The 72,089-nt window shown below is 34.9% G+C and overlaps 2 protein-coding genes across 2 annotated transcripts in view; both read right to left on the reverse strand.

Moving 5' to 3' along the window:
- Positions 1 to 14,630: 14,630 nt before the first annotated feature.
- On the reverse strand, positions 14,631 to 50,100 carry prrx1b (paired related homeobox 1b). The gene is made up of 4 exons (XM_061976414.1): positions 49,236 to 50,100; positions 25,748 to 25,923; positions 18,579 to 18,760; positions 14,631 to 14,836 (listed from the first exon to the last, which is right to left on the reverse strand). Exons 1-4 carry the CDS (start codon positions 49,465 to 49,467, stop codon positions 14,704 to 14,706), a joined length of 723 nt encoding a protein of 240 aa, XP_061832398.1. The 5' UTR covers positions 49,468 to 50,100; the 3' UTR covers positions 14,631 to 14,703.
- Positions 50,101 to 66,064: 15,964 nt separating this feature from the next.
- gorab (golgin, rab6-interacting) overlaps positions 66,065 to 72,089 on the reverse strand; it is a 6,743-nt gene continuing 718 nt past the window's right edge. Inside the window, exons 2-5 of the mRNA XM_061976413.1 lie at positions 70,784 to 71,072; positions 70,611 to 70,712; positions 70,409 to 70,549; positions 66,065 to 66,542 (exon numbers count right to left, since the gene is read on the reverse strand). Of these exons, the coding sequence (XP_061832397.1) occupies positions 66,161 to 66,542; positions 70,409 to 70,549; positions 70,611 to 70,712; positions 70,784 to 71,072 (914 nt within the window). The 3' untranslated portion in view covers positions 66,065 to 66,160. The remainder of the gene's footprint in view (positions 66,543 to 70,408; positions 70,550 to 70,610; positions 70,713 to 70,783; positions 71,073 to 72,089) is intronic.

Genomic DNA, 72,089 nt, shown 5'->3' on the forward strand with positions numbered 1-72,089 from the left:
CAGCAAGACAATGCCAAGCCACGTGTTACATTAACGTGGCTTCATAGTAAAAGAGTGCGGGTACTAGACTGGCCTACCTGTAGTCCAGACCTGTCTCCCATTGAAAATGTGTGGCGCATTATGAAGCCTAAAATACCACAACGGAGATCCCTGGACTGTTGAATAACTTAAGCTGTACATCAAGCAAGAATGGGAAATAATTCCACCTGAGAGGCTTAAAAAATGTGTCTCCTCAGTTCCCAAACCTTTACTGAGTGTTGTTAAAAGGAAAGGCCATGTAACACTGTGGTGAACACGCCCTTTCCCAACTACTTTGGCACGTGTTGCAGCCATGAAATTCTAAGTTAATTATTATTTGCAAAAAAAAAAAAAGTTTATAAGTTTAAACATCAAATATCTTGTCTTTGTTGTGCATTCAACTGAATATGGGTTGAAAATGATTTGCAAATCATCGTATTCCGTTTATATTTACATCTAACACAATTTCCCAACTAATATGGATTTGGATATGGGTTTGTATTTTACTGAGATCATTTAGGACCAAAACCCTTAAAACAAGTAAAACACTCTAACATAAAATCTGCTTAGAGAGAAGAATTATCTTATCAGACAGAAAATAAGCAAATATCACCCTTATTTGAGATATTTAATCTTACTTAGATTTCAGTTTTTGCAGTGACCAAAATGATCAGAGTTATTGTAATTGTCACAGTTTTACTGAATGTGCTCAAAAAGTACTTATACACACACCATAATACACTTACTTTTTTTCTTTTTTTTAAACCCAATAAATATCGTTGTGGTTTCTTTAGAGCCATGTTATTATTTGTTTAAAAATGTTTATCTTCTTCTGGTTTATTACATAGAGGTTTTAGAGTTTTTCTAAAAAGGGATTTACATATTTCCCTTCTGGTTTATGCAGCTTCATTCTATCGTAATTTTTTAAAATCCATATCTACCTATTGTTGGCCTAAATTAAGCCTTTTCAAGCATAAAAATGTCTCAATTAAGTAAAAATACCAATACTACAGTAGTATTGGCCACTAAATGAAACCAAACCAATCAGAGCACGGTTTTTCAGTATTGTGGCCACTGAATGGCTCAGCCTCAGGCAGAATTACTTTATTGGATTAAATAGACACAAATAGTATAAGGGTGACGATGTGGATGTTATTTTACCTCCAGAGGGCTCTTACTACTGTATTTTTCAGAGTATAAGTCGCTCCGAAGTAGCTATAAGTCGCACCGGCCGGAAATGCATAATAAAGAAGGAAAAAAACATATATAAGTCGCACTGGAGTATAAGTCGCATTTTTGGGGGAAATGTATTTGATAAAACCCAACACCAAGAATAGATATTTGAAAGGCAATTTAAAATAAATAAAGAATAGTGAACAACAGGCTGAATAAGTGTACGTTATATGAGGCATAAATAACCAACTGAGAACGTGCCTGGTATGTTAACGTAACATATTATGGTAAGAGTCATTCAAATAACTATAACATATAGAACATGCTATACGTTTACCAAAGAATCTGTCACTCCTAATCGCTAAATCCCATGAAATCTTATACGTCTAGTCCCTTACGTGAATGAGATAAATCATATTATTTGATATTTTACGGTAATGTGTTAATAATTTCAAACAAGTCGCTCCTGAGTATAAGTCGCACCCCCGGCAAAACTAAAAAAAAAAGTGACTTATAGTCCGAAAAATACAGTATGTTAAAAAATGTATTTGGGAAAATCCTAAATAGGTTTTTTCCGGCGATGAAAATATTGGATTTGTAATGAATAATTCCTATTTAGCGAAAATTAATTTACCACGGTCAGACTAATTTAACAGCAATAAATTAGGGAGTAGTGTACACGTTTAGATTAGGGTATGGTGTTTATAATGGGACTTGTAGTCATGTTAGCATTTAAGATAGCTAGCGATTAGCGCACTAGCTGTTTCGTCAGGAAATTAGCCGTATCACTGATGCAATTGTTGATGACTGAAGTGCTGATATCAACCAAACCCTCCTCATCCCACCCCCCGGATTGTAAATAATGTAAATAATTCACTGTATATATTCTGATGATTAACTTGTGTGATGACTGTATTATGATGATAGTATATATTTGTACCATGAATTGATTTACATGGACCCCGATTTAAACAAGTTGAAAAACTTATTCGGGTGTTCCCATTTAGTGGTCAATTGTACGGAATATGTACTGTCCTGTGCAATCTACTAATAAAAGTATCAATCAATCAATAGTTTCCTCACTCATAGTTTCAACTTTTGGTTCTTCTTAAAGGTGCATTTAATACTGTTTCTCTTTGAAACGGAGTTTGACTGCAATTAAAAATGTTCCAAACAAGCAGTTCATACATTTGTAGCAGCAAAATAAAATACCATTAATTCTTAAATTAATTAAAAACACAAAGTGTAGCTGCAATACACTTTGGGAATAAGACTCACCCAATGGAAGCCAAGATCAACCCCTACAGGCGGACGTGGGCATGGCAACTTGTAGTTTTAGTATCTGTCGGCCATCTTTTTGTAGTCCAAAAGTCGTGATGACTTTGTGACCTCGAAAGGGATAAGTTGGGTGCTTGCAAACTACAAGTTGCAATACCAACCTCAGCCTTTGGGAGTCATAAATCCTAATGACGTATGGACTACAACTAAAATGTCGGTTGGCTTAGTGAACTACAAAACCAAATGGGACAAAAAAAAAAGACATACACCTACCAGTATTCCATTTTAGGCCACGCCCACTTCGTGTGACATGTGACGCTTATTTTATTTTTATTAATTTTATTTAAAGTTTTTTTTAGCTGTATCTTGTTGTCTGTGTTGGTGTTTGGGCCTTTTCAATTGGGTTGCACCAAAAAAAAAAAATCAGGATTCGCGTTCATCCCGATTTTAAATTGATTATTTATTTATTTTGTTCCAAACAAGCAGTTCCAAACAAGCAGTTCATATATTTGTAGCAACAAAATAAAATACAATTAATTCTTAAATTAATTAAAAACACAAAGTGTAGCTGCAATGCCCTTTGGGAATAAGACTCACCCAATGGAAGCCAAGATCAACCCCCACAGGCGGACGTCTTTGATTGATTGATTGAGACTTGTATTAGTAGATTGCACAGTACAGTACATATTCCGTACAATTGACCACTAAATGGTAACACCCCAATAAGTTTTTCAACTTGTTTAAGTCGGGGTCCACATTAATCAATTCATGGTAAACGTCGGTATGGCAACATGTAGTTTTTTATTTGTCGGCCATCTTTTTGTAATCCAGACGTCGTGATGACTTTGTGACCTCGAAAGGGATAAGTTGGGTGCTTGCAAACTACAAGTTGCAATACCAACCTCAGCCTTTAGGAGTCATAAATCCTTATGGCGCATGGACTACAACTAAAATGGGGGGCGGCATGGCGTAGTGGGTAGAGCAACTGTGCCAGAAACTTGAGGGTTGCAGGTTCGCTCCACGCCTCTTACCATCCAAAAAAAAAAATCGCTGCCGTTGTGTCCTTGGGCGGGACACTTCACCCTTTGCCCCCGGTGCCACTCACACCGGTGAATTGAATGATAGGTGGTGGTCGGAGGGGCCGTTGGCGCAAAATTGCAGCTGTGGCTATGAAAGTAGCTTACCACCACCAGGTGTGAATGATTGATGGGTTCTACATGTAAAGCGACTTTGGGTACTTAGAAAAGCGCTATATAAATCCCAGTTATTATTATTATTATTATTATAAAATGTCGGTTGGCTTGACAGAACTACAAAACCAAATGACGGCCGGATATGACACACACTTCCTTTAGTTTTAGTTTTCTTAATTTTATTTAAAGCGATTTTTTTTAACTCTATCTTGCTGTTTCTGTTGGTGTCTGGGCCTTTTTAATTGGGTTGCACACAAAAAATTACGATTCGTATTCATCCCGATTTTAATTTTTAATTTTTAATTTTTATTTTAAATACGTTTTAGGCGCTCTCCATGCTACCAGAAGGAACTTTTTGAACCTGTAACCTATTTCGAAAAAGTTTCATTGAAATTATTATACCAAATAATTAGGGATGTCCGATAATGGCTTTTTTGCCGATATCCGATATTCCGATATCGTCCAACTCTTAATTACCGATACCGATATCAACCGATACCGATATCAACCGATACCGATATATACAGTCGTGGAATTAACATATTATTATGCCTAATTTGGACAACCAGGTATGGTGAAGATAAGGTCCTTTTTTTTAAATTAATAAAATAAAATAAGATAATAAAATTAAAAACATTTTTTTGAATAATAAAAAAAGTAAAACAATATAAAAACAGTTACATAGAAACTAGTAATTAATGAAAATGAGTAAAATTAACTGTTAAAGGTTAGTACTATTAGTGGACCAGCAGCACGCACAATCATGTGTGCTTACAGACTGTATCCCTTGCAGACTGTATTGATATATATTGATATATACCGTATTTTTCGGAGTATAAGTCGCACCGGAGTATAAGTCGCACCTGCCGAAAATGCATAAAAAAGAAGGAAAAAAACATTTATAAGTCGCACTGGAGCCCGGCCAAACTATGAAAAAAACTGCGACTTATAGTCCAAAAAATACGGTAATGTAGGAACCAGAATATTAATAACAGAAAGAAACAACCCTTTTCGGTATAGCTCGGTTGGTAGAGCGGCCGTGCCAGCAACTTGAGGGTTGCAGGTTCGATCCCCGCTTCCGCCATTCTAGTCACTGCCGTTGTGTCCTTGGGCAAGACACTTTACCCACCTGCTCCCAGTGCCACCCACACTGGTTTAAATGTAACTTAGATATTGGTTTTCACTATGTAAAGCGCTTTGAGTCACTTGAGAAAAAGCGCTATATAAATATAATTCACTTCACTTCACTTCACTTTTGTGCGAATGAGTGTGAATGAGTGTAAATGGGGGAGGGAGGTTTTTTGGGTTGGTGCACTAATTGTAAGTGCCATCCATCCATCCATTTTCTACCGCTTAATCCCTTTGGGGTCGCGGGGGGCGCTGGAGCCTATCTCAGCTACAATCGGGCGGAAGGCGGGGTACACCCTGGACAAGTCGCCACCTCATCGCAGGGCCAACACAGATAGACAGACAACATTCACACTGTGTATCTTGTGTTTTTTATGTTGACTTAATAAAAAAAACAAAAAAACGATACCGATAATAAAAAAACGATACCGATAATTTCCGATATTACATTTTAAAGCATTTATCGACATCTCTACAAATAATACATTGTGTCTTTGAATAAGTATCCTCGACAGTACTTTGGTCCACTGATTTTTAAAGTACTGATTGGACTGTCGGGAATTTGACCGCGGTTCATTAACATTATTATTAATATTGGTGATCCTTACATCCTTACAATCCCGGATTTGCTACATCCTGTTTCTGATTTGTTTTGCTTTCGTCTTTTGTTTTGTAAAAAGTCAGTTTGTTGCACAGTATTCTGCACTTCCTGACCGCCGTTGTTACCATAGCAACCCAATAAGTTCTAATATTTTAAAAGCTTATGCAAAAAAAACAACAGTGTTATGTAAGTAATACTAAAGTACTATAATAATGATAATAATACCACAGAGGTGCCATGCAGGCAGGAAATGTATTCTACATGGGTTAGTTTTTTATAATGTAAAAGTAAAACATGTTTTGATTGTTGAGGTTGTAAAAAGTTTGGTGAAGAGAAATGTGGAAGAAAAGAAGTTTCATGGAGGAAGGTCTGTTGCACACACACATTGTGCATGCAGACTCTCCCCCCCGCCCTCGCTCGTCCTGTCTCCTCTGTAATGAGCTCCAGATGTGCTGTTGAAGGAGGGGGGCTCAGCTCAGGGAGGAGAGGGGGGGCGCTCTGCCTTGGATGTGTTCGGGAGAGACGCCGGGGAACGCTGTCATACCTGATGGAGTGGCTGGCCACGGCCCGGGGTGAAGGGGGAGACGGCGAAGATTGTTTAGTTGAAAAAGATCCCCACATCTGGAAGCACTTCAGGTCAGCCCATGAAAGGTGAGAGCCGGCGCCTGGCAGGGGGGCGAGTGGGGGCGGCATGTGGACATACCTCAGCCAGGGTTCAGTGATCAGGAAAACAAAAGAAAACAATGAAAAGCAAACAGGAAGATCTTTTTTTTTTTTAATGTGCCATACAAGATGGAAGAAATCCTGCTTTTTATGACCACAATTGTGGCAATTTCATCGCGTCCGAACACAAATAAAATCCTCCCATTAAAGTATCAGTGTTGCTTCCACATGAACATGACTCAAAAAAACATCCTCATCTCTTCAAACCTTTTCCACAAAGGGACATAAAAAAAAAATACATGATCGTATTTTTCATTTTAGATATTAAAAAAAAGGCTTAAAGACACCAAAAAAGCGAAGTTAATACGGTAATATATGTAATACTATAAAGCTACAACAATTAATCAGCTTTTATTTACATTCTGTTGCTTCGTTTAATCGATTAATGAGTGCAATTATTAAAAATGTATAAAACCCCGACCGCCTGGAGTGGCCCGGAACTTTAAATACGCAGGAAATTTTCCGCACGGACGCTGTAATTAAGTACACATGAGAGCGCTGGTGTGTGAGTGATCTGTGTGGCGGCGAATAGCACGGGGTTTTTATTTCATTTTTAAGAGTGCACACATTAAAAGTATAATTTCAATACAGAAATGTGCATTTATTAGATTAAAAGAATAAAGGTTATGGCAAACGGAAAATGTTTGTTTATTTCAACTATATATATATTCTCCCTGAAATACACATTATGGCTAAAAAGTGCTTTTTTACAATTACTCGATCAATCGGACAAACTAATCAATAGATTACTCGATTATTTAAATACTTGATGACTGCAGCTCTATGTTTAATAGTAATATATTTCACGGAAAAAAACAACATGCAAGTCAGCTATGTGTCATTAGCGTCTACATTTCAACGTTTTGCTCTTTTTTTCCCCCCCTTATTTTTGTTGTGTATATTTTGTAATTATATTTTTAGATTATGGACAAGCTAAATTCAAGCCATAATAGGGATGTAATGGTAAACGGTATTAATGATAACCGTGGTAAAACTTACACGGTTCGTATTACCGTTTTAAATTAAAACGGTAATACTGACTGAATAACATGAAAACAAGAAATATTAACGTCTTTCCCCATTAAGAAACAACATACCCTAATCCAAACACATTGCTGTCTGAGCAACGAAGAACCAATGAGCTGGGCTCTCTTAGAGTGATTGTTCTATACAAGACAGAGATGTTTTTAAGGTGCGTTCAAGGAACACTGAACCGAGTAGGACGCCACAACACCCGCCAGAAATAATACATAATAACAATGGCTTTAATTTGTTGCGCACTTTTCATTTAATTAAATCTGAAGTGTTACAGTACAAACCAATATATAAAAACAGCTTCGCCAATAAAACAGATACAATACCTAGACTAAAACACAATCAGTGAAGCATAAGAAACACCGAAAAAAAAACGTGTTTCTATTCATTTTAGTTATTTGAAAAAAAAAAATATCACATTGTCAAAATATTTCAGTGTGTGTATAAGTACTTTTTGAGCATATTCAACAATACCGCAATGATAATGATCATTTTGGCCACGATAACCAAGATATTCCTTTTTTTTTCATAGTAAAAAGATGCAAAATATACTTTTGAAAATACTAACTGCTGTGTAATGTTTACATATATGTTGCATTTTTGTTGTTGTGACGAATGCGTCACTTCAAGATAGCGATATTTTGCTACCTTCTTTTGTAGGAATTCATAAAAAATATATATATATATTGTAAGAACAGTTAGATAGTAATATTTGATACCTTATTAAATCATTATAATTGTTACATGGATTTAAAAGGGCTTTTGAAGTTATGTGATGCATAATTGTATAAGATTTTGTGTGTAAAATAAAATGAATATGTAATGTTGTCTGTCTATCTGTGTTGGCCCTGCGATGAGGTGGCGACTTGTCCAGGGTGTACCCCGCCTTCCACCCGATTGTAGCTGAGATAGGCTCCAGCGCCCCCCGCGACCCCAATGGGAATAAGCGGTAGAAAATGGATGGATGGATGTATGTTGATGTAATATCACCGGGTTTCTGTACTTTTATGTACTTTCCAGCTGGCGTTTGCCACACAAGCACCTATGTTTGTTGCAGAGGTTACTGGAGGCCAAGAACAAACATCATGAACGCTTCAAAATGAGGCCCACGGGTCCTCCACTGAAAGGAAAAGATTTCCCACATCATGAAAAACCTTTTCTTTTTAAACATTTCAGCTGATTGAAATCATAAAAAATGCAAAAAAATAATAAAATAAAAAAAATTCATAGCTTGAGGTTTTTCTCAGCGGACGAAACCTTTCTGGTGCTATAAATCTTTTAATAATGAACCTTGTAAGAAGTCCAAGATCATGTTTCCAACTCAAAACATTACTCTTTCTTTTTATTAATCAGATACAATTTATGGGACCTTATCACTGCAGTCATATATTTAAATGTATATAACCATGAATATATAGCACATTTATATTATTTACTGTTTTGAAACAAACAAAATGTAACCGGACTTTATAAATGTCATTAGATGCACTGAATTGTACGCTCTTATAAAAGGGGTGTCCAGCTTATTTTTTAACGGCGGGCGGCACATTTCAAAAATAATATAAAAAAAAAAAAAAACATAAAAAAGTGGAATTAAAGAGCAAACAAATGAAAGGTTAGGAGAAAAAGTTGCGATTTAGACTTGAATTATATTACTAATAATTAATTACTTACTCGTTTGTCTATTAGTTTATTTATTTATTAACTCATTTACTTATTCACTGTGGTGTGTGTTAAAAACTGTTATGATACAAAAAGGGGTAGGATTAAATAAGCTCTGCATCCTCCTACTCCTTTTTGGCCATGCTGTAATTAAAAACTGGAATTATGTGATGTATCACATTGTATGCATGTTCGATATAAACTGACACCATAACCATAACATTTTTTTTTCTTTAAAGCTGTCATTGCTTAAAAAATAATTATGAATCTTAATCAATGTTGTCATGAATTATTGGCCTATTCAGGGCCCCTATCACTCCACATGAAAAATTCCACTTTGAATCATTTTTTGAGAAAAATATTGCATATTTTGTGTGTTTGCCATAAAAAACAAAGTTTTTTGGACAAAAAAAGTATTAAACAAACAGACAAACCCCCCCGTGAAAAAATATTAAAAACATATAATCGACAGGTAGATCTGAAGTTGGTCCACAGATTTAAGTGTGAAAGTGAAACATTTTTAATTATGTATGACCTACTTTTAACACTTTAATGAGTGGGGCATATTTTGTGTTTTTGCTAATAAAAACAGGGTTCTGACAAAAACAGCATAAAACATTTTCTAAAAAAAAACTTTATAACAACAGATGGAAGTTGATCCAGAGATTTAAGCGTAAAATATATATTTTTTAAAGATATATGACTTATTTTTATGACTGAGACCCTTTCTTCCCAAACTTGAGGGGATCCCTAAACGTTAAAATATACATACATATGTATGTATATATATATATATATATATATATATATATATATATATACATATATATATATATATATTAACATATATATATATATATATATATAACATATGTATATATATACATATATATACATATACATACACACATATATATATATATATATATATATATATATATATATATATACACATACATATACATACATATATATATATATATATATATATATATATATATATATATATATATATATATATATATATATATATATATATATATATATATATATATATATATATATATATATAACATATGTATATATATACATATATATACATATACATACACACATATATATATATATATATATATATATAGTCGAGGTTACTGTGGTTTATCCGTTATACAGTGCTCAATACCGGGGTAGAGCGGAATATACGTTAGCCTGTTTCGCAAGTTTCCCTCGCAGGGAAACCGTCTATATAGAATAAACTCCCCTGAAGAGCAGGGAAACCTGCAAAACAGGCTTGTAGGGATGAAATGGCCTCTGTGTTTTTTCCTGACCTAACGTATATATATATATATATATATATATATATATATATATATATATATATATATATATATATATGGTCGAGGTTTCTGTGGTTTATCCTCCATTATACAGTGCTCAATACCGGGGTAGAGCGGAATATACGTTAGGTCAGAAAAAACACAGAGGCTATATCATCCCTACAAGCCTGTTTTGCAGGTTTCCCTGCTCTTCAGGGGAGTTTAGTCCTAAAAAAGTGTAGGTTTCCCTACACTTTTTTATTTGTATTTTTTTGTTCATATATATATATATATATATATATATATATATATATATATATATATATATATATATATATATATATATATATATATATATATTATACATTTTTGGTTTTGAAAATGAAACATTTCATTTTTCACAGCCCTCAGTGGAAAAAGTTTGGACACCCCTGTGTTAAATCTTTTAAAAGGCTCCGCCTACCCTCGAACTGGAGCACATACAGTCTGCAAGGGATACAGTCCGTAAGCACACATGATTGTGCGTGCTGCTGGTCCACTAATAGTACTAACCTTTAACAGTTAATTTTACTCTTTTTCATTAATTACTAGTTTCTATGTAACTGTTTCTATATTGTTTTACTTTCTTCTTTATTCAAGAAAATGTTTATAATTTATTTATCTTATTTTATTTTATGATTTTTTTTTAAAAGGACCTTATCTTCACCATACCTGGTTGTCCAAATTAGGCATAATAATGTGTTAATTCCACGACCGTATATATCGGTATCGGTTGATATCGGTATCGGTAATTAAAGAGTTGGGCAATATCGGAATATCGAATATCGGCAAAAAGCCATTATCGGACATCCCTAATATATAATGTAGGAACCAGAATATTAATAACAGAAAGAAACAACCCTTTTGTGTGAATGAGTGTAAATGGGGGAGGTAGGTTTTATGGGTTGGTGCACTAATTGTAAGTGTATCTTGTTTTTTTTATGTTGATTTAATAAAAAAATAAGAATAAAAAAAAACAGATACCGATAATTAAAAAAACGATACCGATAATTTCCGATATTACATTTTAAAGCACTTATCGGCCGATAATATCGGACGTCTCTAGTAAAAACAGAAGACAAACTCTTCCATGTAGAAAAGAAGCGAGCAGTGAGAGAGCGGAGCATGAATCATTCCATAAATCAAAAAGACTAATCTCACACACTTAGCAGAGTTTGAAAGCTAACACTTAGCACTCCCAGTGCTACAAGTGTCATTCCTCCACCACTAAAAGTCACTGAATAAACATTTATCCTATCCACTAAGGCAGGCGTCGGCAACCCAAAATGTTGAAAGAGCCATATTGGACCAAAAATACAAAAACAAATCTGTCTGGAACTGCAAAAAATTAAAAGCCATATTACATACAGATAGTGTGTCATGAGATATAAATTGAATTAAGAAGACTTAAAGGAAACTAAATGAGCTCAAATGAGGCATAATGATGCAATATGTACATATAGCTAGCCTAAATAGCATGTTAGCATCGATTAGCTTGCAGTCATGCAGTGACCAAATATGCCCGATTAGCACTCCACACAAGTCAATAACATCAACAAAACTCACCTTTGTGCATTCACGCACAACCTTAAAAGTTTGGTGGACAAAATGAGACAGAAAAAGAAGTGGCATAAATAAAACACGTCCTAGAAAGTCGGAGAAAGTTAAACATGTAAACAAACTACGGTGAGTTCAAGGACCGCCAAAATTAGTAGGACAAAACGGCGCTCGCCAAATACTCGAATCAGTGAAGCTGACAGTGTGTTTTATAACAATTAGGGAGGTTTGTGTCATGTTTGTCCTCCTACAGAAACCATATTAAAACAAAAAAAAATATTTTTTTCCCCTCATTTTTTTCCATTTTTCATACATTTTTAAAAAGCTCCAGAGAGCCACTAGGGCGGCGCTAAAGAGCCGCGGGTTGCCGACCCCTGCAATAGTAAATACAATTACCTCAACTCGGGATGGAACATAAAACTCCAAAACGGTTAGTATTACTGTTTTAAATTTAAAATGATTGTGATTTGATATACTCACACAGCGGTGGTACGGCTCGTTTACTGGAGAAGCAAGCTAGCGCGCTAATGGCTAACTAGTTAGCTTCAATGCTAACATAAATACAATTCACGTCTTTCCTCGTTTATACCCTTAACAAATGAAAATGGAAGAAGATATACATATTTAAACACTCAAATAACACTTTTACTGCTAATGAGAAGCCAAAGGAATATTTATTGTTTATTCTACCACAAAAGTATATTGTGTGTCTATTTATTTTCCATCCATCCATCAATTTTCTACCGCTTGTCCCTTTTGGGGTGGCGGGGGTGCTGGAGCCTATCTCAGCTACATTCGGGCGGAAGGCGGGGTACGCTCTGGACAAGTCGCCACCTCATCACAGGGCTATTTATTTTATTTTTCAATAAAAATTGCATAAAAGATTTCTAGACTCAAGAACTTTTGAGTTCTTGAGTTCTTGAGTCAAGAACTCAAGAGTTATTGAGTTCTAGACTCAAGAACTCAAAAGTTCTTGAGTCAAGAACTCTACTGAGCTCAAGAACTCACAAACTCTTGAGTTCTTGAGTCAAGAACTCAAGAGTTATTGAGTTCTAGACTCAAGAACTCAAGAGTTATTGAGTTCTAGACTCAAGAACTCACAAACTCTTGAGTCAGGAACTCAATAACTCTTGAGTTAAGAACTCAATAACTCTTGAGTTCTTGAGTCAATAACTCTACAGAGCTCAAGAACTCACAAACTCTTGAGTTCTGGAGTCAAGAACTCTACAGAGCTCAAGAACTCACAAACTCTTGAGTTCTCAATAACTCAAGAGTTCTTGAGTCAAGAACTCAAGAGTTATTGAGTTAAGAACTCAAGAGTTATTGAGTTCTTGACTCAAGAACTCAAGAGTTATTGAGTTCTAGACTCAAGAACTCAAGAGTTATTGAGTTCTAGACTCAAGAACTCAGAGTTCTTGAGTTTTTGCGTCAAGAATTCTACAGAGCTCAAGAACTCACAAACTCTTGAGTTCTTGAGTCAAGAACTCAATAACTCTTGATTTGTTGAGTCTAGAACTCAATAACTTGATTTCTTGAGTCTAGAACTCAACTCTTGACAGCACAATTTTAACATACATAATACTTAAAAAAAAAAGAAGAACACACTTTCAGATAGGAAATATTGTATGAAACACAATACAACAGAATGTACTACAAACAACTACTGTCATTTTATGAAAAGAATCGTGCAGCAGTTACCTTGGAAGAGTGGACTTCTACGATATCTCCTTACGGCTGCATATCCGTCAAACACACCATCAGCAGCTCCTCCACAAGTTCACGGATAAATATCCGCTGTTTAGAAACTGTTTCAACATCCTTAGCTCAACGTTCTGCATCAGTATGGCGTCGGCTAGCAGCGATATGCTACAACTGTTAGTTAGTCACATTTTATTTATGTTAAATTCTATCTATTTTCTACCGCTTGTCCCTTTTTTGGGGTCGCAGGGGGTGTTGGAGCCTATCTAATTATTCTAATTCAGTGAACATCGTCCACTTTTTCTTCTCAGCCCTGTCCTTCACACTCACTTTCTTCCTTCCCATGGTTGGGAAAACAAAGTTATGTCTTAAAGCATAATAATTAGCTGGGAGAGTCGATATATCTACACTAACCATCAAATTGTTTATTTTCATAAACAATAAACATACACGTCACGTTTCATGTGTCAGGTAAACGGCGATGAATGTGGCCATATGCATCCCTGTCTTACAGTACTTTTATACTAACTCATCCATGTACTGTACATACACCTAGTACAAACCCCGTTTCCATATGAGTTGGGAAATTGTGTTAGATGTAAATATAAACGGAATACAATGATGTATTCTGTTTATATTTACATCTAACACAATCTCCCAACTCATATGGAAACGGGGTTTGTACATGTACATTCAATATAATGTGGCAACATGGCTCGGGCGAGTACTACTGAATGGACACTGCCGTTGTTGCTTGAAACGTTACGTTTTTTATTAATATATAATTTTATTTTTTTTCTGTTACAAATGATATCACAGGAAATGAAAACGATCTACTGGGTTTGGGAAATACAAGATCCGTCCCTGAATATGGAAGTTACATGAAAAATAAAGTTGTCATTGGTTTACTATAGGAAAGTGATTAAAAAAAAAAAAAAAATCTTAAAATGAAGTCTTTTATAAGGGAAAAAAAAAAAAAAAAAAAAAAAAAAGCTCCAGAAAATCCTCCACAGCTAAAGGTGGACACAGAAATTCCACAAATGTCCTTCTGAGAGAAGTCCAAATGTTTTGAAAGTCAGGGCCGATTAGAATATGCAGATATTTATGACAACATCCATCCAAGATGCCCTTTGTATAAAAGGATGAGATCACCTACTTGTTGCTACGGCAACAACGCTTTCTGCTTTACTGGAAAGCTTGGATTCAGTCCGAACATAAAGTCTGTCTGTGGGAGTCCAGTGGTTCCGGGGGGGGGGGTCCCCTGCGCGCCTGTCCCCCCCTCTCAGTTGACGGTGGGCACCTGGTTCAAGCTGTACTCTTTGGCTTTGAGCCGCAGGTTGGCGATGCTGTTGGCCATGTTCATGCCCGGGGATGTGTTGGTGTTGGAGCAGCTGGGTGGGTAGGCGGCCATGGTACTGGAAAAAAAAAAAAAAAAAAGATATGGTAATCAAGCTTAGTCATGTTGCAATCATAACAACTATACCAATAAATTCATATAATGTACAAATTAGGGCTGCGAATCTTTGGGTGTCCCACGATTAGATTCAATATCAATTCTTGGGGTCACGATTCGATTATAAATCGATTTTTTCGATTCAACGCGATTCTCGATTCAAAAACGATATTTTCCCGATTCAAAAGGATTCTCTATTCATTCAATACATAGGATTTCAGCAGGATCTACCCCAGTCTGCTGACATGCAAGCAGAGTAGTAGATTTTTGTAAAAAGCTTTTATAATTGTAAAGGACAATGTTTTATCAACTGATTGCAATAATGTAAATTTGTTTTAACTACAAACCCCGTTTCCATATGAGTTGGGAAATTGTGTTAGATGTAAATATAAACGGAATACAATGATTTGCAAATCCATTTCAACCCATATTCAGTTGAATGCACTACAAAGACAAGATATTTGATGTTCAAACTCATAAACTTTTTTTTTTTTTGCAAATAATAATTAACTTAGAATTTCATGGCTGCAACACGTGCCAAAGTAGTTGGGAAAGGGCATGTTCACTACTGTGTTCCATGGCCTTTCCTTTTAACAACACTCAGTAAACGTTTGGGAACTGAGAAGACACATTTTTTAAGCTTCTCAGGTGGAATTCTTTCCCATTCTTGCTTGATGTACAGCTTAAGTTGTTCAACAGCTTAAGTTGTTCTCCGTTGTGGTATTTTAGGCTTCATAATGCGCCACACATTTTCAATAGGAGACAGGTCTGGACTACAGGTAGGCCAGTCTAGTACCTGCACTCTTTTACTATGAAGCCACATTGATGTAACACGTGGCTTGGCATTGTCTTGCTGAAATAAGCACGGGGCGTCCATGGTAACGTTGCTTGGATGGCAACATATGCTGCTCCAAACCCTGTATGTACCTTTCAGCATTAATGGTGCCTTCACAGATGTGTAAGTTACCCATGTCTTGGGCACTAATACACCCCCATACCATCACAGATGCTGGCTTTTCAACTTTGCGCCTATAACAATCCGGATGGTTATTTTCCTCTTTGGTCCGGAGGACACGACTTCCACAGTTTCCAAAAACAATTTGAAATGTGGACTCGTCAGACCACAGAAGACTTTTCCACTCTGTATCAGTCCATCTTAGATGAGCTCAGGCCCAGTGAAGCCGACCGCATTTCTGGGTGTTGTTGATAAACGGTTTTCGCCTTGCATAGGAGAGTTTTAACTTGCACTTACAGATGTAGCGACCAACTGTAGTTACTGACAGTGGGTTTCTGAAGTTTCCCTGAGCCCATGTGGTGATATCCTTTACACACTGATGTCGCTTGTTGATGCAGTACAGCCTGAGGGATCGAAGGTCACGGGCTTAGCTGCTTACGTGCAGTGATTTCTCCAGATTCTCTGAACCCTTTGATGATATTACGGACCGTAGATGGTGAAATCCCTAAATTCCTTGCAATAGCTGGTTGAGAAATGTTTTTCTTAAACTGTTCAACAATTTGCTCACGCATTTGTTGACAAAGTGGTGACCCTCGCCCCATCCTTGTTTGTGAATGACTGAGCATTTCATGGGATCTACTTTTATACCCAATCGTGGCACCCACCTGTTCTCAATTTGCCTGTTCACCTGTGGGATGTTCCAAATAAGTGTTTGATGAGCATTCCTCAACTTTATCAGTATTTATTGCCACCTTTCCCAACTTCTTTGTCACGTGTTGCTGGCATCAAATTCTAAAGTTAATGATTATTTGCAAAAAAAAATTTTTTTATCAATTCGAACATCAAATATGTTGTCTTTGTAGCATATTCAACTGAATATGGGTTGAAAATGATTTGCAAATCATTGTATTCTGTTTATATTTACATCGAACACAATTTCCCAACTCATATGGAAACGGGGTTTGTACAAATAAACAACTGCAAGAAACACAACTACAAAAAACACAAGTACTACAACCACAACTATACTACTACAAGTACTTCAACTATAAGTACACTACCACACGTACTATAACTACAAGTGCACTTCCACAAGTACTGTAACTATAAGGAATTGCAAGTATACCATCAGAAGTACTAAACTACACTACCATAAGTACAACAACTAAGGGAAACCAACAGTACACTACCACAAGTATTGTTTCGACAAGTACACGACCACAGGTACTATAACTGCACAAAACTACAAGTAAACAACTACAAGGACCACAAAAACAAGAAACCTCAAGTACTACAACTACAAGTACACTACTTTACATTTCCACAAGTACAAGAAACTACAAGTATAGTATCACAAGCAGAGGTGGGTAGTAACGCGCTACATTTACTCCGTTACATCTACTTGAGTAACTTTTGGGATAAATTGTACTTCTAAGAGTAGTTTTAATGCAACTTACTTTTACTTTTACTTGAGTATATTTATAGAGAAGAAACGCTACTTTTACTCCGCTACTTTTATCTACATTCAGCTCGCTACTCGCTACTAATTTTTATCGATCTGTTAATGCACGCTTTGTTTGTTTTGGTCTGTCAGACAGACCTTCAAAGTGCCTGCCTTACTGGTGACGTTTCACTCCGTTCCACCAATAAAATGCAGTCACTAGTGACGTTTGACTCCGTTCCACCAATCAGATGCAGTCACTGGTGACGTTGGACCAATCAAACAGAGCCAGGCAGTCACATGACCTGACTTAAACAAGTTGAAAAACTTATTGGGGTGTTACCATTTAGTGGTCAATTGTACGGAATATGTACTGTACTGTGCAATCTACTAATACAAGTTTCAATCAATCAATCAAAAGTGTGAAGGAAAAAAGACACTTTTTTATTTCAAACGTACATCCCGTCACAAGCCTAAAGACTGACTGCACAGTTCCTGTCTTCACAATAAAAGTGCCGCTCCATCGCGCCTGCGCTTTCAAAATAAGAGTCTCCGAAAGCCAGCGCAAACAAGCTAGCAAGCTACGGAATTTGCCGCCAATGTATTTCTTGTAAAGTGTGTGAAAACGAATATGGAAGCTGGACAAATAAGATACCAAAAACCAACCACTTTCATGTGGTATTAGACAGAAAGGAGGAACTTTTTTTCTCCTGCATTTGAAAATGTGGACGTTAAGCACTGCTGTCTGATTACAATCAATGCAAGTCATCAGAATCAGGTAATACACCAACTTATATTCTTGTCAACATAAAAGAAAGGAATCTATGTGTTAAACATGCATGTATATTCATTAAAACACTATTAACATGTAAACAAAAACGGCAAAATAAATAAATATAAATGATATACTGTATATATCAATGTATGTGTATATATGTATATATGTATGTATATGTATATATATATATATATATATATATATATATATATATATATATATATATATATATATATATATATATATATATATATATATGATATGTGTGTGTATGTTACTCATCAGTTACTCAGTACTTGAGTAGTTTTTTCACAACATACTTTTTACTTTTACTCAAGTAAATATTTGGGTGACTACTCATTACTTTTACTTGAGTAATAAATCTCTAAAGTAACAGTACTCTTACTTGAGTACAATTTCTGGCTACTCTACCCACCTCTGATCACAAGTACTAAACTACAAGAAACTATTACTACAGTGCCACAAGTAGTTGTCTGTGTTTCCTAAACTCCAAACTTTAGCAGACCTACCTGTAGGGGGCGGTGCTACCCCAGGAAAGGTAGTCGTTGGGGCGTGGTGCGGGGCGGGGCACGATGGGCTGCTCCACCGCCGTTACTTCTCCGGAATACGATTTGAGGAGGGAAGCGTTTTTGCTGGCCAGCATGGCTCGCTCATTCCTGCGGAACTTGGCCCGTCGGTTCTGGAACCAAACCTGAAATAAACAAATACAAACAATGTAAAAAAAAAAAAAATAATAATAATAATATTTGGATGTCACTCTATGTCATCAAACACCGGCCTACTAATATGTAACGCACGCTAAAATCATATGTAATGCATCCATGAAAGTATGGAGAAGCTGCTGATGGTGTGTTTGACAAATATTTCATTGGTCATTATGTTAGTGTCCAAGGTGTGGTCCAGGCGGGTAGCTCATGTTTTATTGTCTTTCAGCATATTGCAAAATTTAAATAATTAATTATAAAATATATATATTATTAAATATTACACTAATTTACCTTGTCACCCGGAGAGGATAATGGATGGATAATAACAAAATACACAATATTTTGTCCTTTACTTCTGCACACATATACACATGCAATACATACATTATAAAACACGTTTTAATATAGATAGATGGATAGTACTTTATTGATTCCTTCAGGAAAATTAAAATTCCAGCAGCATTGTACAGAATTGAGATCGAATTAAAAAAATAAAAAGTAAATAATGGGGGTATAAATGGAAACAGAATAGAAAAATATTACAATAAGAATAAAAACAAAAAGCAACAATGAGAATAAAAATATACCAGTAAAATAAGAATATAACAAGAGAAACTAGGCAGTAGTGAACATGTTATGAAAAAGTATTGCACTGTTATTGTTTTGGAATATATCATTAAATGAATAATAAAGTAGATAATTAATCATCCCAAAAAATATTAATTGCTTTTATGAGTTTGTTATAATTATTTAATATAAAAGTAAGTCGTAAATAATATAAATAAACATATATTATCTCATTAAATCAAAAATGAGAATGTAAGTTTGTATTTATAGTAGAGATGTCCGATAATATCGGACTGCCGATATTATCGGACGATAAATGCTTTAAAATGCAATATCGGAAATTATCGATATCGGTTTCAAAAAGTAAAATGTATGACTTTTTAAAAGGCCGCAGTGCCACACGGACGTAGGGAGAAGTACAGAGCGCCAATAAACCTTAAAGGCACTGCCTTTGCGTGCCGGCCCAATCACATAATATCTACGGCTTTTCACACACACAAGTTAATGCAATGCATACTTGGTCAACAGCCATACAGGTCACAATCAGGGTGGGCGTATCAACAACTTTAACACTGTTACAAATATGCGCCACACTGTGAACCCACACCAAACAAGAATGACAAACACATTTCGGGAGAACATCGGCACCGTACCACAACATAAACACAACAGGACAAATACCCAGAACCCCTTGCAGCACTAACTCTTCCGGGACGCTACAATATACACCCCCCGCTACCCCGCCCACCTCAACCTCCTCATGCTCTCTCAGGGAGAGCATGTCCCAAATTCCAAGCTGCTGTTTTGAGGCATGTTGAAAAAAATAATTCACTTTGTGACTTCAATAATAAATATTGCAATGCCATATTGGCACTTTTTTTTCCATAACTTGAGGTTATTTATTTTGGAAAACCTTGTTACATTGTTTAATGCATCCAGCGGGGCATCACAACAAAATTAGGCATAATAATGTGTTAATTCCACGACTGTATATATCGGTATCGGTTGATATCGCAATCGGTAATTAAGAGTTGGACAATATCGGATATCGGCAAAAAAGCCATTATCGGACATCTAATTGTAATTACTTTACGTTGAAAAAACAAGAGCAGAAGTAGCAAGTAAATCTACTGTTAAAATGTTGGTTAATGTACTTTGAATTTATCAAATTTTTTAAATATTTAACATGAGCGCAGAAAAGGTTTCCTCTTGTTAACCTAAAGTGTTGGTTGCACTTTATTCAAATAATATGTGAAAGCATTGACCATTAATTGTTGTTTATATCCATAATTCATGTAAACGTCATTTCCTTACAAAAAAATATCGGAATATCGGATATCGGCAAAAAAAGCCATTATCGGACATCTCTAATTATAAAATACATATATATTATTATATATTACACTCATTTACCTTGTCACCCGGAGAGGATAATGGATGGATAATAACAAAATACACAATATTTTGTCCTTTAATTCTGCACACATACACACATGCAATACATGCATTATAAAACACGTTTCAATATATCATTTAGGGCTGCAACTAACAACTAATTTGATAATCGAGTAATCTGTCGATTATTACTTCGATTAATCGATTAATAATCGGATAAAAGAGACAAACTACATTTCTATCCTTTCCAGTATTTTATTGAAAAAAAACAGCATACTAGCACCATACTTATTTTGGTTATTGTTTCTCAGCTGTTTGTACATGTTGCATTTTATAAATAAAGGTTTGTAAAAAAAATTAAAAATAAAAATAAAATAAAAAGTAGCCTCTGCGCATGCGCATAGCATAGATCCAACGAATCGATGACTAAATTAGTCGCCAACTATTTTAATAATCTATTTTAATCGATTTAATCGATTAGTTGTTGCAGCCCTAATATCATTAAATGAATAATAAAGTAGATAATTAATTATCCAAAAAATAATTAATTGCTTTTATGAGTTAGTTATAATTATTTAATACAAAAGTAAGTCATAAATAATATAAATAAACATATATTATCTCATTAAATTAACAATGAGAATGTAAAAATGTAAATGTTCACACTATCAGTAAGGTGCAGAATAAAGTTAATGGTGTGTAACAACTCATTCTATAGCAATACAAATAGCAATGAAGTATTATTACATACATGTTTGAGTGGCTCCTTTCTTAGTTAACATGATGATGATATTAGTGGTTATTATTAGATGCTGCATGCTGACGCATGGCCCTCAGGAATGAACCCCGAGACTTTGTGCATGGCTTTGTGTTACACATTAATGACAGATGTGCGCCTTCTTTTTCATTCCTACTCTCAGGACAATCAACGTTTTATGGGAAACACACGTTTTTGTTTTAAGGAAGTATTCTTGGGCCATGTAGCTAGAAAATATCAATTAAGTGATATTTAGTGTAGATGTATGGTGTCGGTGTGAATACTTTGATGATATATATATTTAGTGGTGCATAAGTGTTGATGAAGTGAGTTTTAGTGGTGGAGGAATGATACTCTTGTCGGGTTGGAGGGGCTAATGAGTGTTAGTCTTCAAACACGGCAAAGTTTGTCACATTAGTGTTGTGATTTATGGAATTATTCATGACATTTTCTGCTCTCTGACTTTCTTTTTCTCCATCTTGGGCTTTAAATTGTCTCCCACGTTTGGCTTTTAGCCGGCGTTCTTCTAGTTGTGAGGGCAGAAGGAGACGTGTTTGTTGATATTGATCCGTTACCATGGTAACGCAGACCCCCAGTCCCCGAGGCCCGGCTAGTTTAAACGATTAATCAGATAAATCTGATAGTCTGTAATTAACCGGAATTAATCACAAAGTAAACTGTCAGCACTTATTCTGTCTTGTAGATTCAGACGTATTCATAAAAACACTAAAAAGCGTGTTATGACTTTGGGAAAATGAACAAACTTTGGAAAACCGCAGCTTGTTATTTTTTTTTGCTGTGACTTGACGTTAGTGTAAAATATTTCCAAATGTATAAAAGTACACTGTTGTCTCTTTGAAGCATGTTCCTTCTTTAGTTGTATTAACAGTTTATTCATTGTTATAAACTGAAAATGTAGTAACTTTAACTTTAACTTTTTTCGTTCACACAGTTTACACATGCATGTTTTTATTACACAACGACATATTTAACATAATACGTATGTTTTTTTTTTTATCATACAATCCACAATACATGCATGGTTTCATTAGGCAATTAGCGAAACATGTATGTTTTTATTATCCAGTCAACATAACATGCATGTTTTTATATTACACCTTCAGTATATAACATGTTTTTTTATTTTACAAATAATGTAAAATGTATGTTTTTAATATACAGTTTAAATAACATGCATGTTTTTATTAGGAATTTAGCATAAATTGTAAGTTTTTATTATACAGTCAACATGACATGCATGTTTTATTATACAATTAGCGTAACATGTAACATGCATGATTTTATTACCCAATTAATGTCACATGCATGTTTTTATAATACAATGCTTGTTTTAATTTTACAAATAAAATACAATGTATGTTTTTTAATATACAATTTAAATGACATGCACATTTTTATTAAACAATTTGCGTAGAATGTAATATTTACTATACAGTCAACATAACATGTATGTTTTATTGTACAATTACCGTGACATGCATGTTTTTATTACACAATTAACGTAGTATGCATGTTTTGATTAAACAATCTATACAACATGCTTGTTTTTATTTTACAATTAACGTAAAATGTATGTTTTTATTATGCATTTAACATAACATGCATGTTTAATTGTGCAGTCTATTTTACATGCATGTTTTTATATAACACAGATGTTTTATTACACAGTTAGCGTAGAATGTATGCTTTTAATTATACAATTTACATAATATGTATATTTTAATACACAATTGACACAATATGTATATTTTAATGTACAATTGACATAATATGTATGTTTTTAATATATAATTGACATATGTAAGCTTTTATTATACAACTAACATAATGTTCTTATTATACAATCAACATAACATGTATTTTAATCATACAATTAACATAATATTCATATTTGTATTATGTTATTACCGTGAAATAAATGCCTTTAATATATAATCCATATAACATGTCTATTTTCATTGTACAATTAACGTAACATGCATATTTTTACTATACAATAAAATACACTACCATGCATTTTTGTTTTCCAGAATATTCACATAGAATTTATGATTGAAATATATTCTTAATTTCACATGTATTTTTTAATGATAAAATGAACATAAAATGTATGTTTTTAATATTTATTAAATATAACATACATCTTTTGATTATACAATTAACACAAAATGTAAGGTTTTAATATAGAATGCATGTAATGTGGAGGTTTTTTTATTATATAATTAGTGTAGAATGTATGTTTTTATTTTACAATTTTGTGACATGTACGTTTTTACTATACATCTTTCATGTTTTAATGATACAATTAACATAACAGACATTTTTCTTATCATACAATCAACATAATATTAATGTTTTTATGATTCAATTACTGTAAATTGTATGTTTTTAATATACAATTTATGCAACATGCATGTTTTTATTACACAGTTAATGTAACAGGCATGTTTTTATTGTACAATTACAATACAGTAACATTCATGTTTTTATCTTTTTTCATAAAATGACTATAAAATGTATGTTTCCATACAATTAGAGTAGAATATATGTTTTTATTATATTTACTTGTTTGCATGTTTTTATTACACAATTAAAATACAGAAACATGCATGTTTTTTTCACAAACTTAACCTAAAATATATATTATTATACAATTAGCATAGAACGTATGATTTTAATATACAATTAACGTAACATGTATTTTTTTATCATACAGTTAACATAATATTCATGTTTTGTTGTACAATTACAGTAAAATGTATGTTTTTAGTATCCAATTTATATATGCATGTTTTTTTTAACGTAAAATGCATGTTTTTGATATACAGTAAATTTAATGGCGTTTTTTACTATAAAATTTACGTGAACTATGTTTTTAACTTAGAGTTAATTTACATGCAGTTTTTTTAAAAATCATACAATTAAGTTAAATGTATGTTTTTAACATACTTTTAGTTTTACATGCATATTTGTGTTATAAAATCTACGTAAAATAATATGCATATGTTTATTATACAATTAGCGTTAAATGTATGTTTTAATATACAGTTAATATAACATGCATGTTTTTATTGTACAATTAAAATACAGTAACATTCATGTTTTTATCTTTTTTCGTAAAATGACTATATAATGTATGTTTCCATACAATTAGCGTAGAATATATGTTTTTATTATATTTACTTGTTTGCATGTTTTTATTACACAATTAAAATACAGAAACATGCATGTTTTTTTTCACAAACTTAACCTAAAATATATATTATTACACAATTAGCATAGAACGTATGATTTTAATATACAAATAAGGTAACATGTATTTTTTATCATACAGTTAACATAATATTCATATTTTGTTATACAATTACAGTAAAATGTATGTTTTTAGTATCCAATTTATATATGCATGTTTTTTTTTTTATTACGTAAAATGCATGTTTTTAGTATCTAATTTATACATGCATGTTTTTTTTAATTACGTAAAATGCATGTTTTTAATATATAGTAAATGTAATGGCATTTTTTACTATAACATTTACTATGTTTTTATATATGCATGTTTTTTTTTAATTACGTAAAATGCATGTTTTTAGTATCTAATTTATATATATACATGTTTTTTTAATTACGTAAAATGCATGTTATTAATATACAGTAAATTTAATGGCATTTTTTACTATAACATTTACTATGTTTTTAACTTGAAGTTAATTTACATGCAGTTTTTAAAAATCATACAATTAAGTTAAATTTATGTTTTTAACATGCATATTTGTGTTATAAAATCTACATAAAATAATATGCATGTTTATTATACAATTAGCGTTAAATGTATGTTTTAATATACAGTTAATATAACATGCATTCTTTTGTTATACAATCAAAATATTTTTTTAAATATATAATTTATATAGCAGTCATGGTTTTAATATACAACAAAAATAACACTTTTTAAAACTTAGATAACATGTTTTTTTTGATGCTATACACTTAACATAGTATGTTTTTAAAGTTCTTTTTTACTATACAAATAATATACCATGTTTTGAGTAAACCATACATTTAACTGACAACCTAAGTAATTTTCCCATATTTTTTAAAACGACGTACAAATTATTCATAAATATATTTTACACATCACACAAATTTCCACTTTATCACCACATTTTGATAAATATGAGTATAGTATATAAGGGTATGCTTTGTAAAAAGTATAGGTGCATAGGCTTACCTGCACTCTGGCCTCAGTGAGGTTGACACGGCGGGCGAGGTCTTCACGCACAAAAGCGTCCGGGTAGTGGGTTCTCTCAAACACTCTCTCCAGAGCCTGCAGCTGACTGCTGTTGAAGGTGGTCCTGTTCCTGCGCTGCTTCCTCTTCTTCTTCTCCTCCGTGTTCATCTGCTCGTCTGCACAACAGCAACAGAGACGCCATGTTTGAAACATATTTTGATACACGTACCCATGTTATACATGTAGAAAAGACCCTCGTTGTTAAAAAAAAAAAGATTTCTGTCTTTAATTGCTAGAAAGCCCACTGTTGAATAGGTTTGTGTTCATGCTTCACTAATGAGAGTCCTACTAATCCTGTCCTACTAATTTCAGCGGCACCTTGAACTCACCGTGGTGTGGACTGTGACTCAACGGCCTGTTTACATGTCCAACTTTCTCCGACGCTGCCACAGAAAAACTTGTTTTTTGTCACTCCTCTTTGGTCTCATTTTGTCCACCAAATGTTTTATACTGTGCGGGAATGCAGAAAGGTGAGCTTTGATGATGTTATTGACTTGTTGGAGTGCTAATCAGGCATATCTGGTCACTGCATGACTGCAAGCTAATCGATGCTAACATGCTATTTAGGCTAGCTGTATGTACATATTACATCATTATGCCTTGTTTGTAGGTATATTTAATTTCATTTATTTATGTCCCATGTGTATTTAGTTTATTTTTCCATGTTTCATGACACATTATCTGTATGTAATATTGGCTGCATTTCTGATAGTTGTTTGTGTGTCATGTTGTTTCAGACCACAGTAAACGTTACCCAGCTTGCAAAGATTGTACAAACCCCATTTCCATATGAGTTGGGAAATTGTGTTGGATGTAAATATAAACGGAATACAATGATTTGCAAATCCTTTTCGACCCATATTCAATTGAATATGCTACAAAGACAACATATTTGATGTTCAAACTGATAAACTTTTTTTTTTTTTTGCAAATAATCATTAACTTTAGAATTTGATGCCAGCAACACGTGACAAAGAAGTTGGGAAAGGTGGCAATAAATACTGATAAAGTTGAGGAATGCTCATCAAACACTTATTTGGAACATCCCACAGGTGTGCAGGCTAATTGGGAACAGGTGGGTGCCATGATTGGGTATAAAAGTAGATTCCATGAAATGCTCAGTCATTCACAAACAAGGATGGGGCGATGGTCACCACTTTGTCAACAAATGCATGAGCAAATTGTTGAACAGTTTAAGATAAACCTTTCTCAACCAGCTATTGCAAGGAATTTAGGGATTTCACCATCTACGGTCTGTAATATCATCAAAGGGTTCAGAGAATCTGGAGAAATCACTGCACGTAAGCAGCTAAGCCCGTGACCTTCCATCCCTCAGGCTGTACTGCATCAACAAGCGACATCAGTGTGTAAAGGATATCACCACATGGGCTCAGGAACACTTCAGAAACCCACTGTCAGTAACTACAGTTGGTCGCTACATCTGTAAGTGCAAGTTAAAACTCTCCTATGCAAGGCAAAAAACGTTTATCAACAACACCCAGAAACGCCGTCGGCTTCGCTGAGCCTGAGCTCATCTAAGATGGACTGATGCAAAGTGGAAAAGTGTTCTGTGGTCTGACGAGTCCACATTTCAAATTGTTTTTGGAAACTGTGGACGTCGTGTCCTCCGGACCAAAGAGGAAAAGAACCATCCGGATTGTTATAGACGCAAAGTTGAGAAGCCAGCATCTGTGATGGTATGGGGGTGTATTATTGCCCAAGACATGGGTAACTTACACATCTGTGAAGGCACCATTAATGCTGCAAGGGTACATACAGGTTTTGGAGCAACATATGTTGCCATCCAAGCAACATTACCATGGACGCCCCTGCTTATTTCAGCAAGACAATGCCAAGCCACGTGTTACATCAACGTGGCTTCATAGTAAAAGAATGCGGGTACTAGACTGGCCTGCCTGTAGTCCAGACCTGTCTCCCATTGAAAATGTGTGGCACATTATGAAGCCTAAAATACCACAACGGAGACCCCCGGACTGTTGAACAACTTAAGCTGTACATCAAGCAAGAATGGGAAAGAATTCCACCTGAGAAGCTTAAAAATGTGTCTCCTCAGTTCCCAAACCTTTACTGAGTGTTGTTAAAAGGAAATGCCATGTAACACAGTGGTTAACATGCCCTTTCCCAACTACTTTGGCACATGTTGCAGCCATGAAATTCTAAGTTAATTATTATTTGCAAAAAAAAAAAAAAGTTTATGAGTTTGAACATCAAATATCTTGTCTTTGTAGTGCATTCAACTGAATATGGGTTGAAAATGATTTGCAAATCATTGTATTCCGTTTATATTTACATCTAACACAATTTCCCAACTCATATAGAAACGGGGTTTGTATACACACGTCACTATTATATCCACATATACGTTATACATACTTCACGTATAAACTTTACACACATAGGTCACATGTTTTGCACATACTTTTACACACGGTATACACACACAATTTACAAATTTAATACACACATTATACATTACACATTCTTCACATAAATACTTTACACGGATACTGTACATTACATGCACACTTTACACATGGTAAACACACACAATAAACACACTTTACAATGACATAGTCATTGCAAATACCACACAGTACATACATACTTCACACACATACTGTATTTAATTTAAACATGCTCTACACGTGTGTTGCACATACATTTTCACACATCATTTACACATTTTATACACATTTTACAATGATATCCAAATATACTTTACACATACTTCACAAATATATTTTACACGTGTTTGTACATACTTTTACACACATGGTATATACATATTTTACACATTTTACATACACTTAACAATGATATCCACACATACTTTACACATACGTCACATACATACTTTAAACATGAACGTTAATTAAATATTTTACACACATACATTACATATTTACTTTACACATAATTTTACACACAGTATACACACATGACTAACACATTTTATACCCACTTTTCAATGATATCCACATATTCTTTACCCATACTTCACATATATACTTTATACATATTCCTTACACATGCTTGTTACATACATACTTTACACATGCTTTGTATATACTTTTACACACATGGTATATACACATAATACATTTTATACACACATTACAATAACATCCGCATGTACTTTACACATGCATTGCACATCATTTTACACACGGTATACGCATTTTACACATTTTATACACACTTTCTATTGATATCTACTGATACTTTGGACATACCCTACACACATATTTTCCACACACACACACTTTACACATGCACGTTACATACATACTTTACACATGCGTTGCACATACTATTACATACATGGTTCTTACACATACTATACACATTTTATACACACTTCACAATAATATCCACATATACATTACTTATTACTTCACATCCATACTTGACACACATACATTCTTTACACATAATTTACACTTTTGGCACACACTTTACAATCATATCCACATATTCTTTACCCATAGTTCACATATATACTTTATACATATTCCTTACACATGCTTGTTACATACATACTTTACACATGCTTTGTATATACTTTTACACACATGGTAAACATAATACATAATAACACATTTTAAACACACATTACAATAATATCCGCATGTATTTTACACATACTTACGATGTATATACTTTACACACAGACGTTACATACATACTTTACACATGCATTGCACATCATTTTATACATTTTACACATTTTATACACACTTTCTATTGATATCTACTGATACTTTGGACATACTCTACACACATACTTTCCACACATACACACTTTACACATGCACGTTACATACATACCTTACACATGCTTTGCACATACTATTACATACATGGTTCTTACACATACTATACACATTTTATACACACTTCACAATAATATCCACATATACATTACTTATTACTTCACATCCATACTTGACACACGTACATTCTTTACACATAATTTACACTTTTTGCACACACTTTACAATTATATCCACATATACTGTACTTTACTAATTCTTTACATACATACTTAACATGTATACTTTACACATGCTTTACACATACTTGACGCGTATGCTATAAGCACATTTTACACATATTTTGCACACACACGTTTCACAATGATATTCACGTACCCTTTAGATTCAGAACATGCTTTACATACACTTTACACAAACTCTACACACTGGCTTAACACAAATATGTAACACACATTACATATATAATAAACACAAACTTTTGGTTCTTTTGTCTAGAATAGCCCAGAAACAGGGACACAGATTATATTTGTGTGCTGCGTGTTCCGCCTCATTTACAAAGGGAGCTCTGCACCATGATTGTACTTTTCATCAATTCCGCACGCAGTCTTAGTAGATCAATAGTGTGTGCATTTTTTTTTAAATTATTACTTAGATCTTAAAAAATAAACCCTTTGTATACACAGATAATTTACACACATGATATCCACACATACTTTACACACACACACACACACACACACGCACTTGTGAAAATAAATAATAATGTTTCTTTTCAAAAAAATCAAGGGTTAAAAGGAGTCTTCCCAAAAATGTTCATTGGATACATCTTATGTTACATGCAAATTGTACAATCATTAATGATACAAGACTAACATCATCAATGAGACAAAGACATAGAGAAGTAGCAACAAATACATTGAATGATAAACAGTATGACAGATAATTAAATTACAAATATTACCAATTATTATGAACAGACGTTTGACACATCACAAGTGCATGTATAATATCTATTGATATATATGATACAACAAAGCTTTCATGAGACACAGTTCTAAATTCATGCAAATTATTGAATTATTTACGTATTACTTTTGTGCGTAATCTTTGTAATATTGTTCCTACAATACAAACGGGTCAACAGCTGACCTCTTGGACAGTCTGCTTCACCCTGGGAAAGCATCAAACCCCCAACAATATGTATCGATTTATCTGTACAATACAGTGTCGCTAACAACGGCTCCTTTTCACTATTCATTCCTGTCACTAACTTGTCCAATCGTTAGCTTTGTTCACTCTTGTGTACTTGCTACTCCTACTGGGTAGAAGAGAGAGCTTGTTTTAGACTGAGCACTGCTGCCGCCTAGCTGCAAACTCCTGTATGGTTCTAACACGAACACTAGCGTATAGACACAAATTATGAAACTCTCTGGCCCTCAGAGATTTTCAAGAGAGGAGATACCAGTGATGAGAGCCAAGAAGACTACGAGTTCCAGAAGAGTAATCCACAGGCAACGAAACAACAAGGCTGGTTGCTAAGTACAATCCCTGTTTCCATACAATGATTTGCAAATCCTTTTCAAACCATATTCAATTGAATGCACTACGAAGACAAGATATTTGATGTTCAAACTCATAAACTTGTTTTTTTTTTTGCAAATAATAATTAACTTAGAATTTCATGGCTGCAACACGTGCCAAAGTAGTTGGGAAAGGGCATGTTCACCACTGTGTTACATGGCCTTTCCTTTTAACAACACTCAGTAAACGTTTGGGAACTGAGGAGACACATTTTTGAAGCTTCTCAGGTGGAATTCTTTCCCATTCTTGCTTGATGTACAGCTTAAGTTGTTCAACAGTCCGGGGGTCTCCGTTGTGGTATTTTAGGCTTCATAATGCGCCACACATTTTCAATGGGAGACAGGTCTGGAATACAGGCAGGCCAGTCTAGTACCTGCACTCTTTTACTATGAAGCCACGTTGATGTAACACGTGGCTTGGCATTGTCTTGCTGAAATAAGCAGGGGCGTCCATGGTAACGTTGCTTGGATGGCAACATATGTTGCTCTAAAACCTGTCTGAACCTTTCAGCATTAATAGCGCCTTCACAGATGTGTAAGTTACCCATGTCTTGGGCAATAATACACCCCCATACCATCACAGATGCTGGCTTTTCAACTTTGCGCCTATAACAATCCGGATGGTTCTTTTCCTCTTTGGTCCAGAGGACACAACATCCACAGTTTCCAAATACAATTTGAAATGTGGACTCGTCAGAACACAGAACACTTTTCCACTTTGTATCAGTCCATCTTAGATGGTGTTTCTGGGTGTTGTTGATAAACGGTTTTTGCCTTGCATAGTAGAGTTTTAACTCGCACTTACAGATGTAGCGACCAACTGTAGTTACTGACAGTGGGTTTCTGAAGTGTTCCTGAGCCCATGTGGTGATATCCTTTACACACTGATGTCGCTTGTTGATGCAGTACAGCCTGAAGGATCGAAGGTCAGGGGCTTAGCTGCTTACGTGCAGTGATTTCTCCAGATTCTCTGAACCCTTTGATGATATTACGGACCGTAGATGGTGAAATCCCTCAATTCCTTGCAGTAACTGGTTGAGAAAGGCTTTCTTAAACTTTCTTAATTTTTTTCCTAAACTGTTCAACAATTTGCTCACGCATTTGTTGACAAAGTGGTGACCCTCGCCCCATCCTTGTTTGTGAATGACTGAGCATTTCATGGAATCTACTTTTATACCCAATCATGGCACCCACCTGTTCCCAATTTGCCTGTTCACCTATGGGATGTTCCAAATAAGTGTTTGATGAGCATTCCTCAACTTTATCAGAATTTATTGCCACATTTCCCAACTTCTTTGTCACGTGTTGTTGGCATCAAATTCTAAAGTTAATGATTATTTGCAACAACAAAAAAAAAGTTTATCAGTTTGAACATCAAATATGTTGTCTTTGTAGCATATTCAACTGAATATGGGTTGAAAATTGTTTGCAAATCATTGTATTCCGTTTATATTTCCATCTAACACAATTTCCCAACTCATATGGAAACGGGGTTTGTAGGTTTGCATCAAGCTTGATGGTTTCTAATAGTCAGGAGCATCGATACACATGGTAAACACATTTCTGCAAAGTAGGATTATTATCAATAGATTGAATATTTTCATAGTTATAGCATAAAGTGAACTTTTTAGGACAGGAGTGTCATACGTACGGCCGAGATGACTTTGCTAAATATACAAATAATCTGTACTTTTGAATGAAACAAACTGCTGTTCTAAATATGTCCACTAGATGTCACAATAGCAATTATTTGTATCCCGATGGCTTCAGAGGGGGCGGAGCTATATGCCGTGTGTCAACACTTCTGTGTTTGGACACTACGTACATACACTGCTTATTAGTGACATTATGCAAAATGTGGATTTTTACGTTCATGCCTTGATTGTCAAAGATGTTGTTGGTAATGGAACCTGTGACATTTCTACCAAAATTAATGTTTATGTTAATTTGTGCATTTCGCGTTGTACTTATAACTGCGGACACTTTTTATAGGTGCACATAAATATGCCAAAAATAATAAGTATCCCCTTCTAACTTCATGTGTGATTAATGAACATGATGCTACACAAGTACAGAATAAACCACATGATGTTAGTACATCTGTTGAGGAAAATGAGTAAATTACATTAATAAAGATCCTGTAATGTGATATCATTAATCATAAACCCAAAGGGAAAAGCGGTAGGAAATGGATGGATGGATTTTATCTTCTGATAGATTAAAAATGAGCGCCAACAGGAGCATTTAAAAATTCTACCAGACTCAATTCCACCTAATATCATGAAGAACATGATCACATTATATATCCAGAAAGTATAAATAACGGCAAATGAAGATAGAATACTATTACCTATATCAACATATAAGTGTAAAAAAATATATATCATTGGTACATGTTCAGAATGTGCTTGTTCTATTTTTAAACAAAACAAAAATAATTAAAGTTGTCTTTATTTTTTATTTATCATGCCGTGATTTTACCAGTACGGCCCACTTGGGAATAGATTTTCCTCAGTGTGGCCCCTGAGCGAAAATTAGTTTGACACCCCAAGTTTAGATCCGTTTAAATGCACAATTTTACATAAGTAGAGCCCTCTAAACAAGAAATAACACCCATGTAGTCACCTTTACACTCGTTTCACCCAATAAAGTAGCCTTGAGTGTGTTCTACTGTAGATCACAGCACTCATTGTAATGGCAGTCACCCGGCCACTACAACAGGGCCAGGACGTGGAAATACTTAATCACATCCTTGGTAATGCCTCGCAGTCAGGACTGGGCTCGTGTGTGTTGAAACGACGGGCGTGAGTTGTTCTGCCAAAAGTTGACAGTCGCAGCTACGACCATTAGCCGTTTTGTTAGCATTCCGTGTTATTAGCGTGTCGTGGTGAAGATACAGTAACAGCAAGAGTAGAAGCAGTGTTGTCGTTCGCGGTGTTCACCCTTCAAAAGGAAATATACTTTTTGGGAAAATTTGCCTATCATTCACAATCCCTATGTGAGACAAGAGCAAATATATGGTCTCTATTTTGTGCATTATTAACTGTAAAGTACGGCTCGTACTAGACGGCTAACAATGTAACTAATCGTTAGCCTATTCTACATGCCTTAAAAAACATCCAAAAACCTGCCAACAATACTCCATTTACATGCCGTGAACTGCATATAATCCAAATATTGGCAATATTGTCATTATAAGCACGCAGTGTTTTCCTTCCGTCGCCTTGGTTTCGAGCTGTGTGTTTCTCTCCCTTGGACTCCCCCCCCCCTGGATATCGACTGCCTTCCAGGATCTCGCCCGCCCCCCTCGCATGGACACGGACTCTGACGCCTCTCTCTCTCGCCCTGGATCTTTCGCCTGTCTCACGGACTTCCCAGATAAGCCTCGCCCTCGTGGACTTCAAGTTTGGAACAACACCTCCCGGTAACACTCAACAGATAACTGCTTCACATAGTCTCACACCATACACACTCTTGACTTTAGTCACACTCCATTTCCTTAGTTATTAGTTAGTATTGTTTATTTATTATATATATATTTGGCTATATATATAATAAATCATAGAACTTTACTTCCCCCTTGTGTCGGTGTCGTCAACTCCATCCGAGAAACATAACAGGTTGTTGACTTTTCTTTTTAACCATAGTGAAGATAATGATAAATTCATCATCTAAGTGTGCAACATAAGTCTGGTGCTGAAAGATATAAACATCCCATCAGCTGGCATCCCAGTGAGAGCAGACATTGTACAGTAAGTGATTGTTTTATCATGTTTATATTTTATATTTCATGTTTAGCACCAAGCACTCCTTCTACATGATGCTTAATTATCCACTAGACTTGGATCGGCTAATTGCTCAGCGTCGAAAACTAGTAGCTCATCCTCCGTATATTCAGGCTTAAAAAATATAAACTTCTGGGTCATAATTTGTCCCAAAGTAGTCGTCCTCGGCTATCATGAAAACTGCCATGATTAGTAGTATTTGTTGAAGGAAATAGCGAACGCTGTGATGCATAAATGATGCCAAAATACGTAAATATTACATGTCTTAAATGTGCCTGTTACTACATTACATATAAACAGTACTTACAGAATGTGCATAAAAATTGAAAGAGGATTTTAGAATGCTTTATAGACGAAATAGAGCAAATCCTCATTACCTCCATTGTGAGCTGACTCTTGCTAGTGTGTATTTACAAATTAGAATGCATAAAAAAAGAGGAAAAACATGCGTTGTTGCCTCAGATAAGGATTGTGAATGAGAGGCAAAATTCTAAAAAAAAAGTGCAGTTGCCTTTTAAGGAGGGCTTTGAAATTTTGGGCACCACACGATTCGATTCGGAAATCAATACTTTTTTTTAATAACATTGGGTGCCAGTTTTTTGATTAACTAAATTCCTCCATAAAATACACAAACATCTCTGATAAATGTCTATATTACTTCAAAGAAAACCGGTTTTCTTTCACACATTTCTACCCAAACAGTTTATAAAGTCAAATACAAATAAGGCAGCAAGAAAAGTAACGAACATTTCTCTTTTCTGAAGTAAATCTGTACAGCAGATATGAGCATCTACATCCACAATATGGTTTGCCTGAGTGGCTGCACAGGACAGATTTAGAAAAATTAAAAAGATCGATTTTTATTAATTGAATAAAAATCGTTACAAATAAGATTGTTGTTCATTCAAATTTTTTTAATTATTTTTTTTTATCGACAACCCTACCTAAACCCCAGAAACGGAAGTCCCGCTAGATCAGAACTGGGCAAATTAAGGCCTGGGGGTCACATGCTATTTAAGCTTGTCCATCTGGCCCGCCGGATATTCCCAAAATATTTTTTTTAGGTCTTTAAGATGGAAAGTGTAGCTGCCAATATGATGTGCAGTCATGTTTTCAAACTACCGTAAGTCTTGAACTATATAAAGTATTTCAATGGTTGCAATCTGCGCTTTTGTATGATATACCAGTTAATATGGTCATCTAATGAATTACGATGGTCCTCTAATTAGTTACTATGATAATCTAAGTCACAGCAGCTCTGATGAGGCACCAAGCAGTGTGGGTGGGGAGCGTTTCCACAGAGTGTTTCCAGAGCCTGAAATGTGAGTGTCAGGGACAGACGCAGAAAAAGGTGATTTGTACAAGAAAGTTCTAAAGCTTAGTGATATATCAGATGTATCAGATTGTAGGTGTGTTTTTTTTACCCTTCGCGCCTGTGTTTACCCTGTGTTTCTTGCTGAGATAGGCTCCAGCACCCCTTCGCGACCCCGATAGGGTCAAGCGGTAGAAAATGGATGGATGGATGGATAGATGTTGCATTTTTGTTGCGTTTTGCTTAATTGTAAAATATGCCGACCGAGAGGGTGTGACGTTCATATGTTGTCAATATTCAGTGTTTTACCGTTCATAGTTAATATTGTAAATCCCACATTCTTTATTTGTATGTACATTCTGGGTGTCTCATTCAGTAAAAAAATTTTTTAAATTACATTCGGTTTTTTAAGGCGGTCTGTCATAACGTTTTGAGCATTCAATCTTTATTGTGAGGTTTTTATTAGTGTTCCTAAAAATAGATATACCGGCCCCCAGACACATTTTTTTCCTCAAAATTTGGCCCCTGGGTCAAAATAATTACCCAGGCCTGCGCTAGATGAATGTCTTTATCGACCGCCATTACAAAATAATAGAATATTAGCCAAATACTGCACTGTAGAAGGTAATAAACATAAATACTGTAAGATTTAATTTGACACTTAATTTAGGCTAAAACTATGCAGAATAGAGATGTCCGATAATGGCTTTTTTGCCGATATCCGATATTCCGATATTGTCCAACTCTTAATTACCGATTCCGATATCAACCGATACCGATAAATACAGTCGTGGAATTAACACATTATTATGCCTAATTTTGTTGTGATTCCCCGCTGGATACATTAAACAATGTAACAAGGTTTTCCAAAATAAATCAACTCAAGTTATGGAAAAAAATGCCAACATGGCACTGCCATATTTATTATTGGAGTCACAAAGTGCTTCTTTTTTTTTTAACATGCCTCAAAACAGCAGCTTGGAATTTGGGACATGCTGACGTGGGGGGGGGTTGTATATTGTAGCATCCCGGAAGAGTTAGTGCTGCAAGGGGTTCTGGGTATCTGTTCTGTTGTGTTTATGTTGTGTTACGGTGTGGATGTTCTCCCGAAATGTGTTTGTCATTCATGTTTGGTGTGGGTTCACAGTGTGGCGCATATTTGTAATAGTGTTAAAGTTGTTTATACGGCCACCCTCATTGTGACCTGTATGGCTGTTGACCAAGTATACATGCATTCACTTGTGTGTGTGAAAAGCCGTAGATATTATGTGACTGGGCCGGCACGCAAAGGCAGTGCCTTTAAGGTTTATTGGCGCTCTGTACTTCTCCCTACGTCCGTGTACACAGCAGCGTTTTAAAAAGTCATACATTTTACTTTTTGAAACCGTTACCGATAATTTTGAAACTGATACCGATAATTTCCGATATTACATTTTAAAGCATTTATCGGCTGATAATATCGGACTGCCGATATTATCGGACATCTCTAATGCAGAATATGCTTTAAAAAAACAAATAAGAGTGAAGTCCCAATAGTTGTAGTGCTATGTGACAACATACAACATTACATACTTGCCAACCTTGAGACCTCCGATTTCGGGAGGTGGGGGGCGGGGGGCGTGGTTGGGGGCGTGGTTAAGATAGATATATATAAAAAAAATATATATATATATATATATATATATATATATATAAGAAATACTTGACTTTCAGTGAATTCTAGCTATATTTTTATTATTATTATTATATATATATATATATATATATATATATATATATATATATATATATATATATATATATATATATATATATATATATATATAATAAATACTTGAATTTCAGTGTTCATTTATTTACACATATACACACACATAACACTCATCTACTCATTGTTGAGTTAAGGGTTGAATTGTCCATCCTTGTTCTATTCTCTGTCACTATTTCAGAACACACACATTATACAAATATACATTATAAAATCAATAAGAAAACGGGAGCTCTACTTTAGGAGTCTGAATTAGGATCAGAAGTTCCTATATAAACATTGCGCACTCACGTCGCCATTTTGTATTGATTACTGCAGCTGTGCACTGGATTCATTCACAAATACAAATTACAACTCACAAACACTTTAGAGTTAGGCTCCACCATCAGAATGTGTACTTAAACTTATAAAGATCACATGGATATTATTCAGTGAGTTGATTCACCAAAACTAACCTGTTATACAGGAGGAAAGCACACAGGACGTTTCAATTGTTCACAGACTGGTCGCTCTCATCAGAATGACAAGACACTTCCGGTCTGCAGGTGATAGCATTCAATTGGGAAGAAACGCCCTACTGCCCCCTACTGACCAATGTGAATACTGATAAATGTGTAATGACAGCTCCAAAAACGAATTCAAACCACAAAATAAAATAAATAAATCAACACAAAAATGTGACACATTATGGGTGGGTCACATATGCATGTACAGTAGATGGCAGTATTGTCCTGTTTAAAAGTGTCACAACATTGCTGTTTACGGCAGACGAACTGCTTTACGGTAGACGAAAACTTGACTGCTGTTGTTGTGTGTTGTTACCGCGCTTGGAGGACGTTAATGAAACTGCCTAACAATAAACCCACATAAGAAACCAAGAACTCGCCCTCGATCATTCTACAGTTATAACGTGATTGGGCAGGCATGCTGTTTATATTGTGGGAAAGCAGACGTGAGAACAGGCTGTCAACACGTCACTCAGGTCCGCATGGAGCTGGAGGGGGCGTGGCCTCCAGCTCCGCCTGAATTTCGGGAGATTTTCAGGAGAAAATTTGTCCCGGGAGGTTTTCGGGAGAGGAGCTGAATTTCGGGAGTCTCCCGGAAAATCCCGGAGGGTTGGCAAGTATGCAACATTATCTTTAAAAAATGATAGTGATAAAAGTGATATCCTGGAAAGAAGAAGGAAATGAGTGAGACGTACAAAGAGAAAGTAAAAAAAGCAGGGTAAGAAGAGCAATACGTCATCTTTTGCTGGACAAGACACAAACAAGATGGAGACAACAGACCAATAACACAACAGCATAATAAATACCAGGGGTAGCGTAAAATTCTAATTGCGATTCTTATTTATCACGATTCTGAATCGAGGTAACTGCGGCCAAAGTGTTTTGTTCAAGCAGTACAGCGCTACCAACGTTAGCTCGCTCGCTAGATGTTGCTGTTGTTTTAGCACAGAGGTCGGCAACCCGCGGCTCTAGCGCCGCCCTAGTGGCTCTCTGGAGCTTTTTCAGAAATGTATGAAAAATGGAAAAAGATGAGGGGAAAACAGTCTATTTGTTGTTTTAATATGGTTTCTGTAGGAGGACAAACATGACACAAACCTCCCTAATTGTTATAAAGCACACTGTTTATATTAAACATGCTTCACTGATTCGAGTATTTGGCGAGCGCCGTTTTGTCCTACTAATTTTGGCGGTCCTTGAACTCACCGTAGTTTGTTTACATCAGGGGTTGGCAACCCGCGGCTCTACGGCTCTTTAGCGCCGCCCTAGTGGCTCTCTGGAGCTTTTTAAAAAATGTATAAAAAATGAAAAAAGATGAGGGGAAAAAAAATCTATTTTTTGTTTTAATATGGTTTCTGTAGGAGGACAAACATGACACAAGCCTCCTTAAATGTTACAAAGCACACTGTTTATATTAAACATGCTTCACTGATTCGAGTATTTGGCGAGCGCCGTTTTGTCCTACTAATTTTGGCGGTCCTTGAACTCACCATAGTTTGTTTACATGTATAACTTTCTCCGACTTTCTAGGACGTGTTTTATGCCACTTATTTTTCTGTCTCATTTTGTCCACCAAACTTTCAACGTTGTTCATGAAAGGTGAGTTTTGTTGATGTTTTTGACTTGTGTGGAGTGCTAATCAGACATATTTGGTCACTGCATGACTGCAAGCTAATCGATGCTAACATGCTATTTAGGCTAGCTATATGTACATATTGCATCATTATGCCTCATTTGTAGCTATATTTGAGCTCATTTAGTTTCCTTTAAGTCCTCTTAATTCAATTTATATCTCATGACACACTATCTGTATGTAATATGGCTTTTAATTTTTTCGGCTCCAGACAGATTTGTTTTTGTATTTTTGGTCCAATATGGCTCTTTCAACATTTCGGGTTGCCGACCCCTGGTTTACATGTATAACTTTCTATGACGTGTTTTATGCCACTTCTTTTTCTGTCTCATTTTGTCCACCAAACTTTTAAGGTTGTGCATGAAAGGTAAGTTTTGTTGATGTTATTGACTTGTTGGAGTGCTAATCAGACATATTTGGTCACTGCATGACTGCAAGCTAATCGATGCTAACATGCTATTTAGGCTAGCTATATGTACATATTGCATCATAATGCGCTCTGCGATGAGGTGGCGACTTGTCCAGGGTGTACCCCGCCTTCCGCCCGATTGTAGCTGAGATAGGCTCTAGTACCCCCGCGACCCGGAAGGGAATAAGCGGTAGAAAATGGATGGATGGATGGGCATGATAATGCCTCATTTGTAGCTATATTTGAGCTCATTTAGTTTCCTTTAAGTCCTCTTAATTCAATTTATATCTCATGACACACTATCTGTATGTAATATGGCTTTTAATTTTTTGCGGCTCCAGACAGATTTTTAAAAAAAATTTTTGGTCCAATATGGCTCTTTCAACATTTTGGGTTGCCGTTAGCATGAAGCTACAATACAGTCAGCTAGTTGTTACGGAAGGCAAACCTTTGGGCGCACTTCCGATTCTACAATTTCCCTAGTAAGAAGGAGCTTAAGATGACATATACGGTGTGGAAAATGTGAAAAATAAAAACGACTTCAAATTCGATAGAACCACATCTTACGCCGTCACCATTTTACCATGAATTGATTAACGTGGACCCCGACTTTTTTAAACAAGTTAAAAAACGTATTCGGGTGTTACCATTTAGTGGTCAATTGTACGGAATATGTACTGTACTGTGCAATATACTAATAAAAGTCTCAATCAATCAATCAATCAATCAAAACCCGGTGTTGGCAACTCTTGAGCAATGCACACGCCATCGCCTCACTAAACTTCCAGAACATTTCATGTTCAGCTTTGCAAGGTAAGCAGAAACAAATGTTCCAATTTGTGTATTTACAGTTTCACAAAAACATTATTGACATTTTTCCTTCAACGTTGCCACTTTTTCTTTTTGTAACCACACTTTCCCACTGCTCTTAGACAATCTTACAGAGGACTGTCGTACCTTTGTGAACCTTTATGACTTAACGAGTGTTGATTACGAATGTGATTGTGTTGGTTTGAGGACATTTTAACGGTTTGGGAAAAAATTTGATCTATAAATACCATATTTATTTCGATTACTGTAACATATTATTTTTGGGTCTCCCTATGTCTAGCATTAAAAGATTACAGTTGGTACAAAATGCGGCTGCTAGACTTTTGACAAGAACAAGAAAGTTTGATCATATTACGCCTATACTGGCTCACCTGCACTGGCTTCCTGTGCACTTAAGATGTGACTTTAAGGTTTTACTAAAATACTACACGGTCTAGCTCCAGCATATCTTGCCGATTGTATTGTACCATATGTCCCGGCAAGAAATCTGCGTTCAAAGAACTCCGGCTTATTAGTGATTCCCAGAGCCCAAAAAAAGTCTGCGGGCTTTAGAGCGTTTTCTATTCGGGCTCCAGTACTCTGGAATGCCCTCACGGTAACAATTAGAGATGCTACCTCAGTAGAAGCATTTAAGTCCCATCTTAAAACTCATTTGTATACTCTAGCCTTTAAATAGACCCCCTTTTTAGACCAGTTGATCTGCCGTTTCTTTTCTTTTCTCCTCTGCCCCCCTCTCCCTTGTGGTGGGGGGGCAGAAACAAACAAAGAGAAAAAGCCACCAAAATAAGAGCGCAAGACAAGAACTAAAACACTACACACAGGAAAACCGCAAAAAAGTCTGAATAAGTCAGGGCATGATGTGACAGGTGGTGACAGTACACCTACCGGTACTTTGAGACAAGAGCTATAGTGATGCATGCTGGGTTATGCTTTAAAGTCATATCCAACAATTGCGACAACGACTTTTTTCTGTCAACTGAGTTTCGTTTTTTAATGATTTCTGCTGGTGGTGTGCCTCCGGATTTTTCAATGAAAAAAATGTGCCTCGGCTCAAAAAAGGTTGAAAAACACTGCAATAGCTAACCGCTAACAGCAAACAAGCGCTCCTAAATGTAAGCAAATGCCATGGGTAAATCTACACAGACAAAAGCTGTGATGATAAAAAGTAGAAGAGCCATATATAGTCGATACTACAATGATTACGTCAACATGTTTTATGAGCACAAAATCTTTTGTCATTTTTTAAATCGTTTTTAAACTCAGGAAATACGTCCCTAGACACAGGAGAACTTGAATTATGACCAATGTATGATCTTGTAACAACTTGGTATTGGATCCATAACAGAATTTGTGGTATCACCCAAAACTAATGTAAAGTATCCAAACAACAGACGGATGAGTGATAACTACATTTGAACAGAAGTGTAGATAAAACATGTTAAAACAGAAAGCAAGCAGATATTAACAGTAAATGAACAACTAGATCAATAATCAATTTTCTACAGCTTGTCCCTCTTAATTTTTACAAAATTGAATGATAAATGACACGATATGTTACTGCATACGTCAGCAGCCAATTAGGAGCCTTTGTTGGCTTACTTACTACTAGATATGTCTGATAATGGCTTTTTTGCCGATATCCGATATTGTCCAACTCTTAATTACCGATGCCAATATCAACCGATACCGATATATACAGTTGTGGAATTAACACATTATTATGCCTACTTTTGTTGTGATGCCCCGCTGGATGCATTAAACAATGTAACAAGGTTTTCCAAAATAAATCAACTCAAGTTATGGAAAAAAGTGCCAACATGGCACTGCCATATTTATTATTGAAGTCACAAAGTGCTTTTTTTTTTTAACATGCCTCAAAACAGCAGCTTGGAATTTGGGACATGCTCTCCCTGAGAGAGCATGAGGAGGTTGAGGTGGGCGGGGTTATGGGGGGGGGGGGTTCTAGGGTAGGGGGTAGCGGGGGGTGTATATTGTAGCGTCCCGGAAATGTGTTTGTCATTCTTGTTTGGTGTGGGTTCACAGTGTGGCGCATTATTGTAACAGTGTTAAAGTTGTTTATACAGCCACCCTCAGTGTGACCTGTATGGTTGTTGATCAAGTATGACTTGCATTCACTTGTGTGTGTGAAAAGCCGTAGATATTATGTGATTGGGCCGGCACGCAAAGGCAGTGCCTTTAAGGTTTATTGGCGCTCTGTACTTCTCCCTATGTCCGTGTACACAGCGGCGTTTTAAAACGTCATAAATTTTACTTTTTGAAACCGATACTGATCATTTTGAGACCGATACCGATCATTTCCGATATCAAATTTTAAAGCATTTATCGGCCGATAATATCGGACTGCCGATATTATCGGACTTCCCTACTTACTACTAAAAGTGAAGTTGTTTAGTGCGTTCACTATGTTATTTAATACCTTTTTTTTAATGCAATATGAAACACATGTTTAATACATCATATGATTTTTCGTTGAAGTACATTTGGTTTGTGGTACCCTATATTTTGAAAAGTATCGAAATACATTTGAGTACTGATACCGGTACTAAAATATTGGTATGTGGACAACCCTAATAGCCACCGACCCCGTTGTGTCCAATTTACATCAAATCAAGTGATACCATATTTTGAATACCTTTGTTGCGCTTGATGTCACGTCCGGTTTTAGCAAAAAACGCACAAATAGTTTTAGCGGACTTCCTTGACGTAGTTGCGATTTTCCATGCCGAACGCATTCATCCACTTTTCAAAACACGCTAGCCCGATGCTAATTTAGATTGGATATGCCATAAAAGGGCTGTGAATCTTTGGCCGCTACACGATTCGATTAGATTTTTCGGGGTAAAGATTCGATTCAGAATAGATTCTCAATTCATACTCAATACTTTTTTAACAACATCAACAATATGATTTGCCTGGCTGGAACAGACAGATAAAAAATGTATTAATTAATTTAAATTTTTTTAAATAACAATATATATATATATATATATATATATATATATATATATATATATATATATATAAGCGGTAGTGGATGGATGGATATATATATGTATATATATATATATATATATATATATATATATGTATATAGTATCTTTTAAAAGTTGATTTTCAAATGAATCGTGATTCTTATTTGTAACGATTCCTAATTGACTTTTTTTTTTTAAATCGATTAGAAAAAGATATATGTAAACATATACATATTTATATATATATATTTATTTTTATTTTATTTATTTATTTATTTATTTAATTTTTTTTATCGATTTTTTTTTTTTGGCGATTTTTTTTTTTTTTAATTGATTAGGAATCATTACTAATAAGAGTCTCGATTCATTTGAATTTTAAAAAAAATTCAAATGAATTTGACATCCCTATGCCATATACATTAGCGATTTTACATGGCGATTTCAACACTTGCAAATTTGTTAATGAAAAACAAAAAGATGTGGTTACAATGAAACAGCTGGTGAGTATTAAATACAATGTTTGCAGTATAAAACACTTTGTAGGAGTCAACAAAAGTCAAAAGTGGTGCATTCCACCTAATGGCAAAGACTACTTCCTGACTGCGGCAACACACATCGGACAAACTGAAATGAAGGCATACTTGCAAATTATATTTAGAAGTGTAGGAAAACAAAGTATAACAGCTTGACAGTACAGTTATCCGTATCAACTCACTGTTAAATGTTAAATATGTTTTATCATTATAAAGCAAATTAACATTTATGACCACACAAACACAAAAGTATGGAAAGTTGGTCCCATTCGGTACCGATATCGATTACCAGAAGCTCGCCACAAGATTTTGAGGAGCACACCAACGTGTCAAAGAATATTTGCTTCAACAATTTCCGACATTATGCCTACATTTAATGACAAATGACCACAAAATATCATAAAGACAATAACTGCACTGTTGGAGTGGAGATCTGATTCCCAAATGAAGTACAATTTAAGTGTTTCCAGTATTAAAAAAAAACACCACAAACCTCTCCTTTTCTTTTCAATGTATCTCTAATAATAGTGATGAACGTTAAAGGAATATTTTATATCTATTAAAGTATAGTTATATGTTATGCACGTAATTGGACGAATAAAAATGAGTACCAGCAAAAATGTTCATTTTATAAACGGTAAATGTTAGTGTTGAGTACACACATACTGCACGTACTGTACATAGATACTTCGGTTGAAAACTTGTCTCCGCTATTTTCTGCCTAAGTCAATCAATTGTTGAGAGAGAAATGGTTTATGTTGTCATAGCGTCACCCTGCGAATGATTGACATGTCAGCGGCTCACATTAGATTCAATTACAAGCGCATAGCTTGAAAAAGTAGCCGACCTTTCACCTTTTCTTCCAAAACCAAAAGTCAAATGACGTCAATTACATAAATGACTCTCCTTTTTTCAACTCTTTTGGCCACGAGCCAAAGCGTTCAATTATTCTATTATTATATGAATGATGATTCACATGGACTTTGAAATGTTTCACATATTTTTACTGCGTCTCATGCAAGTGTACGCATATTTTTTTGACTTTGTTTAGCGTGTTCCCAGTCATCTAAACCCTGATAATAACGCAAATGTTACAATTATTACAGTATTAATCTTCATTCAAGTTTTATTGGCAATAATAACTTGGCATATCACAGCATTAATCTACAACAAAGTTATTATTGTGAAATATTACATTCATTACTTTATTAATTCACACCAAAGTTTATATTTTCAAATGTTACATTTATTATAGTATTAATCTTCGTTCAAATTATTATTGTCACCTTTTACATTAATCACAATATTTATCTATAACAAAGTTTTTGGCACATGTTACATTATTACAGTATTATTTTACATTCAAGTTATTACTGTCAAAATTGACAGTAATCACAGTATTATTCTAAAACAAAACTAATATTGTCAAATGTTATATTCATTAGAAAAGTAATCTACATTTAAGTTATTATCGTCAAATATATGTTCATTACAGTGTCCGCAACAAAGTTATTCTCTTCAAATATTACATTAATGGCAGTATTTAATCTACAACAAAGTTTTTTATTGTCAAATGTTACATGTACTACAGTATTATTATACATTCAAGGTATTATTGTCAAATGTTGCATTTATTACAGTATTAATCTACATTCAAATTAGTATCATTAAATGTACATTAACAACAGCATTGATCTATAACCACATTATTATTGTCATATCACTTAAATGCTATATTAAATACAATATTAAATAAACGTTCAAGTTATTATTGTCAAGTGTTGCATTTATTACAGTATTAATATATGTTAAAATAATTGTTTTGTTAAATGTTACATTTATTACAGTATTAATGTACAACAAATGTATTATTGTCCAATATTACATTGATCACAGCATTAAGGTGCATAATAGCAATAATTATATAAATGGGTCTATAATAATAGCTCATTAAAAATACTTGTCCACCCCTTATTAGAAAAAAATATAAAACGTTATTGTTTTTTAAATGCTAATTATAATATTACGCACTTTCAAAGACACCCGTGTCCAAACCGTTTCAACTGACGGCTGCATAATTAAATTTAATTATTCTTAAAAACCGGCTAAAACCAACAAATTCATTATAATAATTTTAACATTAATAATAATGATTATTAAGTATTATATATTTCAAGAAAAATGGGCTTGTCAGCCTTTTGGTAAAGTGACAGAGCGTATTATTTCTTGAATGTTAAAATGTATTTAGACAATAATATGTATGTTATATTTAATTCTGAATTTAAATTAATCCATGTATTATTTCCATTTCATCACTTATTCAAACAATCCAATGTGGAACAATGGTTGTCTATTAACAAGTTCCAAAAAAAAAACATATTCTTATTGAAAATGAATGTACAATTTTCTAACGAGAAAACATTCAACTTATTGAAGAGATACAGGACAATCATTTTCTAATATTTTTCTTCATCACAGTTTTCACACAACTGTTTAAAAAAATATCCTCTTTTTTTGTCCTTACTTGAAACCTTAATGCTATTTTTTTACCTTTTTAGTATTTTTTATTTTCCTATGTAATTTCAAAAATACTTGTACTAAAGCAACATGATGGAAATACAGTGCACAAAATTAATATAAAGTGATGTGTTGTGAATTGTAATAATATTGTAGATATTGATTTCCATCCTAATAATAATAATATTAATGCCACAATAAATCGGAGTCATGGTATGTGTTGTTATTGTTTAAAGACAAGCGTGTTAATGATGACAAACGATTAGGGTCAGATGGTGTGAGAGTGTTTGACAGGCGGAAAATAAGCTGAAATTAACGACGTGACCTAAAACCACTTCCACTCCGTCACGACGCTCATTTTGAGCCTTTAAGATAACAACAACACCCATTAAACCCCTAAAAAATGTCATTTTCTTCTCGCTCCTTGCTGCAACAGAAAGACTTTTTGTTTGTTGAACTTTTACTCCGGCGTCCTTTTGGACTACTGGAAAAAACACATTTAGCCCACCTTCAAAGGCCAAAATATCGGGTGCATAAAACTTTACACGGTTGCCCCCACAGTCTGGACACACAACTACTTTGTACAAAAAAAAATACATAATTATTTTTAAAAAATTAACAAGAATAACAAATATACTTTTTCTTTTTTTTAAAACCTACCTACCTACTGTACATATATATATATATATATATATATATATATATATATATATATATATATATATATATATATATATATATATATATATATATATATATATATATATATATATATATATATATATATATGTATGTATGTATGTATGTATGTATGTATGTATATATATATATATATATATATAATGTTTACAAAAATACACTTTAATTATACCTTTTAAATGCATGTTAATATATATATATATATATACATATATACCATACATTTATATGTATATATATATATATATATATATATATATATATATATATATATACATATATACCATACATTTATATGTATATATATATATATATATATATATGTATATATATATATGTATATATATATACATACATACATATATACCAACACACATTTAAAACGTGTAATTAAATTGTACTTTTGTAAACATAATGTCTATTTTAACACCCGCAGTGTATATATATATATATATATATATATATATATATATATATATATATATATATATATATATATACCAACATACATTTAAATATATGTATATATATACATACATATATACCAACATATATTTAAATATATATATATATATATATATATATATATATATATATATATATATATATATATATATATATACCAACATACATTTAAATATGTGTATATACTGTATATATATACATACATATATACCAACACACATTTAAAAAGTGTAATTAAATTGTACTTTTGTAAACATAATGTCTATTTTAACACCCGTTGTATATATGTATATATATACATACATATATACCAACATACATTTAAATATATATATATATATATATATATATATATATATATATATATATATATATACCAACATACATTTAAATATGTGTATATACTGTATATATATATATATACATACATATATACCAACACACATTAAAAAAGTGTAATTAAATTGTAGTTTTATAAACATAATGTCTATTTTAACACCTGCTAGAATAAAGGGGATATTATTACATGATGTATTATGATGCACTGGAAAAAAATCAATCAAAGTATTGATCGGTTGTATTATTGACGCTGAAGCTACTTACTGTCCTGTTGGTTGGTGTCGCTCCCGCTGGTGAGTCCCGGAGACTCCAGTAAACTTCTCCCGGCCTCGCCGACGCTCTCGTCGGCCTGAGAGCCCACCATCTCCCCGGCTTCTTCCAGATCCAGAAGGTGGCTCACGGAGAAGTTCTTCTTGGCTTGCAAGTGGTCCAGGTTGGCGGTGACGGGACTCTCCAAGCGGTTCCGGTCCATTCCATGTGTGTAACTGGACGTCATGACAGCGAGGGAAGGGAAGAAAAAAAAGAACCCAAACTGAAAAAAGAAATAGATCCTTGCTTTGCAGGGCGTCTCTTTTCCGTTGGACAAAAGACAAAAAAATACGAGCCTTGGAGGCTCGAAGAAAAAAGGCGAAAGTTTCTCCCTGCGTCGTTCCCGCAATCAGAGCTTAAAGTCAATCCATACACCAAAAATAACACAACAAGTTTGTTGTCAAACTTTAGCAATGTTTTCTCAAAGCTCCTCTTGGACTTGTCTTCACTCACGGCTGGAGTCACATGTGAGCAGGAAGAGACGCTGCCCCTTCTGATGACGACCAGATGTGTCCGCAACGCCTGCCCCGCTGCAGGAATGATGCACCAATGATGCAGGACCCAAGCAGCAATGAGGCAGTGACTATATAGTAATAAAGCAGTAACAATGCAGTAGTGATATAGTAATAGCGTAGTAATGAATGAGGAATAACGCAGCAGCAATATAGTAACAATGCAGTAATAAGGCGGTATCAATGAGGCAGTATTAACGCAGTAATAAGGCCGTATTAAAGTGGTAACGATGCAGTAGAAGTAGGCTGGGCGCGTGTCCTTCAGGCTATCAAGCTGCGCTCTTCCTTTCCGTCAAATGAAAAGTTTTGCTCGTGTGGAAATAACTTTTAAAAACAACCTTCAGCAAGTCTCCTCCCCTTTGGAAGAAATTGCAGCAGAAGGAAGAACAACAACTTCGTCGCTCTGCTTCTCCTCACAAAACTTACAACTTATACACAAAGTTAATTTAGCTGTACCCAACCCTTACCCTAACCCTACCACTGCGCATCTTAAGTCTGGACGTTTATTATACAGTACACTCATAATATACACACATTAAATACACACATGAAATAAACTCATAAAATAAACCTATAATATACACTTACAATATACACTAATAAAATACACTCATGATATACACATATGACGTACACTCACAATATACACTTATAATATACACTTACAATATACACTCATAAAATACACTCATAATAAACACTCATGATATACAAATATGACATACACTCAATATACACTCACAATATACACTTATAATATACACTTACAAAATACACTCATAAAATACACTCATAATAAACACTCATGATATACACATATGACATACACTCATAATATACACTCACAATATACACTTATAATATACACTTACAATATACACTCATAAAATACACTCATAATAGACACTCATGACATACACAAATTACCTGCACTCATGATGTACACTCATAAAATACAAACAAATACTTATTTATATATATATATATATATATATATATATATATATATATATATATATATATATATATATATATATATATATATATATATATATATATATATATATATATATATATATATATATAATTGTATTTATTTTTAAATTAAATGTAAATTTGAATTTATTATTCTTTTTTTTTAATATATATATTTCATTTTATTTATTTTAAAATTAAATATAAATATATTAAAACAAATAAGTAGGCAGTGGACAATTAAAGATATACATTTTATTCAATAAATGTTGATACTTCTTAATGTAATTTGTGCAACAAATTAATAAATTATTATTACTTTAAATATGTTTTGTATAATGAATGTATGTACCAGTATAGTATGTGTACATTATAAGTGCATATCATATGTACATATCATATGTATATATTATGTGTATATTATAGATGTAATTAAAAGTGTATATTATATTGTTCTATGTGTACATTACAAGTGTAGTTAATATATATATATATATATATATATATATATATATATATATATATATATATATATATATATATATATATATATATATATACACATATATATATATATACAAATATATATAGATTAAATAATTTGTATTTATTGTTAATATTATAAAAAAGTAAGTTATGTAAAATATATATTTTATTCAATAAATGTTGATACTTCTTAATGTAATTAATTTTTTATCATTATTTAATGCTTGTGCAACAAATTAATAAATTATTATTACTTTAAATATGTTTTGTATAATGAATGTATGTACCAGTATAGTATGTGTACATTATAAGTATATATATATATATATATATATATATATATATATATATATACTGTATATATATAATTAGTAATTATTTATAGCTTAGATATTAGATTTAGAAACATATTCATTATGTTTTTATAACCTTATGTTGGATGGATGTTTGCTTATGATAGCAGTCGTAAAAAATGCCCATAAAAGCAGAGTGTGCATTACCGCCGCTGCAAAAAGGTGAGGTGTGGCAGAGTGCAGAACAACTCCACAAGCATGCAGCCGAGCCTTTGACTAGCAGGAGTCATAACGAGCGATGCCGCTGAGACGACCCAGCTCGGAGACATTTGGTCGCCTCTTACTGGGTTCACTGTGACATTCACTGCGCCAACTAGTGGTGACGAGGAGCCTAACGCCATTTTTTCCTCGCTAACTAAAGCGTAATGATCGTCCAAAAGGAAACTTGTATCTCAAATAAATTGTGAGCTGGGACACTCATAAGCTGAGGTATCACACCAATGATTATGAACATTGTTATTATTATTTATTTTTTTTGCATACATATACACTTTCTGTACATATAAAAGTACATATACATACAAACACTCATGCACATAATCACGTTTCATCAAACATATATTAACGTTGTTGCCCTAGGTGAAACTGGGTAACACACGGCACACTGACAAAGCTTAACCTATAGGTACTATAACAATCTACAAGGTTAATATAGGTTGCTTCTCTTTCTTCCCCTCCATTTTTCTGCATTCTTTTGTATTTCTAGTTATCATTACGTATATGTATTGTTGCATTTGAACAACTGTATTGTTGATAATAGGGGTCAATTATTGGTATTGTTCATTATCAATAGCGCTATTTCTATTGGTATTTGTATTGATCCATTTGTAGTGTAATAATGCTCATTGTCATTTCTGTATTGTTATTTATTTCGCTAACTGCTTCTTTGCTATCACTTTTACCATCATATTTGTACATATCCTATTTGCTGATGTTGCTCTATTGTTGTTGTTGTTGTTGTTGTGTTTGCTGTTGTTGTTTTTGTCTCTCTGTCTAATCCCCCTCTTGTCCCCACAATTTCCCCCTCTGTCTTCCTTTTTTTCCTCTTTCTATCGCCTCCTGCTCCGGCCCGGCTGCACCAAATGATAATATAAACACATTTAATGAAGTCAAATACAAATAAGGCAACAAGAGAAGTATCCTACTCTTCTCTTTTGTAAAGTAAATCTGAACAGCCGATACGGGCATCTACATCAAATATATGATTTGCCTGAGAAGCTGGACAGGACAAAAAAAATTATGATAAAATAAAATAAAAATTAAAAACAAAATAAATAAAAAAATTCAATATAAAAAAATTAATTAAAAAATAAATAAATACAAAATAAATTAAAAATAATAGCCATTTATGCAAATTAGATGATGACATCATCGAGATTAGCCTACATTTTGTGTCACGTGTGTATGATTTATGATGCCTATGTTAAATTCGATATTTTTTTCCTTCTTAAAGCCAGAAATAGCAACCATTATCCATCTTTGTTAAAGCCCAAATTAGAAGAAAAAAAACCCTCATGTTTTTACATCTCTCTCCTGCGAGCAATTTTTTTACTTGATTTAGGAAATTAGGCATGGGTGGAATTTTATCAAAGCCTCGGGACGTTCCCGCCTGTCGTTTGGATTCTTTTTTTTTTTTGCCAATCAGCCGTGACGAGCATTTGTTCAACATTACGTTTCTCCTTCAATTTCAGCGCATCTGCTGAGTCATTGTCAAGATGGCCGACAGCAGCCGCATGACAGGCTTCCCCACCCGGTAAACTTATTGTTGCACATTTTCTACTATATTGATTTGATAAAGCACATTTACTTTTCATCTTGTCACAAAATATTAGGAACACATGAAGTACACACAAAATATTGCTACACCCGCCGTCCAATTATTAGCCATGCTAGCTGTTAGCATGCTAGCTCGTTCTATTTCCGGCGGGATACTGCCATAGTTAATAAAGTTATCAGGTAGTGCTTTTTGGGCACTGTGCCTATTTTCCTAGGTGTTAGAATAATAGTCATTAGCATATTAGCTTCTTAAACGTCCTTGTACCATGAATTGATTAACGTGGACAACGTTTAAACAAGTTAAAAAAACGTATGCAGGTGTGACCATTTAGTGGTCAATTGTACTGAATACACAGCAAAAAGTCAGTGTTGAAAAACAAGGGAAAAAATACAAAAATGAGGGGTATTTTACTTGAACTAAGCAAAATTATCTGCCAATAGAACAAAAAAATTTGGCTTGTCAAGTCTTTCCAAAACAAGTAAAATTAGCTAACCTCAATGAACTCAAAAATACCTTAAAATAGGTATATTCTCACTAATAACAAGTGCACTTTTCTTGGTAGAAAAAAAAAAAAAGAGACCTTTCTGCGCAATAGGTTGAAAGATATTCTTAAATTAAGTAAATACTAGTGCCATTATCTTGACATAATGATATGCGCTCGGCATTACATTTCTTGAAACCAGCAAATTTATACTAAAAACTAATTTATTGTTCTTAATAGAAAGGCAACAAGGCAACCGCTTGTTACTCTGGGTCTCCTAGCCGCTCATATGGTCTAAAAATGCATTTTTCCATCGATAACATGACATCATCGCGCCAAGTGCGTGCTCTTTCAGTATATATATACTGCCCGGCCCCCGGCCAAAATATTTTTAATTGTAATTTTGAAGAATTTACCTGAATGTGCATGAACTATTTCTGTTCAAAATTGTTAGAAATGTCACATGTTAAATGTTTAAATATTAACTGTCCGTTTACTGTACTGTGCCAACTCTACTACTTTATGAGTATGTGTTTTCTATTGTTTCATTGAAAATAAAACAGCAAAGTCATCTGTTTTAATAAATCATGATTTTTTTTCATGCATGAAATAAGAAATTACTTTAAAAAAGCAGTTTTATACTTGTGAGTGTTGATGACACAGCTTTGCAACAGTTGATATTCTAGTTTCAAGCATGTTTTACTCAATATAGGTCATCAAATCTCAGCAACAAGCTGTAATATCTTACTGAGATCATTTAGGACCAAAACCCTTAAAACAAGTAAAACACTCGAACATAAAATCTGCTTAGTGAGAAGAATTATCTTATCAGACAGAAAATAAGCAAATATCACCCTTATTTGAGATATTTAATCTTTCTTCGATTTCAGTTTTTGCAGTGTATGTACTGTACTGTGCAATCTACTAATAAAAGTCTCAATCAATCAATCAATGAAATAATATCTGCCTACGCGTCAGGATTGAAAACATTTTTTTTTCATAATTCATGCCATTTAATCAATGAATGGATTTATGATGAAATGTTTTGTCTTTTTTTTTTTTTTAAGCCCTTTTTAGTATAATGTATGTATGTAGTGTGTGTATTTATAGTGAACATGTGTGTAGTATATGTAGGCTACTGGCAGTGTGTATTGCACTGATTAGCAATAAGAGAACATGTGTATGTGTTGAAATGTGTGTTGTGTGTTGGAGGTGACGGAAGGGTTGATGTGTTCAGGACTCAGAGACTCAAAGACGTCCCCAAAGGTTCAAGTCCTGATTTGGGAAAAGAACACTTGATGCCATCAAAGTGAACCAGATTGAATCCAGATGTTTGCTTTTCGTTCTTTCCACGTTTTTAATGAAGGCGCAGGCTAGAGGAGACTTTTTCATCCCGGCTTTTCCTCCCAGATCCTATTTTCATTCCGGTGCCAACGTCCATGAAAAAAAAAAAAATGAAAAAAACTAATATTTTCCTGAGAGCTGTTTTCTTTGTTTCATGTTGACAAAGAACAAACTGAAAATAAACTAAAAAGAAATGAGGAAGAAACTTATGAGAGACTTGGAAAAAAACTAGGACAAAACATAGGAGAAACTTGAGAAAAAAATGAAGAGGAAACTGAGAAGAAACAAAGAAGGAACTAAGAGGAAACTGAAAACATTTAAGAGAAATGTAATAAAAGACTTGGAATGTAAGAAGAAACGTAGGATACACTCAGAAGAAACTTAGGAGAAACTATAAGAAACTAATGAGGAAACTTTGAAAAATATAAGGAGACATAGAAGAAAGTAAGAATAAACATAGGAGAAACTTACAAGAAACTAAGAAAAATCATATGAGAACATTAGAAGAATCTAAGAAAAGACTTAAAATAAACTAAGGAAAAACTAGGAGGAAACTTAAAAAAGAAACTGAGATGAAAATAGGGATAAACGTAAGAGACACTTACAAGAAAATGAGAAGAAACTAAAAATAAACATAGGAGAAACTTACAAGAAACTAAGAAAAAACATATGAGAAAATTAGAAGAATCTAAGAAAAGACTTAAAATAAACTAAGGAAAAACTAGGAAGAAACTTAAAAAAGAAACTGAGATGAAACTAGGGATAAACTTAAGAGACACTTACAAGAAAATGAGAAGAAACTAAAAATAAACATAGGAGAAACTTACAAAAACTAAGAAAAAGATATGAGAAAATTAGAAGAATCTAAGAAAAGACTTAAAATAAACTAAGGAAAAACTAGGAAGAAACTAAAAAGAAACTGAGATGAAACTAGGGATCAACTTAAGAGACACGTACAAGAAAATGAGAAGAAACTAAGAAAAAACATATGAGAAAATTAGAAGAATCTAAGAAAAGACTTAAAATAAACTAAGGAAAAACTCGGAAGAAACTTAAAAAAGAAACTAAGATGAAACTAGGGATAAACTTAAGAGACACTTACAAGAAAATGAGAAGAAACTAAAAATAAACATAGGAGAAACTTACAAAAACTAAGAAAAACATATGAGAAAATTAGAAGAATCTAAGAAAAGACTTAAAATAAACTAAGGAAAAACTAGGAAGAAACTAAAAAGAAACTGAGATGAAACTAGGGATCAACTTAAGAGAAATGAGAAGAAACTAAAAATAAACTTAGGAAAAACTTAGAAGAAACAAAGAACAACCTAATAAATAACTACGAAAACATTTTAAAGAAACTAAGAAGACATTTTAAAGAAACTAAGAAGAAATTTTAAAGAAACTTGGAAGAAACTAAAAAGAAACTTAGATGAAACAACAGGGAACCTTCGAAGAAATAAAAAGAAACTTAGGAGAAACGTAGAAAAAACTTAGGAGGAACTTAGAAGGAAATAAAAAGAAACTTCGAAGAGACTAAGAAGAAACCAAGACAAAACTGCAAAACAAATTATAAGATTAGAAGAAACTTAGGAGACACTTAGCAGGAACATAGGAGATGCATGTTGTAAATGAAAACAGTATACATGACCACAACTGTGACTGCAATACAAGACTATTCTTCATGACTCCAACATGTCAATAACATGTCTCCAACATGTCTATAACATGACTCCAACATGTTTTCAACATGTCTTCAACATGTTTACATCATGTCTCCAACATGTCAATAACATGACTCCAACATGTTTTCAACATGTCTTCAGCATGTTTACATCATGTCTCCAACATGTCTCCAACATGTCAATAACATGACTCCAACATGTCTCCAACATGTCTATAACATGACTCCAACATGTTTTCAACATGTCTTCAACATGTTTACATCATGTCTCCAACATGTAAATAAATAAATGATAAATGGGTTATACTTGTATAGTGCTTTTCTACCTTCAAGGTACTCAAAGCGCTTTGACAGTATTTCCACATTTACCCATTCACACACACATTCACACACTGATGGCGGGAGCTGCCATGCAAGGCGCTAACCAGCAGCCATCAGGAGCAAGGGGTGAAGTGTCTTGCCCAAGGACACAACGGACGTGACTAGGGTGGTAGAAGGTGGGGTTTGAACCCCAGTAACCAACAACCCTCCGATTGCTGGCACGGCCACTCTACCAACTTCGCCACGCCGTCTCCAACATGTCTTCAACATGCCTCCATCATGTCTCCAACATGTCAATAACATGTCTCCAACATGTCTCCAGCATGTCAATAACATGTCTCCAACATGTCTCCAGCATGTCAATAACATGGCTCCAACATGTTTTCAACATGTCTCCAACATGTTTACATCATTTCTCCAACATGTCTATAACATGACTCCAACATGTCTCCAACATGTCTCCAACATGCCTCCATCATGTCTCCAAGATGTCTCCAACATGTCAATAGCATGTCTCCAACATGTCAATAACATGATTCCAACATGTCTCCAACATGTCTCCAACATGCCTCCATCATGTCTCCAAGATGTCTCCAACATGTCAATAACATGATTCCAACATGTCTCCAACATCTCCAATAACATAACTCCAATATGTCTTCAACATGTCTCCATCAAGTCTCCAACATGTCTCCAAAATGTCTTCAACATGTCTCCATCATGTCTCCAACATGACTCCAACATGTCTTCAACATGTCTTCATCATGTTTACAACATGTCTCCAACATGTCTATAACATGACTCCAACATGTCTCCAACATGTCTCCAACATGTCTCTTACATGCCTCCATCATGTCTCCAACATGTCTCCAACATGTCAATAACATGCCTCATCATGTCTCCAACATGTCAATAACATGTCTTCATCATGTCTCCAACATGTCTCCAACATGTCTCCAACATGTCTCCAACATGACTCCAACATGTCTTCAACATGTCTCCAACATGTCTCCAACGTGCCTCCAACATGTCAATATGTCTCCAACATGTCTCCAACATGTCTCCAACATGACTCCAACATGTCTTCAACATGTCTCCAACATGTCTCCAACATGCCTCCAACATGTCAATAATATGTCTCCAACATGCTTCTATGATGTCTCCAACATGACTCCAACATGTCTTCAACATGTCTCCAACATGTCTCCAACATGCCTCCAACATGTCAATAACATGTCTTCATCATGTCTTCAACATGTCTCCAACATGTCTCCAACATGACTCCAACATGTCTCCAACATGCCTCCAACATGTCAATAATATGTCTCCAACATGTCTCCAACATGTCAATAACATGTCTCCAACATGTCTATAACATGACTCCAACATGTATCCAACATGTCAATAACATGTCTCCAACATGTCTCCAACATGTCTCCAACATGTCAATTACATGACTCAAACATGTCTCCAACATGTCTCCAACATGCCTCCATCATGTCTCCAACATGTCTCCATCATGTTTCCATCATGTCTCCAACATGTCTCTAAGATTTCTCCAACTTTTCTCCAACACGTATCCAACATGTCAATAACATGTCTCCAACATGTCTCCAACATGTCTCCAACATGCCTCCATCATGTCTCTAACATGTCTTCAACATGTCTCCAACATGTCAATAACATGTCTCCAGCATGCCTCCATCATGTCTCCAACATGTCTTCAACATGTCAATACTATGTCAATACTATGTCAATACTATGTCTCCAACATGTTTCCATGTCTTCAAGATGTCAATAACATGTCTCCAACATGTCTCCAATATGTCAATAACATGTCTCCAACATGTCTTCAACATGTCAATACTATGTCAATACTATGTCTCCAACATGTCTCCATGTCTTCAAGATGTCAATAACATGTCTCCAACATGTCTCCAATATGTCAATAACATGTCTCCAACATGTTTATAACATGACACCAACATGCCTTCAACATGTCTCCAACATGTCTCCAACATGTCTTCAACATGTCAATAACATGTCTCCAACATGTCTCCAACAGGTCAATAACATGACTCCAACATGTCTATAACATGTCTCCAACATGTCTCCAACATGTCTATAACATGTCTCCAACATGTTTACATCATGTCTCCAACATGTCTACATGACTCCAACATGTCTCCAACATGTCTCTTACATGCCTCCATCATGTCTCCAACATGTCTCCAACATGTCAATAACATGCCTCATCATGTCTCCAACATGTCAATAACATGTCTTCATCATGTCTCCAACATGTCTCCAACATGTCTCCAACATGTCTCCAACATGACTCCAACATGTCTTCAACATGTCTCCAACATGTCTCCAACATGCCTCCAACATGTCAATATGTCTCCAACATGTCTCCAACATGTCTCCAACATGACTCCAACATGTCTTCAACATGTCTCCAACATGTCTCCAACATGCCTCCAACATGTCAATAATATGTCTCCAACATGCTTCTATGATGTCTCCAACATGACTCCAACATGTCTTCAACATGTCTCCAACATGTCTCCAACATGCCTCCAACATGTCAATAACATGTCTTCATCATGTCTCCAACATGTCTCCAACATGTCTCCAACATGACTCCAACATGTCTCCAACATGCCTCCAACATGTCAATAATATGTCTCCAACATGTCTCCAACATGTCAATAACATGTCTCCAACATGTCTATAACATGACTCCAACATGTATCCAACATGTCAATAACATGTCTCCAACATGTCTCCAACATGTCAATTACATGACTCAAACATGTCTCCAACATGTCTCCAACATGCCTCCATCATGTCTCCAACATGTCTCCATCATGTTTCCATCATGTCTCCAACATGTCTCTAAGATTTCTCCAACTTTTCTCCAACACGTATCCAACATGTCAATAACATGTCTCCAACATGTCTCCAACATGCCTCCATCATGTCTCTAACATGTCTTCAACATGTCTCCAACATGTCAATAACATGTCTCCAACATGTCTCCAGCATGCCTCCATCATGTCTCCAACATGTCTTCAACATGTCAATACTATGTCAATACTATGTCAATACTATGTCTCCAACATGTTTCCATGTCTTCAAGATGTCAATAACATGTCTCCAACATGTCTCCAATATGTCAATAACATGTCTCCAACATGTCTTCAACATGTCAATACTATGTCAATACTATGTCTCCAACATGTCTCCATGTCTTCAAGATGTCAATAACATGTCTCCAACATGTCTCCAATATGTCAATAACATGTCTCCAACATGTTTATAACATGACACCAACATGCCTTCAACATGTCTCCAACATGTCTCCAACATGTCTTCAACATGTCAATAACATGTCTCCAACAGGTCAATAACATGACTCCAACATGTCTATAACATGTCTCCAACATGTCTCCAACATGTCTCCAACATGTCTATAACATGTCTCCAACATGTTTACATCATGTCTCCAACATGTCTACAACATGACTCCAACATGTCTTCAACATGTCTCCAACCTGTCTCCTTCCATCATGTCCATCATGTCTCCATCATGTCTCCAACAAGTCTCCAACATGTTTCAATGGGCAGCAGTCATCAGAAAAGAATTCTGTGTCGGCAATCAAGTGGAGTTGAGAGGGGAGCTAAGGGGGGGTGGGGGTGCATGGGGGGTTAGGTCTAGTTTTGTGAAGGGTTTAGGGGGGAAGGGGGAGGAGAGGGAGGGGGGAGAGGGGGGTTGGTTGTGTCAGCGTTTTTCAGGATGTAAAAAGTCAACATGTCCTCCAGTTGAAGGAAATGCAAGAAGACAGCAGACACAGTTCACTGCTCCAATCAGCAGAAGGCTCCCTGGGCAGCGGTGGCACGATGGCGACGCTTTGACTGCAGCTTTGGGACCATCATAATCTTAATCTAAATCATCATCATCATCATCATCATCACCATCATCCTTGTCACCTGGGAAAATATTCAAATATAGAACAGAATAATCAATGATAATGACAACAACATAATAACAAATGTTTTTAGTGCGCTACACTTCATTTTATATGAGTCCTAATGTGTGCTTTGAATGGTTATTATTTATGAGCTGTCATATATCAGGTGATTATGTATGTATTGTTGTTCAATCATATTTTAGTGACGGGGAAGGACATTACAAGCTTCTGCTCCTTTTTTGGACACGTTTTTTTTATATATATATATATATATATATAGCTATTGTTTTTTTGTTGTTGTTTTTTTTACAAGTGTCAATAAGTATTTTTGGTTTGTTATGTCCGAAACAAAAACTAAAAAATATTAAATAATTAATCTAATATAATTTCGATTTTTATCACTAAGGATCAATCTAATAATGTGCTTTCCAATGATGATAATAAATAGTAAATCATGTTGTGATACAATAATAACTAGAGTCACATCAGCATAGTGTTATCATTATGATCATACTACCGTATATAGCAGACTTGGGCATTCTGCGGCCCGCGGGCCACATCCGACATGACGGAGAGTTTATTAAGGAGTGCTTATTGGACTCTGTTGCGCTGATATGCCCGGAGAAGAGGGGCGCATTTGAGAACGTGTCACTCTCCCGACGCACTGTAACAAGGCGGGTTGAGACCATCGCTGGAAACTTGGAGCTTCAGCTGAAGAACAGAACGACCGACTTTTACAGTTTTTCGCTGGCTTTGGATGAGAGCTGCGATGTATGTAACACCGCCCAGCTGCTCATCTTCTTACGTGGGATGACTGCAGACTTTCAAATCACAGAGTAGCTGGCAGCCATGCAGTCAATTAAAGAGACAACCACAGGTAATGACTTGTTCACATAGGTAAATGCGTGTTTGGACATGTTAGGACTGAAATGGGACAAGCTGGCAGGTGTGACAACAGGTGGTTGTCCAAATCTGACAGGGGAAAATGTTGGACTTTTAAAGAGGATGCAGGATAAAGTGACAGAAATTGACATTTTTGCATTGTATTATAGACAGTGTTAAAAATAAAACCATCAAAAGCAATCTGCTTTTGTATAAAGTTAAGTTAGGTTAAATGAAATTATTATTATTATTATTATTATTTATCTTACGGTATATCAAAAATAATTTGAGCAAAATTTAATTGAAATATTGTCGGTGTGGCCCTCTAGCAGTGCTCGGGTTGCTCATGCGGCCCCCGGTAAAAATTAATTGCCCACCCCTGGTATATAGCATAACTTGTAATTAGAATTATAATAGTTTAATTTATTTAAGACACCGCTGCTGTTATTGTTACATTGGATGTATGTGCTAGTAATGGTGGTAATAGTAGTAAATATTATTTTTCTTCCTAAATTCTGTTGTTCGAACAAATATTATTATTAATATAGTGTAACAATGACCACTGTCAGTACTATATTATTACTGTTATTATTACTAATCTCTTAATATGAATATTGGCACTATGTGTGATGTTGTTTTTGTTGTGGTCTCTGTCTTGTCAACACAATAAAATAAACTATAGACTTATAAAAAATATATATCTATTTTATTAATACAATAATACAAAAATATATACAATTTTACTTTTTTTTTTTTTTTACTTTTTGAATTTTTTTGTATGCAAAGAAAGAAAAACATGGCCTTAATAGTCTTCTGAGTTGAATAGCTAATGTTGTATTTGCCTGAATAAGGAGCAGATATTATATGTTTGAATTTATTTATGCTCCTTTTCATGGAAGGTTTATTTCAATGTTGTATCAATTACTATTTAACATTAAATAATTGAAATAAGAGTTAAAATGGAAAAGAAAAATAACATGTTTTAATGAAAAGTTTATATAAAATGCATTTTGTGTAGTTATAAGACAATTTTATGTCATGATAACCCCAGTAAGATCAGTAATAATCATGTATTTGGTATCCTTACGACACAAAAAATATAAATATGACTTTCATGTGTCCTGCAAAAGAAAAAAAAACAACGTGAAGAAATCACATTTTTAACAATAGTAGCACACAGAAAAGACAAAAACAGCAGATGAGTAACATTCATTTTGAGTCAGCTTTCATATAAACTGCCAACTTATTACAAAAGCCTTGACATGGACGCATGTGTATTTTCCCCACAAGAATTGTACAACCATTAATAATGCTTGGATCAATACACACAACAGTTGACATGTATGTGTATATTATAAGATCATGTTTGTCACATGCAACATACAAAACATTGTGTATGCAGCCTTTTAAACCTTATTGGGCAACCATTATGGCGCCCGCACACACACACACACACACATTTGTGCATGGAAAACATTAATAAAGTGCTGCAGTGTGTGTAGTTTTTGTGGTGACGGTGGCATGAAGAAAATAATGTAAATTATTGGTACGAGCAGTAAAAAAACAAAACAGCAGCTGCACTTCACTTTCTCTTTGAGCTCCTAAATAAAAAGCTTGCCAAACATTTTACTCGACTTCATGGCTAACAAAAAGTGCAGTGTGCATCAACATTATTATTATTATTATTATTATTCCTCTCACCAAGACATCACATTGTGTTTATGAAAACAAAAATAAACGCATCCCAAAAATCCATCACTTTAAGGTACACAGTATAAAAACAACGTGATATTAAGTTTATAATATATTTGTATTTGATTGAGGGAAATAATTAATCACAGGTAGCATTGAGACCCCACAAAACATGAGTCCTGTACCTTTAAGAAAGTCACACAAACTCAAAGTGCCAACTTAGGGACAAGATTGTAGACCTGCACAAGACTGGACTGGAGTGCATCAATAAAAATGTTTGTCGAACCCCTGTAGGCTTTTCCCACCACCTTTTGTATTGGAATTTCTTATACAAACCCCGTTTCCATATGAGTTGGGAAATTGTGTTAGATGTAAATATAAATGGAATACAATGATTTGCAATTCATTTTCCAACCCATATTCAGTTGAATATGCTACAAAGGCAACATATTTGATGTTCAAACTGATAAACTTTTTTTTTTTTGCAAGTAATCATTAACTTTAGAATTTGATGCCAGCAACACATGACAAAGAAGTTGGGAAAGGTGGCAATAAATACTGATAAAGTTGAGGAATGCTCATCAAACACTTATTTGGAACATCCCACAGGTGAACAGGCAAATTGGGAACAGGTGGGTGCCATGATTGGGTATAAAAGTAGATTCCATGAAATGCTCAGTCATTCACAAACAAGGATGGGGCGAGGGTCACCACTTTGTCAACAAATGCGTGAGCAAATTGTTGAACAGTTTAAGAAAAACCTTTCTCAACCAGCTATTGCAAGGAATTTAGGGATTTCACCATCTACGGTCCGTAATATCATCAAAGGGTTAAGAGAATCTGGAGAAATCACTGCATGTAAGCAGCTAAGCCCGTGACCTTCGATACCTCAGGCTGTACTGCATCAACAAGCGACATCAGTGTGTAAAGGATATCACCACATGGGCTCAGGAACACTTCAGAAACCCACTGTCAGTAACTACAGTTGGTCGCTACATCTGTAAGTGCAAGTTAAAACTCTCCTATGCAAGGCGAAAACCGTTTATCAACAACACCCAGAAACGCCGTCGGCATTGCTGGGCCTGAGCTCATCTAAGATGGACTGATACAAAGTGGAAAAGTGTTCTGTGGTCTGACGAGTCCACATTTCAAATTGATTTTGGAAACTGTGGACGTCGTGTCCTCCGGACCAAAGAGGAAAAGAACCATCCGGATTGTTATAGGCGCAAAGTTGAAAAGCCAGCATGTGTGATGGTATGGGGGTGTACTAGTGCCCAAGACATGGGTAACTTACACATCTGTTAAGGCGCCGTTAATGCTGAAAGGTACATACAGGTTTTGGAGCAACATATGTGACCTTCGATCCCTCAGGCTGTACTGCATCAACAAGCGACATCAGTGTGTAAAGGATATCACCACATGGGCTCAGGAACACTTCAGAAACCCACTGTCAGTAACTACAGTTGGTCGCTACATCTGTAAGTGCAAGTTAAAACTCTCCTACGCAAGGCGAAAACCGTTTATCAACAACACCCAGAAACGCCATCGGCTTCGCTGGGCCTGAGCTCATCTAAGATGGACTGATACAAAGTGGAAAAGTGTTCTGTGGTCTGACGAGTCCACATTTCAAATTGTTTTTGGAAACTGTGGACGTTGTATACTCCGGACCAAAGAGGAAAAGAACCATCCGGATTGTTATAGGCGCAAAGTTGAAAAGCCAGCATCTGTGATGGTATGGGGGTGTATTAGTGCCCAAGACATGGGTAACTTACACATCTGTTAAGGCGCCATTAATGCTGAAAGGTACATACAGGTTTTGGAGCAACGTTACCATGGACGCCCCTGCTTATTTCAGCAAGACAATGCCAAGCCACGTGTTACATCAACGTGGCTTCATAGTAAAAGAGTGCGGGTACTAGACTGGCCTGCCTGTAGTCCAGACCTGTCTCCCATTGAAAATGCGTGGCGCATTATGAAGCCTAAAATAGCACAACGGAGACCCCCGGACTGTTGAACAACTTAAGCTGTACATCAAGCAAGATTGGGAAAGAATTCCACTTGAGAAGCTTAAAAAAAATGTCTCCTCAGTTCCCAAACGTTTACTGAGTATTGTTAAAAGGAAAGGCCATGTAACACAGTGGTGAACATGCCCTTTCCCAACTACTTTGGCACGTGTTGCAGCCATGAAATTCTAAGTTAATTATTATTTGCAAAAAAAAATAAAGTTTATGAGTTTGAACATCAAATATCTTGTCTTTGTAGTGCATTCAACTGAATATGGGTTGAAAATGATTTGCAAATCATTGTATTCCGTTTATATTTACATCTAACACAATTTCCCAACTCATATGGAAACAGGGTTTGTACAAGTATGCTTAAAACGTCCATAAAAGTGACACAAGTCACGTCTGCGCTGTTTGGAAATCTTGCTCAGGCTGAGTTTGGTCGGGGAGTCGGTGCTCCACATTAACGCCGCCATCCTCCTCCTGATGTTCCTCCTGTGCAGGTCCAGACTGCGCCGTTGTCTCCTGATTGTCCGTGACGCCGTTCTCCTGAGGTCTCGGTGGCTCAGATGTCTTCTCGTCTTCCGCCCTCTGCCTTTCCAGCTCCTCCTCGGTGGCCTGCAGCTGATGCATGAGCTCCTCCAGCTTGTGAGCTTTACGCAGCTCGTTCTGCTGGATGATGGCGAAGAGATGCTCCGTCAGCTGCTCCTTCACCTCCGACTTCTTGTGGAGGTCCATCTTGGCCGTCACGTACTCCGTCTCTGCCTTCTCGTAGCGCTTTCTGAGACACGCACGAAGGATTTTGTGAAGCCCATGAAAACGTGTCTGACTGTGCTAATAGGACAGGACAACACAAACTACTAGAACATTCTAAAAAGGATCACACATGCCAACTTACTCCTTACAAACATACATTCAACTCAGCTCTTCTTTCACTTCTTTTTATCCTACGATTTTCTTACTTTCACTAGTTTTACTACTTTCACTAGTTCAAATGTTCTTTTATTAGTTAAACGTTTTTCTTTCACTAATTGAATTTTCTTACTCTCACTAGTTTAACTACTTTCGCTTGTTGAACTTTTCTTACTTTCAGTATAACAATTTTCGCAAGTTACATTTATTTATTTTTAATAGGTTAACTTTTCCATTTTCACTAATTTAACTTTTCTTACTTTCACTAGTTTAAATATTTTCATTAGTTTATCTATTTTCACTAGTTGAACTTAGTTTAACTATAGTTTAACTACTTTCACTAGTTTAAGAACTCTTGCGATTGGAACTTTTCTTACTTTCACTAGTTGAACTATTCTCACTAGTTGAACTTTTCTTTTATTAGTTAAACATTATTTTCACTAGTTTACTTTGACTAATTCAACTTTTCTTACTTACACTAGTTTATTTGATTAGTTATACAGTTATTTGTTTCACTAGTTTACTTTCACTAATTTAACTTTTCTTACTTTCACTAGTTTAACTATTCTCACTAGTTTAACTACTTTTGCTTGTTGAACTTTTCTTACTTTCAGTATAACTATTTTCACAAGATACATTTATTTACTTTTAATAGGTTAACTTTTCCATTGTCACTAATTTAACTTTTCTTACTTTCACTAGTGTAACTATTGTCATTAGTTTATCTATTTTCACTAGTTGAACTTGTATGTGTTCTTGCTTTAACTAGTTTAACTATAGTTTAACTACTTTCACTAGTTCAAATGTTCTTTTATTACCGGTAGTTAAACGTTTTTCTTTCACTAGTTTCCTTTCACTAATTGAATGTTCTTACTCTCTCTAGTTTAACTATTTTTGCTTGTTGAACTTTTCTTACTTTCAGTATAACTATTTTAGCAAGTTACATGTATTTATTTTTAATAGGTTAACTTTTCCATTTTCACTAATTTAACTTTTCTTACTTTCACTAGTTAAAATATTTTCATTAGTTTATCTATTTTCACTAGTTGAACTTTTATGTGTTCTTGCTTTAACTATAGTTTAACTACTTTCACTAGTTTAAGAACTCTTGCGATTGGAACTTTTCTTACGTTCACTAGTTGAACTATTCTCACGAGTTTAACTATTTTCGCTAGTTGAACTTTTCTTTTATTAGTTAAACATTAATTTCACTAGTTTACTTTGACTAATTCAACTTTTCTTACTTGCACTAGTTTATTTGATTAGTTATACAGTTATTTGTTTCACTAGTTCACTTTCACTAATTTAACTTTTCTTACTTTCACTAGTTTAACTATTCTCACTAGTTTAACTACTTTCGCTAGTTGAACTTTTCTTACTTTCACTACAAGTACTTTCGAGAGTTCAACTTTTTATTTTCGATAGTTTACCTTTTCCATTTTCACTAATTTAACTTTTCTTACGTTCACTAGTTTAACTATTTTCATTAGTTTATCTATTTTCTATACTTTAAATGCTCTTTTGTAAGTTGAACTTTTATTATGTTTTCTTGTTTTCACTAGTTTAAGTACACTTGCAATTTGAACTTTTCTTACTCTGAATAGTTAAACTGTTCTTGCTTTCACTAGTTGAACCTTTTTATCATTGATAGTTTAACTTTTCAATTTTCACTAATTTAACTTTTCTTCTTGGACTAATTTAACTTGTCTTACTTTCACCAGTTTAACTCTTTTCACTAGTTTAAGTATTCTCGCAAAATGAACTTTTGTTCTTTAACTAGTTGAACTATTTTCACAAGTTTAAATATTGTACTAGTTTAACTACTTTCACTAGTTTAAGTACACTTGCGATTTGAACTTTTCTTACTTTGAATAGTTAAACTGTACTTGCTTTCACTAGTTGAACCTTTTTACCATTGATAGTTTAACTTTTCAATTTTCACTAATTTAACTTTTCTACTTGGACTAATTTAACTTGTCTTACTTTCACCAGTTTAACTTTTCTACTTGGACTAATTTAACTTGTCTTACTTTCACCAGTTTAACTCTTTTCACTAGTTTGAGTATTCTCGCAAAATGAACTTGTGTTCTTTAACTAGTTGAACTATTTTCACATGTTTAAATATTGTACTAGTTCAACTACTTTTACTAGTTTAAGTACTCTCGTTCGTTGAACTTTTCTTACTCTCACTAGTTGAAATGTTCTTCTTTCACTAGTTGAACTATTTTCGCTAGTTTACATATTTTTACTAGTTTAAGTACTTTTAATAGTTCAAGTACTTTGGCAATACTTGCCAACCTTGAGACCTCCGAATTCGGGAGATTGGGGGGGGGGGTGTTCTCCTGAAATGTGTTTGTCATTCTTGTTTGGTGTGGGTTCACAGTGTGGCGCATATTTGTAACAGTGTTAAAGTTGTTTATACGGCCACCCTCAGTGTGACCTGTATGGCTGTTGATCAAGTATGCCTTGCATTCACTTGTGTGTGTGTAAAAGCCGCATATATTATGTGACTGGGCCGGCACGCTGTTTGTATGGAGGAAAAGCGGACGTGAGGGGGCACTGAAATTCGGGAGTCTCCCGGTAAAATTGGGAGGGTTGGCAAGTATGACTCTGGCTAGTTAAACTCCTCTGGCTAGTTAAACTCCTCTTACTTTCACGAATGTGACTTTTGTGTTTTACTTTTCTTACTTTCACTTGTTTAACTACTTTCACTAGTTACTAGTTACTAGTACTCTCGCTAGTTGAACTTTTCTTACTTTTTGCACATTTAACTTTTCAAGTTTTCACTAGTTTTCTTACTTGTTTATTTACTTCCTATTTTGCTAGTTTAACTACTTCCGCTAGTTTGTTTTCTACTTTTGTTAGTTCAACTTTTCTTTAACTAGATTAACTTTTGTACTTTTACTGGTTTAACTTGAATAACTGTTCTACTTTCACTAGTTTAAATACCTTCACTAATTTAACCTCTCTACTTTCACTAGTTATTTTTTTCCTACTTTCACTAGTTTAACTTTACTTCTTTCACTAGTTGAAGTACTCTCGCTAGTTGAACTTTTCTTACTTTTTGCACGTTTAACTTTTCTAGTTTTCTTACTTGTTTATTTACTTCTTATTTTGCTAGTTTAACTACTTCCGCTAGTTTGTTTTCTACTTTTGTTGGTTCAACTTTTCTTTAACTAGATTAACTTTTGTACTTTTACTGGTTTAACTTGAATAACTCTTCTACTTTCACTAGTTTAAATACCTTCACTAATTTAACCTTTCTACTTTCACTCCGGCTTCCTCCCACCTCCAAAGACATGCACCTGGGAATAGGTTGATTGGTAACACTAAATTGGCCCTAGTGTGTGAATGTTGTCTGTCTATCTGTGTTGGCCTGTGATGAGATGGCGACTTGTCCAGGGTGTACACCGCCTTCCGCCTGAATGCAGCTGAGATAGGCTCCAGCACCCCCCGCGACCCCAAAAGGGACAAGCGGCAGAAAATGGATGGATGGATACTTTCACTAGTTATTTTTTTCCTACTTTTACTAGTTCAACTACTTGTGCTAGATTAACTTATCTTACTTTCACCAGTTAAACGCTTCAAACAGTTAAATATTTAGAAAAGTTAGTCAAGTAGAAAACTTCACTCCAATATTCGACGCACTTTTGCTCCCAACCGATGGACAGATAAACCCTCTTGGTTTATTATCAGGTGTCCAATAGGTTCCTTGACTAGCGTGCACGTCGCTACCTGGCGGTGGCGTAGTCCCAGCTGGCTTCATCGATCCTTCCTCTCAGAATGCAGACGTCGTTAGAAACCATGTCATCCAGGGTTTGCAGCTCCTTCTGGATTCTCTTCAGCTTCACAGCCTCAGCTTGAGTCTGTTTGGACCTTCGGAGAACAAAGTTTGAGGATCGTGTTCACCAGCGTGTGACGTAATCAGGGCGCTTACTTCTCAGCGATGGTTTTGGTGAGCAGAGCCTTCTTGCGCTTGTTCATCTCTTCCATCGACTTCTGTTCCTGTTGCAGTTGCTCCAGGCGAGCCTGGTCTCGGCTGTAAAGCATCATATTTTAGCATTGAGAGGTTTTTTTTTTTTAAATGGAAAATATAAAAAAAACACATACAGTTGAATCTGTTGTTTATCCAGCTCCTTCACATCCGGAAGTGGTTCCTCTACTACATCTTCACGACACTTGTCATGTGTCATTTCTTCCTTTTTGACAGTTGGAGCTGCAGGAGCCATCTTGGCTTCGTCCCTGCTTGGTACTTTATTGAGCTGCTGGTCCGGCGGTAGTCCAGTAGAACACAACCCTGCACTTTCATCAGCCACCCGGTGCAAATTTCTCTCCCGGTGACTTTGATGCAAACCCCGGCTGGCCGGTCTCGACTTGCGAGCGTTGGCGAGCCTAGATTCTTCAAAAAAATAATCAAGGCGAACAACAGTCAACCTCAACCCTTGACTAACACCATACTTGCCAACCTTGAGACCTCCGATTTCAGGAGGTTGGGGGTGGGGGTGGGGTGTGTGGTTGGGGGCGTGGTTAAGAGGGGAGGAGTATATTTACAGCTAGAATTCATCAAGTCAAGTATTTCATATATATATATATATATATATATATATATATATATATATATATATATATATATATATATATATAAGAAATACTTGACTTTCAGTGAATTCTAGCTATATATATATATATATATATATATATATATATATATATATATATATATATATATATATATATATATATATGTACCGGTATATATATATATATATATATATATATATATATATATAAGAGAAATACTTTAATTTCAGTGTTCATTTATTTACACATATACACACACATAACACTCATCTACTCATTGTTGAGTTAAGGGTTGAATTGTCCATCCGTGTTCTATTCTCTGTCACTATTTTTCTAACCATGCTGAACACCCTCTCTGATGATGCATTTTGCTTCGTCTCCTTGTTGTGTGCGCAGTTGTGCACTGCACTCTCTAAAAGCCCTAGATGTTAATGTCACATATGCAATGTACAGTAGATGGCAGTATTGTCCTGTTTAAGAGTGTCACAAGCATTGCTGTTTACGGCAGACGAACTGCTTTACGGTAGACGAAAACATGACTGCTGTAGTTGTGTGTTGTTGCCGCGCTGGGAGGACGTTAATGAAACTGCCTAGCAATAAACCCACATAAGAAACCAAGAACTCGCCCTCCATCATTCTACAGTTATAATGTGATTGGGCAGGCAGGCTGTTTATATTGTGGGAAAGCGGACGTGAAAACAGGATGTCGACACGTCACTCAGGTCCGCCTGAATTTTGGGAGATTTTCGGGAGAAAATTTGTCCCGGGAGGTTTTCGGGAGAGGCGCTGAATTTCGGGAGTCTCCCGGAAAATCCGGGAGGGTTGGCAAGTATGC

The sequence above is a fragment of the Nerophis lumbriciformis genome, linkage group LG14, assembly GCF_033978685.3.
Source record: "Nerophis lumbriciformis linkage group LG14, RoL_Nlum_v2.1, whole genome shotgun sequence".
Classification (NCBI taxonomy): Eukaryota; Metazoa; Chordata; class Actinopteri; order Syngnathiformes; family Syngnathidae; genus Nerophis; species Nerophis lumbriciformis.

Excerpts from the sequence above, each read along its gene's own strand:
- prrx1b (XM_061976414.1), bottom strand. The coding sequence starts at position 49,467 with ATGACGTCCAGTTACACACATGGAATGGACCGGAACCGCTTGGAGAGT. Across the intron at positions 25,924-49,235 it reads CGACACCAACCAACAGGACA|ACGAGCAGATGAACACGGAG; the intron begins GTAAGTAGCTTC and ends GCTGTTGTGCAG. Across the intron at positions 18,761-25,747 it reads TCACTGAGGCCAGAGTGCAG|GTTTGGTTCCAGAACCGACG; the intron begins GTAAGCCTATGC and ends TGTTTATTTCAG.